The sequence below is a fragment of the Hylobates moloch genome, unplaced genomic scaffold (genome assembly GCF_009828535.3).
Source record: "Hylobates moloch isolate HMO894 unplaced genomic scaffold, HMol_V3 SCAFFOLD_16, whole genome shotgun sequence".
Classification (NCBI taxonomy): domain Eukaryota; kingdom Metazoa; phylum Chordata; class Mammalia; order Primates; family Hylobatidae; genus Hylobates; species Hylobates moloch.
In genome coordinates, this window is record NW_026652291.1 from 44,986,727 (window position 1) to 45,058,815 (window position 72,089).

At 35.3% G+C, this 72,089-nt stretch overlaps 1 protein-coding gene across 4 annotated transcripts; it reads left to right on the forward strand.

The window, feature by feature from the left end:
• Window positions 1–2,252: 2,252 nt before the first annotated feature.
• Window positions 2,253–49,327, forward strand: CUNH14orf39 (chromosome unknown C14orf39 homolog). 4 transcript variants are annotated; one of them, XM_032180302.2, is made up of 18 exons: window positions 2,253–2,333; window positions 3,192–3,248; window positions 3,341–3,397; window positions 4,449–4,575; window positions 10,184–10,273; window positions 16,114–16,301; window positions 16,391–16,433; window positions 18,201–18,321; window positions 19,315–19,406; window positions 20,809–20,936; window positions 22,121–22,197; window positions 26,545–26,630; window positions 26,726–26,784; window positions 29,415–29,476; window positions 31,055–31,233; window positions 32,982–33,126; window positions 43,402–43,459; window positions 48,483–49,327. In XM_032180302.2, exons 2-18 carry the CDS (start codon window positions 3,200–3,202, stop codon window positions 48,683–48,685), a joined length of 1,764 nt encoding a protein of 587 aa, XP_032036193.1. In that variant the 5' UTR covers window positions 2,253–2,333; window positions 3,192–3,199; the 3' UTR covers window positions 48,686–49,327. The 4 variants fall into 4 exon arrangements, with proteins under 4 accessions (XP_032036193.1, XP_058285692.1, XP_058285690.1 ...); XM_058429709.1 differs by lacking the exons at window positions 2,253–2,333; window positions 48,483–49,327 and adding exons at window positions 2,662–2,715; window positions 44,086–44,189; XM_058429707.1 differs by lacking the exon at window positions 2,253–2,333 and adding an exon at window positions 2,664–2,715.
• The last annotated feature ends 22,762 nt before the right edge of the window (window positions 49,328–72,089 follow it).

Genomic DNA, 72,089 nt, shown 5'->3' on the forward strand with positions numbered 1-72,089 from the left:
ATGTGAATTTAAACGCAAATAAATTGATTTTCAGATCTCAGTAAGGTGGTGTTTCTAGATTTCTACAAATTTTCATAAGAAAATCTAGTGTTAAATTGAAGTAGACTAACTTTTTACCTACTAAATTTTCTTGACAGTCATAGCAATGTAGTGCCAGTAAGACAAAATAGCTTTACACTTTATATTTGCTTTCTTATGTTTTCCTAAAAAGAAGTAGTTAATAAATATAAACAAATGTAATAAGAGTAAATTTGGGTTAATATCTAAATAAAGAACTCAACTAAGCAAGAAAACAAACAATCTGATTAAAAATGGGCAAAGGACCTGAATAGACATTGCTCAAAAGAAGATGTGCAAATGGCCAACAGATATATAAAGAAATGCTGAACGTCAATAATCATAGCGAAATGCAAATCAAAACCACAATAGGATACCTCACACCTGTTAGAATGACTATGATAAAAAAGGCAACAAGTGTTGACAAGGATATGGAAAAAAGGAAAAGTTGTACACTCTTGGCGGGAATGCAAATTGGTACCGCCATTAGGGAAACAGTGAAGAGACTTCTCAAAATTTAAAAATAGAACTATCATAAGACCCAGCAATTCCACTTTTGAATATATATCCAAAGAATATAAAATCACTTTGTGGAACAGATGTCTGTGCTCTCATGTTCACTGCAACATTATTCACAATAGCCAAGATATATATTCAACCTATCCATTCATTTGTCAATGAATGGATAAACACACACACACGCACACACACACACGCACACACACACGGAATTTTATTCAGCTTTAACAGAGAAGGAAATCCTGTTATTTGTGACCACATGGATGATGGATGAACTTGTGGGACATTATGCTAAGTGAAGTAAGTCAGGCACAGAAAGACAAATACTATATGACTTCACTTGTATGTGGAATCTGAAAAAGCTGAGCCCATAGAAGCAGAGAGTAGAATGGCGGTTGCCAGTGGCTGGGGGAGGGAGGGGGTAGGAATGAGGAAATATGTTGGTCAAAGGGTACAAAGTTTCAGTTAGGCAGATTGAATAAGTTCTGGAGATCTAATGTACAGCATGGTGACTATAGTTAATAATACTGTAGTGTGTCCTTGAAATTTGCTAAGAGAGTAGACCTTAAAGGTTCTCACCATACACACTCAAAAATGATTATGAGGTGATGGATGTGTTATACAAATTAACTTGATCGTGGTAATCATTTCACAATGTATGCATATGTCCAAATATCATGTACTTGGTAAATACAATTTTTATTTGTCAATTATGCCTCAATAAAACTGGAAAAACTAAGTAAAAGATTTTTCACACACACACACAAAAGAATAAATCTGCTAAATTATTACATTATCAAAACGTATGTTAGTTTTGTTGAATATTAATACCAACTAGTGAGCAATATGACAGCACACTGTAATAAAGTTGGTTATGCATATCTGATCTGAGGCACTTAAGCAAGGAAAACTTCTGAAACCTTCTTTTTCGCTTAAATATTCTGTGAAACAGCTTAGGTTTTGGTGACTTGAGACAATTACTGAGATCATTTAGGGTTAAAAACATTTCTACCAGAAATATACAAAGGATTGAGGCACTTTGGAGAACTGAACTGCTTAATGATTTTATTTACACTCTTTATTTCACTTTGGCTAGGCAGACAAAGCCTAAGAGCATAAATTACCTAAAGACAGCATTTTGGACAGAAAATGTACTTTATTTGAAACTGAGCAAATGAGTCAGTCTCAAAATGGCCATTCAACTAGTATGTATTTGAATTGTGCTTGCTTTTTAAGATGTTTTGAAAAATGCTGAATTCAGAATTGAATTTTGATTATTGAATCGAGTATTTTTTACTCTTGTTAAAGTTAATATCAATTTATTGCTGTACTCCAAAATATTTTTAAAAACTTGTTACAAGAGGAATAAATAGGCTTTAAAAAACACTTGTCTTCAAGAAAACAGGAGAGTCCCTGACAGGTCTCTACTTCTTTGAGGGTCCTCTAACTCCAGCATCCACTTCTGTGGTTTTACGGGGCTTGTTCCGCGCTTCCACCCGCGAAAAAGAAGCAGTTACAGCTGCGCAGGTCTCGTCCAGAGCGCGATCTCGCTCCTCTTCAGCGCGATCTGCGGCTCCCGCGGCGTTCTCCGCGGGGTCTCTCAGGGCTGGCACCAGGGGCGTGGGGGCGGGGCTGAGCGAGTCCAGGCCAGGGCTCCGGGGACCGTTTGTAGTCGGGATCCGCTGTGGCGTCCTGAGTGGAGTTTGGGACCCCAGGGAGGGAGGGTGTGGGCGTTCGGGTCCAGAGGGGCTGTTTAGGTGCGTGGGGAAGGGAGCTGCGTGTGGCGGTTTTTCTCTGGGCCGGCGGCTCTGAGGGGGAGCGTGTGAGTGGGTGGGAGGGGGCTGGCTGGCCCTGCCCCTCAGAACGACTGGAGTCGCCTTATCCCGCGGGTTGGTGCGGCCCGAGGCTGCGGGCGCGGCGGGGGATGGGGGGGATGCGGTGTTGCAACCTCGGGCGAGGGGAAGCCAGGACAGGAGGCTGTGAGGGTGGGAGTCGGCCGGCGAACTCCCACTGCGGGAAGCTCACGGGCTGTGGCTCCTGGGCTCTGAGGGGCACGGTAGACAAGAACCCCGCCTCAGGCTTATGCTGTAATGCGAATTGGCTGTCCTGTGAAAACTTCCACTTTTTTGATTCTCCGTGGTAAATTCGTAAATGCGAAATCGCAGTGTTTCTCTAGGGTTACCCGGCTGTTGGGGAAGGGCTTTCATTAGAATTTTGCTGCACGTGGTTGTACACACGCCACCAAGGGACATATTCAGAGCGTTTACTTTAAAGGGCATATCCTGTGGAGAAATCTGGGTGTCCGTGAACCCTGGAAGATCCGGACGCTTGTTGCAATCCCACGCATAAGCGGTTATGCGGGTGCCTCCCACCCCATCCCCAAAACTTCAAGTTGTGCCCCGACTCAACAACGATTTCTGAAGCGCTCGTTGGGCTTGGCCCGGGAAGGGGCTGGGAATGTCGCCATGGGCTCAGGGGGGCCTCTCTCCTTCCAGTTCTGGCTCCGCCCACATGTTCCTGTGAAGAATGCTGTATTGAAAAGGTCGTTACCAACTATATCCTGTTTTGCATATGACTTCAGAAAATCTTATAATTTTTTTTTTCATTTAATATAGTATCCAAGATGAATGACAGCCTGTTTGTCAGTTTGGACAGACTTTTGCTAGAATTTGGTAGGTATAAAGTGAAAAAATAGGTAGCTTTTTGTATGATCATTTGATATTTTAACAATGAATTGAAGTCACAAGAGAATTATTTATTTTAGTCTTCCAGTATGAGCAAGACATGAGTACTAAAGAAGAGATGATTCAAAGAATTAATAGTAAGTAGCTTTGCATGATCAAGATATTTTAGTCTTTTAATTCCTTATGGCATATAACATACAATTGCTCTGTTTAGGGCAACTTACTGTTGGCGTTATAACTTTTGTGTCAGTTCTCTCTAGCGACAAATAAACTATTTACCCTAGACAAAACAGATGTGACTTAACTGTAGTTGTTTGATAATAAACTTCTATATTCAGCATTTAATTATTTTGTGAAGAATTTTGTCTTAAGTAGAAATAACCCCTTAGGTGCAGTGGAAGAGATGTTATTTTTCTCTAATAACAAGTTATTTCAAATAGTTGAGTGAAATTTTTTTATCTTTATAGAAACCACCAGAAATCAGGGATCAAAATTGATAGATGCCACATTTTCAGGAATAATAATTCTGAAAAATAATGTGATCAGAGAAATAGCAAGGCAAATCACACAAGTACTGTATAGTATTTTAAGATCCTGCAAAACAACTATAAAAAATGGAGTTCTAAATTTCTTAACCGTTCTGAAAAGGTAGAGTTTGGTTATATTTTCTGCAATCAAAAAATACAGAATATTAATAATTTAATCTTTTCAAGAAATTATGTACATTTTATCTTGTATTTAATCACTAGTAACAGAAATAAGTGAGTTGAAAGTGCGTTTTTAATAATTGACATAGAATTGATGAATAGAAATTTTACATTTGTCAAAAACAGAAGGCTTGTATTAGTGTCATTAATGAATAAATGTTTGCACGAATTCATAGCATCTTAAGATACAATTGACCTTAGATATCACTGAATCTAGCCCTTTTATGTTAAAGATGAGGTACAAGGGACATTTATTTCTCATCATTCCCAAACTGAAATCCTTCTTAGCTTCTGGCTCTAGGATCAGGCCTGGCCCTGGTTCTCTGCATTTTTGTATACGGTCCCACCCATCTCAAGCCTCATTTCCTCTCCATTCTCTGGCTCTCTTCGTTTTAGGTAAGCTGCCATACCCATTTTTTCCCCTATTTGTTTATTTTGAACTTATTTCTACATTAAGAAAATAAACATTTTCTCTTTCTAGAATGCTGTGAAGATATTAAAGAAAACAAAGTAACTATTTGTAGGATACACGAAACTATAAATACAACAGATGAGGAAATTGATCATTACTATAAACATAGTGAGGAGATTAAAGACAACTGTAGAAAGTGAGTATTTGAAAGAATCAGTTTTCATTACATTCTTTTATTCAGGGTTTTTGAGCTTACAGTTGAAGATACTTCCTTCAATGTAGTATTCTGTATTAGCTAATGAATCAAGTCTTAATGTGCCTTGTTATGCCACTATATAAAGGGATTATAGGAGGATCAGAAGAGAAATAGAACTAAACAGCTATAAGAGCTCACTAATTCAGATCCACTTAATCTAACTATAAACTTTTGAATAAGCTCAGTATATAAAATTCCTATTAGATAAATTTGAAACGATTTCCATTTTTGAATTTTCAAGATCTTATTTTTGTGTGAGGGAATACAGCCTGAAGTTTTTCAAAATAAAAATATTTAATATGTTAAGAATTCTTTCAACATGGCTTCAGGTTCTGGATTCTACTAGTTAACTCTAGACGTTTTGAAACAAATACATAAAAAGGATAAAGACTTACTACAAATATAAATTTTCTGTGCTTAGTTTTATGTGGACATTGTAATAAGTGCTGTACTTTAGGATCATATTTGTTTTGAAATATTTTGTTATTCAAAATTTTAATAAGCCTTTTTGTTTTTCCATTACTTTTTTCCCACTGGTTTTAAGAAATTATAAAAGTAACATATACCAAATACAAAGATTCAAGCAATATACACATATATGGTGTAAATAGTTTTTCCCTGCTTGCAGTTCCCGTCCCCTACTCTGTCATCCTCTGCATAGGTAATGACTCATACATATCCTTTTAGACCTTGAATAGTCAACATCATTATTACACACCACACACACACACACACACACACACACACACACACACACACACACCTGTCTATATAGCGATCTTTCCTTTTTTTTTTTTGAGACAGAATCTCGCTGTGTCACCCAGGCTGGAATGCAGTGGCACGATCTCTGCTCACTGCAAGCTCTACCTCCCGGGTTCACGCCATTCTTCTGCCTCAGCCTCCCAAGTAGCTGGGACTACAGGCGCCCGCCACCGTGCCCGGCTAATTTTTTATATTTTCAGTAGAGACGGGGTTTCACCGTGCTAGCCAGGATGGTCTCCATCTCCTGAACTCGTGATCCACCCGCCTCGGCCTCCCAAAGTGCTGGGATTACAGGCGTGAGCCACCGCGCCTGGCCTATCTTTCCTTTTTACAAAAATGGAATCAATTCATTCTGCAACTTGCTTTTTAACATTTAACAATATGTAATGTAAATGGTACTATGCATGTAATTTTATATATATTTCATTCTTTTTAACAGCTCCGTGGTATTTATGGTATTGATGTAGCCTGTTATTTAGCCATTCCCCTATTAATGGAAATTTAGGTTATTTCCAGTCATGTACAGATATACTTCCACATATAGAGATCTATTGCTATAGAATGGGCTCCTAGAAGTGAAATTGCTAAAGAGTATGCACATTTAAACATTGGGTCGATAATACCAAACTGCTCTCCAAAAAGTTTATACTAATTTGTGCTCCCACCAACAATGTATGGGAACAAAATTTTATGCAGTGACAAATTGATTGACTTATTATAAAGACTATTACTTTTATAAATAGAAAATGAATTATTAAAAAACAGTGTAGGAGAGTTCCTATTTCCTCATACTCTTGCCAACACTGGAATTGTCAGTGTTTAAATATTTTGATAATCTGATCAGCCAAAACTTATATGTTGTTGACCATTTTCTTTTATTTTGATTTGGGTTTTATTGTAGTAGATTTTACCAGTGGTTTTCCTCAATTAGCTGCATTGGGTTGTGGAAAAGTACTAATAGTTTCCTCTTAGAACCTACCGTGTCCTAGATACACTGTATTTTGTAAAAGCTTAATTTCTGCTGGGATCTGAGGAGAGTCAGTAGGATCTGTTGATTTTAATATGTCTAAATTCATGAATACCTCTAGTTTATGGTTTCAGCATACTGGTTATGAGATTTAAATGTGAAATAAGAATCTATGAAAGTACTAGAAAAATGTAAGTGCTATATAATCTTTGAGAGAGGAAGGTCTTTCTAAATATGTCACCAAAATCAGAAACCACATAGGAAATGATAGATAAATATGCCTGCACACAAATTAAAAAGAAAAATACCCTATAATTATGTAAAAGACAAAAGGATAAGCTAGGAAAAGTGTCAAATAAGGATTGTTTAAAAACATAAAGTACTTGTAGAAATTAATAAGAAAAAGCAAAAGTCCTATTAGAAAAATGAGCAAAGAAGGTAAACGGGTAAATACCAAAATGAAAAAATACACAAGTCTAATACATGTGCAGAAATGCTCAATCTTACTAATAGTCAGAAATATCTAAATTAAAGTAATAATTAAATGCTATTATTTTTGTCTCTGAGTTTTGCTGAGATTTAAAAAAATAACATCTAGCACTGGCAAGAAATAAGAATATCAACTCTCATACACTGTAGGAGTGTAGAGTAGTATAAATCTTTTAGATGACATGCCAGTATGTATTTTAAAAGCTTTAAAAATAAGCATGATTTAAAAAAAAAATAGAGATAGAGTCTCACTATGTTGCCCAGGCTGGTCTCAAACTCCTGGACTCAAGTGATCCTCCCACTGCGGCCTCCCAAAGTGCTGGGATTTTACATGTGAGCCATCGCGCCTGGCCCAAGCATAGTTTTTGATTAAGTGATTCCATTTCTGAGAATTTTTCATAAGGAAATAGAGATCCTCTCAAAGATGTAATGTACAACCAAATGTTTATGTCACTCTTTTTTCCATACACAGAACATTTTTATAATTTATTTTTAATTGAAAAATAATTATGTATATTTAGGAGGTACAATGTGATATTTTGATCTATGTATACGTTGTTGAAAGAGGCTAATTAAGATATCATTACCTTACCAACTTATTTTTTTGTGATGAGAATGTTAAAAAGCTCATTTTTCTAGCATTTTTGAAATATATATTATTTAACTGTAGTCACTATACAGTGCAGTAGATCACTAATTTTTTTTCCTCTACTCCAACTTAAACTTTGTATTCTTTGGTCAACATCTTCCCTTTCCCCATTTTTTCTTTACCTCAACCCCATCTCTGGTAACCACCTTTCTACTCTCTGTTTATGAGATTGACTTTTTTAGATTCTATATATAAGTGAGATCATACAGTATTTGCCGTTACCTGCCTGGCTTATTTCACTTAGCATAACATCCTTTAGTTCCATTTATGTTGTCTTGAATGATAGAATTTCCTACCTTTTTTCAGGCTGTATAGTATTTCATAGTGTATCTATGCCACACTTTCATTATCTCTTGTGGGACACTTAGGTTGCTTCCATACCTTGATATTATGAATAATGCTAAAATGAACATGGGAGGGCAGATATCTCTTCAATGTACTGATTTCATTTCCTTTGGACGAATACTCAAAAGTGGGATGGCTGGATCATATGGTAATTCTATTTTTAGTTTTTTGAGGACCTGCCATACTATTTTCTGAAGTAGCTGTACTAATTTACACTTCCACGAACAGTGTCCAAGAGTTTCCTTTTCTCCACATCCTCCCCAAAACTTGTTGTTATTCACCTTTTTTATTTTTTGAGATGGAGTTTCACTCTTGTCACCCAGGCTGGAGTGCAATGGCAGGATCTCGGCTCACGGTGACCTCCACCCTCCACCTCCCAGGTTTAAGCGATTCTCCTGTCTCAGCCTCCCAAGTAGCTGGGATTACAGGCATGCACCACCATGCCCAGCTAATTTTTGTATTTTTAATAGAGACAGGGTTTCACCATGTTGGCCAGGCTGGTCTTGAACTCCTGACCTCAGGTGATCTACCTGCCTCACCCTTCCAAAGTAATGGGATTACAGGTGTGGGCCACCGCACCCAGCCTTATTCATCTTTTTGATAACAGCCATTCTAACAGGAGTGAGGCAATATCTTATTTTGGTTTTAATTTGAATTCCCTTGATGATTAGAGGCATTGAGCATTTTTTCATATATCTGTTGGCCATTTGTATCTCTTCTTTGAGAAATGTCTATTCAGATCCTTTGCCCATTGAAAATATCAGGTTATTTATTTTTTCTATTAAGTTGAGTTCTATTTCAGCCTTTTTATAATGATAGGAAATATTGGGAACAACTCTAATGTTCAGCATTAGGGAACTGGTTAAATGAGTTTTGATGTATCCATATGAATGAACATTAGGCAGCCAATGAAATTGTGATATAGGTGTATATTTATTGACATGGGAAGATGTTAACAGTAAAGGGAGGTTTTTAAAAAGCAAGGTCTGCAACTTGCTTTTTAAAGTTACAAATTGGTCAAAGCAGATTAAAAAACAATATTCATAATATTAAGCTAATTTAGTAATTGTATATTTATATATAATTACAACAAGTCTAGAAGGATGTACATCAAAAGGCTTATAGTGAATACCTTCTCAATGAACATGTATGTTTTATGGAATTTTAAAATAATTCCAATTTTTATTTTAGATTCAGGGGCACATGTGCAAGTTTATGAGATAGGTATATTGTGTGATGCAGAGGTTTAGAGTATGACTGATCCCATCACCCAGGTAGCGAGCATAGTACTCAGTAGTTTTTCACCTCTTCCCCCTCTACTAGTTTCCGGTGTCTACTGTTGCTATGTTTATGACCATGAGTATTTATGACATTTAAAAATATTGAGAATATATGTATGTATAATTTTTGATCTTCTAATTTCATTTTGGAGAATATTTTCTAAGGAAATGATCAGAAATTCAGACAAATATTTAAGTACAAGTTCTGTTACTAAGTGATAAAGGAGGGTAAGCTCTCAATGATGTTAAAATGTATAATTATAGTAACATCTGGAAACAGTTTATTCAAACAATAATAGTCATTATTCAATATTGAGAATATGATTAATAGTTATTTTCTTACATATACTTTTCTGTGCTTCCAAATTGGGCATGTATACTTTTTGAATCTGAAAAAAATGTTAGAAAAAAAAGGGAAATATTTGAAAAATACTTAGACTGGAAGCCACCATGGTATATATTAATTTTTATATTTTTTTGTATTGGTAATATTCTTTCAAGTTACATAATAAAAAATGTATAAGATGAATATTTGTTATATTCGTATTGTCTGATTTTGTAATTCATTTGCTCTGGTTTCTCTTTTTTTGTAATTCAGGATGATGTGACACCTGTTTTCTAAGTGTTAAAGGAGCAAAAAACCTCTCTTTAGCCCTTACTCTAGTTCTTTGAATGCTTACTCCAAAAGAATTTTTTTGACCAAAATCTTAGAAATGTGATGAGAAAGAAAGGCTGATATTGGAGTGTTACAAAATGTATAATAGAAATGCAGTAGCAATATGCAATCCAGCCATGTCACATTTGCTCCTTCCCTAGTAATGGTTCAAAAACAAGTTTAATATAAAAATTTGTGAATATTGATATTTGAGCATAATAGTCCATGAATGGAGGTAGTGGGAGTGATATGAGATGGAAATACTTTTCTTGATGTAGTTTGTTTTCTCCAGGAAGAGAAATATTCATTTCTCTTTAAATGATTATGTTCATTTTTTTATTATCTCTATCAATTTGATTATCATTCTAAGTTGCTAATTACAAATATATTTTTTTCTATAGTTGGAAGCCAACATGTGATGTTTTCCGTAAACATGAAGATTATATGCAGGACCAATTTACTGTTTATCAAGAAACTATTGAAAAAGACAAGTATAGTACATATATAAAGTTTATCAATTCTATAAGTTTGTATTATTAGGACATGGTGTGTAAGAATGTCAATTGAAAAATGTAGACATTGTGTACTCGAGGAGTTTTTTCTTTTTTTTTTTTTCGAGATGGAGTCTTGCTCTGTCCCCAAGGCTGGAGTGCAGTGGCACAATCTCGGCTCACTGCAAGCTCTGCCTCCCAGGTTCATGCCATTCTCCTGCCTCAGCCTTTCCGAGTAGCTGGGACTACAAGCGCCCGCCACTGTGCCTGGCTAATTTTTTGTATTTTTAGTAGAGACGGGGTTTCACCGTGTTAGCCAGGCTGGTCTCAATCTCCTGAACTTGTGATCCACCCGTCTTGGCCTTGGTGCTGGGATTACAGGCGTGAGCCACCACGCCCGGCCAGGAGTTTTTATTTTTAAGTAAATGTAGTATTTTGGACTCCTTGGGTGCAGTGGAAGGTCTACCTACTTGTTATAAAGCTCTCTCTATGTAACAAACCTGCACATTGTGCACATGTACCCTAAAACCTAAAGTATAATAATAATAATAAAAAAAAGCTCTCTCTAACCCTAGACATATTTACATATGGCCTTAGATATAAACTGTTTCTCAGTAGCAATTATTATAGCAGAGTCCATCAATTAATGGTCTTTATGAGTGAACTGTTTAGGCAAACATCTGGGGGAACAGTTACCTGTAGAATTAGCTTATAACAAATTTGGGATATTGATATTCGAATGGTATTTTATATCAAACTTCTGTTTCTTAGCTGATTTAATGGAGTGGTTATATTCTAATAGAGAAACACCAATAATTGTATGAATTTATTTTATTATATGTATAATCACATTGTCTTGAGGATTAAATGTAATTAGTGAATGTAATGAAACAAGGCAAGAGACTTTGAACACATTATATAGCATAAAAATTTCACCTAATATAAAACATTGAAATGTTTTTATTTTTAATATAATTGGATGAGAGCAGTATCTATTTTTATATTGTAACTAAAACATATATGCAAAATCTAGAATGCAATACTCTATATATTCAAAGACAAGTCTTAAGAAAAGGTAGGGACTAAAGTTATAGATATGGACTTCTTTTCGAAATCATGGAAATACATGAGATTGCCCATGGAAATGTATGGAGCAAAAAGAGGAGAAAGCTGGAGTACACCATCATCTAGAGGGTAGGCAGAGGGTGGGATCAGTGAAGGAGACTTGTCTTGTCATTTATACGTCCTGCTTCATTTAAAAAAGGATTTTAGATGATTTGACTAAATAATCATCTTGAAAGGATAGTGTTTAAAGAAACTAGATTAAAAATCAAGGCTGCAGGGAAGTAAGGAAAATACAGGAAGTTGAAGCCTTTGATGAAGTTAGAAATTCGTACTATGTATCCCGCACATTTGTTAGATATAGGCATGAATTAAGCTTTCAAATTCCTAGTAGTCAAGGCATTGTGGAAATACAATCAGTGTGGGATTCATAATATTCATTTAAAAAAACAGGTCAATTGCTTAGGATAAGTAGAGGCTTTTCCTGAGGTTTGAGAGAAATCTCTGGGTCCTCTAAAGGGGAAATTGTGCAGTGTGCTTCAGTGACCTCCGCCAGCCCCAAACACAATATATATAACTGCTTATAACATCTATCAATGTAAGTCATGACTATAAAACATTAATTCTTAAAAATGATTCTGTGAGAGGCTAAAGCAAACCAGTTAAAATATGTGCTTCTCTGACAGTGTTTGTTATAGAGGACTTCTGTGAGCTAACTGAAGGTATTAAAGTGAAAACAGTTGTCTGTTTCTTTTCTTTTTTTTTTTTATTATACTTTAGGTTTTAGGGTACATGTGCACAATGTGCAGGTTTGTTACATATGTATCCATGTGCCATGTTGATTTCCTGCACCCATTAACTCGTCATTCTTTCTTAAACCAGCAACATAGCTTAATTGAATTGATGCTTCAATACCAGGCATTTATAAATGGAAAATAACTCATTTGTTGGTTTCATGGATAATGGAGGAAGTAGAGGCACCAGTTAGTTGCTTGTTTCTCCTAATCTCCCATCCCTGTTCAAGTCATTCATGAAAAATAGTATTGCTGGCACAGATGAGATAATAATGACTCTTGTTTAACTATGACTTAGCTATGCTAGGCTCTGCCAGAGTTTCTATATGGAGTATGTTAGAAGAGTGAGCATGAATATACAGTATGAATAGGGTGGATGTGGTATATTCATCTCACCTGGAACTGGTGACCCAGGCTTAATTTTCTTATAGGTATTTCTTCCCTGGACCATTTTTCCCAAGCGATTAAATAGTAAGTGGGTCTTAATTAGCAAATATGCATTTAGAGGAATAGGAGCTTGTTTGGGGCTCAACTGCTTTTCCTTGCTAAAGGGGACAGTTTAGTAATATTCAGAAATTAAAACTTTCTTAAGATTCAGACCCACTGACTAGCACAGGGCTGTTATCCTTACTTTTCTTCTCGTGTGTGCAGTTTTTGAAGACTTGCTCTTCTCTAATCTGCTAAGGTGAGATAATCATTAGAGTATCTTTTAAGAAACTCCCCCATAGAGTATACCTTGATCCAAGAAATGAGAAAATCTTGAGGAATGTAAGGACCATATATTTTCAAAAATTTTTCTATGAATTTTTTTGAAACTAAGTATTTGATAAGAATTGGGCAAAAAGAAGATTTAAGAATACATTTTCTATAAAGAACTGGATTTAACATTTTCAATGTTTTTGATTAGAGTTGGCAAGCTTTTTTGGTAAAGGACCAGATAGTAAGTATTAATATTTTAACCTTTGTGGGCCAACATCTGCCATGACTACTCAACTCTGCTATTATGGCACCAGAGAATTTCAGATAATATGTAAATAAATGAGCTATGGTCTAATAAAACTTTATTTATGGACATTGAAGTTTAAATTTCATATAATTTTAATGTGTTATGGAATATTCTTTTGATTTTTTTCAATCATTTAAACATGTAAAAATCATTCATAGTTCGTGGGCTGTACAAAAATAGGTGGCAGATTAGATTTGGCCCATAGACCATCGTAATTTTGATTCCTGTAGAATCGAGCACAGGTCAAATAAGAAAAAAAGGTTCTTTGAAGGGTTTTTTGTGTAGGAGCTGGTTTTTTGAAAAGATAAACAAAATTGATAGACCGCTAGCAAGACTAATAAAGAAGAAAAGAGAGAAGAATCAAATAGATGCAATAAAAAATGAAAAAGGGGATATCACCACCGATCCCACAGAAATACAAACTACCATCAGAGAATACTATAAACACCTCTGTGCAAATAAACTAGAAAATCTAGAAGAAATGGATAAATTCCTCGACACATACACTCTCCCAAGACTAAACCAGGAAGAAGTTGAATCTCTGAATAGACCAACAACAGGCTCTGAAATTGAGGCAATAATTAATAGCTTACCAACCAAAAAAAGTCCAGAACCAGATGGATTCACAGCCGAATTCTACCAGAGGTACAAGGAGGAGCTGGTACCATTCCTTCTGAAACTATTCCAATCGACAGAAAAAGAGGGAATCCTCCCTAACTCATTTTATGAGGCCAGCATCATCCTGATACCAAAGCCTGGCAGAAAAACAACAAAAAAAGACAATTTTAGACCAATATCCATGATGAACATTGATGCAAAAATCCTCAATAAAATACTGGCAAACCAAATCCAGCAGCACATCAAAAAGCTTGTCCACCACGATCAAGTGGGCTTCAGCCCTGGGATGCAAGGCTGGTTCAACATATGCAAATCAATAAACATAATCATAGACCAATGGAACAGAACAGAGTCCTCAGAAATAATGCCACATATATACAACTATCTGATCTTTGACAAACCTGATGAAAAGAAATGGGGAAAGGATTCCCTATTTAATAAATGCTACTGGGAAAACTGGCTAGCCATATGTAGAAAGCTGAAACTGGATCCCTTCCTTACACCTTATACAGAAATTAATTCAAGATGGATTAAAGACTTACATGTTAGACCTAAAACCATAAAAACCATGGAAGAAAACCTAGGCATTACCATTCAGGACATAGGCATGGGCAAGGACTTCATGTCTAAAATACCAAAAGCAATGGCAACAAAAGCCAAAATTGACAGTGGAGATCTAATTAAACTAAAGAGCTTCTGCACAGCAAAAGAAACTACCATCAGAGTGAACAGGCAACCTACAGAATGGGAGAAAATTTTTGCAATCTACTCATCTGAGAAAGGGCTGATATCCAGAATCTACAATGAACTCAAACAAATTTACAAGAAAAAAACAAACAACCCCATCAAAAAATGGGCAAAGGATATGAGAACAGACACTTCTCAAAAGAAGACATTTATGTAGCCAAAAGACACATGAAAAAATGCTCATCATCACTGGCCATCAGAGAAATGCAAATCAAAACCACAATGAGATACCATCTCACACCAGTTAGAATGGCGATCATTAAAACGTCAGGAAACAACAGGTGCTGGAGAGGATGTGGAGAAATAGGAACACTTTTACACTGTTGGTGGGACTGTAATCTAGTTCAACCATTGTGGAAGGCAGTGTGGCGATTCCTCAGGGATCTAGAACTAGAAATACCATTTGACCCAGCCATCCCATTACTGAGTCTATACCCAAAGGATTATAAATCATGCTGCTATAAAGACACATGCACACGTATGTTTATTGCGGCACTGTTCACAATAGCAAAGACTTGGAACCAACCCAAATGTCCAACAATGATAGACTGGATTAAGAAAATGTGGCACATATACACCATGGAATACTATGCAGCCATAAAAAAGGATGAGTTCATGTCCTTTGTAGGCACATGGATGAAGCTGGAAACCATCATTCTCAGCAAACTATTGCAAAGACAAAAAACTAAACACCACATGTTCTTACTCGTAGGTGGGAATTGAACAATGAGAACACATGGACACAGGATGGGGAACATCACACACGGGGTCCTGTTGTGGGGTGGGGGGAGGGGCGAGGGATAGCATTAGGAGATATACCTAATGCTAAATGACGAGTTAATGGGTGCAGCACACCAACATGGCACATGTATACATATATAACAAACCTGCACGTTGTGCACATGTACCCTAAAACTTAAAGTATAATAAAAAAGAAAAAAGTAAAAAAGGTTAATGTCCTTTTGCAAGAATTAACTGTCTCACTCAAGATTTGTGCCTAAATAGATGACCATCCACTACTACTGGAGCTGGACTAGAGGAGTTCTTCTAAGCTGTGATAAAATTTTCTTCATAAAATAGTTACGGGGTATATACATGATGGTGAACACAGAGTTCTAATACATAGAACATGACTTCATGTGATAATTTTAGCTAATGAAAATTGAAGATTAAAAAGATATGGTTATAGAAGTAGCTGAGCTGGGGAGAGTAGAGACTCAGAAGCCGGGGAGGAGAGAGGTTCCACAAGGTGTAAGTCATCAGAAGAACCAGGTTCTGCAGTGTCAATTAGGATGAGTACTAAAAAGAGATCATTCAGTTGTACAAATGTGATCATTGGTGACCTTAGGAAGAATAGCGTCATTAAAATGGTGGGAGTAGGAGTTAAATTGAATAGAATTAAGAAGTGAATCACTCAGGTAATGAAGAAAAAGACTCAAGTTGAGAAGTGTGGTGGAGTTAAGGAAAGTCTAAAGGGCAGACAATATTGAGGGAAGCAAGAATAAGAAGACATTTGATTTGCCTTTTATGCTTAATTTAGTAGACTTTAACAGTGTATTTACAAAGTTTTTAGATCTGTTGTTATATAGACATCATTTGTTTTAATTTTACAGAGAAATGTATCATGATTATATATGTCAGTATAAAGAAGTTTTGAAGCAGTACCAACTAAAATACTCAGAAACACCCTTTTCATGTGAATATTATGAGAAGAAAAAAGAACATGAAGAAATTCAAAGCAGAGTGTTGGCATGTACTGAACAATTAAAAATGAATGAAACAATTTTTATGAAATTTCGAGGTATTATTTTTGTTATATTGTTTTAATTATGATATCTTTGTAATGAAAAGAATATAATAATCAGCTTATGCTGTGACTTTGTTTTTCAGTGCCTGCTCCCTTTCCATCACTTACTAAATGGACATTAAACATGTATCCACAATAGTATTTGTACTTACAATTTTTATTAGATAAGCATTATTTTGTATTTTAATTGTTACTGTGTTTCCTTTGTGAAAATAACATGGATTTGTTTTATGTTTAATTAAAATATTTTAAAGGTAATTTTAAAGGTCATCTTGGATTCATTTTCATGTATATGTGATCAGAAGCAAGCAACTTTGGTGAAAATAAAATGGCATATGTATTTGGGTTTAAGTGGTGTGTCTTAGGAACCAAACCAATGAAAATGTCATATTGGTCTGTCTTACCAATGAAAATTCCAGTTAAATTGCTTGATTATTACTTGTTAGAATGGAAGGTGCAAAGGAGGTGAGTTACATTTATTCATTCATTTGTCATTGGGAACCTACCTTGTGCCAGGCAATACTGAAGACGATACAGAGCTCTCTTCCAAGGAGCTCAGAGTTTAGTAGGGAAGACAGACATGTAAACAAATAATTCTAATACAGTACCACTGTAATAGATGCCTAAGTAATTCTTAATTGGCCTAAGTCTCACCTGTTTGTCAGAGAGATCTTCCCTGATGATGAACTTGAAACTTTAATCCTCTTTCAACCTCCACAATCCTTCATATGCTTTCCTATCAGATTATAACTCCACTGTTAGTACTAAGTCTTCTTTATCCCTACATTCTACCTTGCTTTCTGTCTGCTTCATTCTAAACCATCCTTTTAACTCTTCTGCTGCTAGCTTTTTCCATGTTTTGGTTTTAGTCTCTTCTGTTTTTTGTTGTTCATTTGCTGCCCATTTGTGCTTTAACTTCTCAGTGGGAAGGGGCAAAAGTTAGTAGACGCTGAAGGCATAGCAAGGGTTTAGGGAGGTGGATGTGGAATGGGATGAGATATAAGGTTGCATGACAAACAGGAAGAGGTGAATGGAGGCAGGAAGATTTGAAGATTAGGATTTAATTATCTGTATCTAACATTTTAATGGAGACTTGATAACAATAGACTTATAAATCATGATTCACTTGAAATTTTATATTCTAGCATATAAATCATGCATATTTTAAGGCAGAATAGGAAAGCCCTGATTAATTTTCTCTGGAATTCTTGTTAACTGTCACTATTCTATCATTTTCAAATTCTCCTAAATGGATTGTAATTTAGGACATTGTATTAGCTAACAACCACGTGGAATGTCTATTAATAGTTGAGGATTTTTTACTTGAAATTGGGCATAAATCCAGTTCAAGCAGAAAGTCCAAATCGAAGATCTGCCTCTCTTTTGAGTTCTGTAGGGTACACTGATGAGCCTTACAGAGCAAGAAAAGGGAAATTTGGTCGATTTTGTTTTTCTCCAGCATACTGTTGTTGGCTTGAAATGGGTATATTTTTAATATTGTCTTTGAACAAATAAATAATGAAAGTGTAAGAAGTTAAATTTGGGCCTGAATTATGTTTTATTAGTTATGCCAAGTGACACAATGAACTTTGATTTGAAAAGCAAAAAAAAAAACCTACCCTGTGAAAATACTTAACTGAAATAATCCTAACAAATATTTTGTATGAAATATTTTTTTAAGCTCAATATATAACATAAACAATAAATTATCTTTGTTAGTCTGCCAAATGTTTATATTATTCTCCTGTTTTCAGATACTGTTTTTAATATTGCTTACTATTTATATGGTATGTACATATAAATTATGTCACATAGTGTTAATCATTTCTGATATGGTACATATATTATAAATATAAAATTTACTTATATGACATAGTTCCTTAACATAAAAAGTGTTAATTTGAGATGTGAAACACAAGATATTCTTAAACATGCCAGCAGTCTTACCAAAAGTTCATCTGAATTGAAGAAAGAAGTAGATGAAATGGAAATAGAAATTAATTATTTAAACCAGGTATATATTTTGTTATATATTTCTAATATGTGTATTAATGTATAAGTATAATGGTATGTTAGTTGACAGTTTTAGAAGAGCTATTTTTAAAGAGCCTCATATGGAGAAAAGTTTAAGATAGTTTACATTACCTTTGGAGCCAAAAGGTATTTTAGGTACTGAATATATTAATTTATATATTTTTTATTAATTTTATTAATATATTTTATATTAATTTATATATAATTTAATCTATTTAGGTACTGAGTATATCTTGGGGAATAGTTTAGCTTTCTTTGAGGTCTGAGGAGAGAACATGAGGAAGGAATAAGATGCAACATAGTAACAGGATTTTAAAGGCATTAAAAGATCTACGCCAGTGTTTTTTAAAAAGGTAGTAAATAAAGAATTTGAACTTGAAAAATATATGACTATAATCTTTAGCGAGCTAGGCTAGAACTAGTTTAGCCTTTAAAGTTTTCTTGGATACATTTGGATGTCATCCATGAAATTGTGGCTTTTATTTACATAGCTATGATAACCCATCAAAGTCGCTTCCAAATTCTGAGAAAAATTTGAATATAATACGTGATTTTCTAAATTTTTGAAAATTCTGTTAAATATTGTATACTTATCATTCATTAAGTATGAGGTACCAAATAACAGTAATATCATTTTAGTAAACAGAAGAAAGTAGATGCCATTTCCTTTAAAATATATGGTAACTGTGTCCTTATGTAAGGAATCAGTGTCTACTTTGCTTATGATTATCTGTTTTTAAAAAGATGGGAGTTCATTAAAATCTACATTTGCCAATGGAATTGTAAGGAGAAGTTAAAAGGGTGTGATTTATTGTTAATTTTGTTTTTGTTTTAATAACAGTAAATAGAAGACAGTAAATACTATAAAAAATATGAATCTTATGATTATATAGAAAAAACATAAGATAAAGCATATCTTTTTTACTGCTTTGCAAGTAATTATTTTGTTTTGTGTTCCCATTTGTCTTTTTAGCAGATATCTAGGCATTATGAAACTAAGGCTCTTTCAGAAACTCTGGAAGAAAAGAACAAAAATACAGAAAACAGAAAAGAACTAAAAGAAAGGTATAGGTTACCTTTAAAATTTTATGTGAACAGATATTTTGCATCTAAAAGTTTGATTCTATATTCCATCCCAAACCACTAATATTTACACAGTATCTGTAAATTTTGTTGTGCAGGCTATTTTCTATTAATTTCTTATGAAAAATATTATTAACAAATATTATGAGCTCATACTAAAATCTGCTTGTTATTTAGTAAGGCTGAGGATAATGTGTAAAGAGAAATACAGTAGCAGCAGCATATCTGCTGTTCTAGAACCTGTCAGTTGTATAATTCGTCCAGTGTTTTCCATGATGGACCAGCAATAGGAGTAAAACAGAAACAATGGTGGGAATACCAAGGTATTTACTTTTTTATCACCCTGTCCACCTTGACCAATTCTTCCTTTGCTATAGAGTGAAGATGAGTCAAAGCATGCTACTAAATGTGTGGCATCATATTTCCTTGGCTTTCGTTTTAATGGTGATAAAATAGAGATCAGTGATAGAGGCAAAAAAAAAAAAAAATAGATGGACTCTGCCTGTTATTGTATGACAGAAAAATAGATGTATTACTATTGCTATTTCTGATCAACTTTTACTTCTTCCCCCTACTTAATATCCTTTTTCATTCTTCTGAAACTCCTTTCCTCAAGTTGCATGGCCCTTAATCTGATTTTTCAACACACTCTTCTGTCGGGTTAATTTCCCTGATCCTACTTTTTTTGGATGTGTTATTTTCTCGATTCCTCCACTCCTATGTACCACATTCAGTGTAAGTGTGTCTTTAATTTTATAATGAAGTTAATTGAAAAAATAGGTAAATAGACAGAATTTTACTTTATTGACCGCCTTTAAGAAAAATTCCATGTATTGACAGAAACATATAAATATTTAGTCATTTTTAACTCAATATATATTCTGACAGTGTTTATTCTATTTCTTCAATTTAGGTAAAATTTAGTGAAAACTATTCTTTCAGTAAAACACTTAAAAGACCCATTTATGATTATAATACTGTTTTAACAATTTCTGTATTCATGTTGGTTGATTTATTTCTGAATATGTCTTTTTAAAGTTTAAAGTACCATGAAATCTGAAGCATGCTATTTGTAGTTACAAGTTTTGGCTTAAAATGTTTTTGACATGTGTAGAAAGTCTTTTGCAATGATTATATTTTAAAAATAAGGGTGAACTATATTGAGAAGAGCATTGAATTTAATCAGGGGAAGTGTGTTTTTGCTCTGACACCACTACTAAGTAATTCAGTCATTTTGGGCAAGTCTATTAAATTCTTTGGAACTCAGTTTTATTATCTGAAAAATGAGGGGTTTTATTATATAGTATCTAAATATGCCTCCTAGCATTAAAATATGTTAATTTTAACTTATCTAATATTTAATGTAATTCACCTTTCTCTTTAGAATTTTTGAAATAGATGAGCATGTACTTGCATTGAATAAAACTCAAAGCAGTCAATTATTTCTTCCTTATGAATCTCAGAAATTAGTAAGACCAATAAAGATGCATTCTTCAGAACCAAGAGTTGCAGGTATAATATCTGTTTATTATTCAAAAACATCATTTTTTTTGTAAACACACAGAAGAAATAGAAGGAAGCAATTTTATCATTTGGTGTAGGTAAAAACAATACTGGAGACCTATAAACTCAAGAAAGTACTGCTTTGAATCTTTCTGAGAGCAAACAAAATACGTCTTCTATACCTAACTTTTTTCTCTTTGAGAAAGGAATTATTCACACAATAAATTTCAAAAAAAGTGTTCTGGCCTGGTTGCACAGCTGTTAGAGGAGGATGAAAAGTTACATATTTTTCATTTGAGGAGTTGATTATCAATATGTGTGACTTAGGCAGGTAAAAGACTTATGCTAATAGTATCTGTAACTTAGTCACTGAGTTTTTTTTTTTAATTTTTTAATTTTTTAATTAAAAAAATTTTTTTTTGAGACGGAGTCTCACTCTGTCGCCCAGGCTGGAGTGCAGTGGCGCAATCTCGGCTCACTGCAAGCTCCGTCTCCCGGGTTCACGCCATTCTCCTGCCTCAGCCTCTCCGAGTAGCTGGGACTACAGGCTCCCGCCACTACGCCTGGCTAATTTTTTTGTATTTTTAGTAGAGACGGGGTTTCACTGTGGTCTCGATCTCCTGACCTCGTGATCCGCCCGCCTCGGCCTCCCAAAGTGCTGGGATTACAAGCGTGAGCCACCGCGCCCGGCCGTCACTGAGATATTTGAATCAAGTTTCATTCAGTGGCTCTGCAGATTAAATTAACTATTAGGTTGGTGCAAATGTAATCACGGTTTTTGCCATTGCTTTTAATTAAAATTTAATGGCATTTACCATTACATATTGGTTTTGGCTTTAAAAGTAATGGCAAAAATCATGATTACTTTTGCACCAACCTAATACATTGTATTAGATTAACTACACTGGCTGGTTTCTTTGTCTCCTCAACCACTCTGCCTTCTTTGGTAACCCATTATGAAGGTACAGATTTGTCAGGTGGTCTTTTGTCATTTCATTTTCATAGTTATTGTAAAGCTATTATATAGTAAGGAATTAAGAGTTTTAAAATAATTTCATAATTCCGTATTTTAATTTAAACTAAAAATTCATGTAGACTTGATTTTCTAAGTTACAAGTTTAGGTTAAATATTGGGGAAGATACTTGATTCTGTTTCCAGAATTGATTTAAAGTAGTACTATTTAACAATCTAGATATAAAAGAAGAAAGTTCTGTGAAGCAGTCAAAGCTTGCCAATATGGACTTTAGACAAAAAGAAAATGATACACAGGTAGGTGTCTCTCTTTTAGTAGTATAAATTAAATACCTGCTTGCATTAAATGTAATAATAAATGTACTACCCTTAAGACACAGAGGTGTGTGTATGTGTGTGTGTGTGTGTGTGTTATAAATGTATTAAATCAGCCATTAGTGCAAACTCAAGGTCTAAAAAATTTAAAGGTGTTTCAATATGGCATTCTGATTATATACTGTAACCTGTCCCCTTATTCCTAAAAATAATAGAAAAAGATATTTTAAAATACCAAGCCCTGTAGATCCAAAACTGTGAGAAATCCCTGGAGGAAAATAACAAGATTGGATTGAAGAGGGAAATTATTGCCCAGGACATGCATAGGAGAATACCGTTCTACAAGATAAAGGTATATGGATGATGAGTAAGGTAATTGGTTGCGTTACCTCAGTGGTAGTTAGTTTACTTAACCCTGTTCATCTTATATCCACTGTATGGATGGCCAGCCATCAGCAATGGAATGACTGCCTCCAGGTGGAAGCACTGAATATGGAAGTTTAGGTGAGAGAGATAGGCAGGTCCCCTGGGTGGTTCTTGATGCCCATGAAGAACAAGGAGCATCGCACCCAGAGAGCTAACTGCTGGTGGCACACTTTTTTATCTTTCCCCATTCTTCCTGAAAATAGTCCAGAGGGAAAGCCTCAATGAAAAATATAATTGTTCTTCCACTGGTAGTGGTGACCAAAGTAATTAGTGAAACTCAAGTGTAAATATGTATAACTTATAAAAATTTTAAAATCTTGTACTGAAATTCCAGATGATGTCAATATGGGATAAGGGTGGAAAGATAAATGAGAAAAATAAAAGTTTACTAGAGTTCTATTTTTTATTTAAGGATAGAGGTAGGGAGAAGATATGAACACTGATGAACTCTATATGTTGTTGGAAAAATGTAAATTTACGCATACATATTAAACATTTAAGGGTAACCACCAGAAGAGAAATGGAATGTGTTAGTTTTAAAACAGTAGAAGAAAAAAGATAAAACAAAATTAATTAGACCAACAAAAGACAGTAATGGAGGTAAAAATAAAACAGCTAGAAAGCATCGTAAATAGAAAACGAATAAGGTGCCAGAAATAGTTCTGAACAAATTAGTAACCACAAAAATGTGACTGGGTTAAACTCCCATTAAAAGACAGAACTACTTCTATGGGATATATAAACAAAATACAGGTATATGCTATTAAAGCAGAAGAGCAGAAACAACTTGACATTGAGGCTGAAAAAAAAGAAAATGTATCAGGCAAATGCAAACGAAAACAAGGCAGATGTAACAGTGTACAAAATAGAGTTCAGGGTGAAAAGCATTAATGGGGTAAATATACTTCATATTTTTAAAAAGAACAATTTACCAAGAAATTATAAAAACCATGATACACTAAATTATTTCAAGTTTCAAAATATGTAAAGCAGAATTTGATGGACTTTCAAAGAAATGGTTGAATACACAGTTAAAACAAGAAGCTGAATATAGCTCTCTCCAAAAAAAGTACTGATTGTGAGTTTAGGGGTTGAGTTTGGCTACATGTGAAACAATACAAAACCAAACCAGTGAAATAATAGCATCTTAAACGAGATAAACATTTATTTTTCTCTTACTTGCCATAAAATTCTAAAGTAGGTCATTCAGATTCAGGACTGATAGCATCATCTCAACAATGTCATTATTTCTCAAGCTTCATCTATGTTTTCTTTTCCTGCTATTTTTCATGCTATGCTTTTACCTCTAGGTCACTTCATGGTCAGAAGGTAACCATGTAAATTTGCCTTCCAGGCAGGAAAGAAAAAGGAGAGAAGGGCTAGCCGAGTCAGCCCCATTTTTAAGAATTTTTCCTAGAAGCTCCGTAAACAATTTATGATATTTCATTGGCCAGAACTTGGTCATTTGGGTACCTAAATCTGCAGGAGAGGTTGAGAAACAGGGTTTTTTGTTTGTTTCTTTGTTTTCTGAAGTAGAACACAAGGATAAATTAGATTTTGGATAGGATAGGCAAATGGTAGTTTCTGCCACAGAGGTAAATCAAATAGGTGAAAAATAAATAAGGATTTAGGGAATTTGAATAGCACAATTAGCAAACTTTGTGCCCAACATACGCAGAATACAGTTAAGTTTTTATTTGCAATATTCACTAAAATTGACCCATTACTAGAATAAAAAGTATATCTCAATGAATTCTAAAAAGTTGCTATTTTCACTTACCATAATTTAAAAAATACAAGTCAAACACAAAGATAGCCCTCTCCCAAAAAACTAGCAAGATAAAGAGGGGGATCTGTATGTCCATATGTCAAAATGTCCATTATTTTTCTTCTTTCATTGAGGTATAATTCATATACCATGAAAGTTACCACTTAAAAGTGTAGATTTAGTGGTTTTTAGTATATCATAAGGTTGTATAAGCATTATCACTCTAATTCCAGAATATTTCCATCACCCGAAACATTTGTAAATATTACCAAAATATAGTAATTATAACAGTGTGGTGAAGGAGAAAGACAAAGTGATCAATGGACTACATAAAAATAAAAAACTTATATATGACAAGAGACACTAACAAAGTTACAAGACAATAACAGAATGAGCAAAAGATTGGTATCCACAATGTATACTATATAAAGAAGTACATAGTAACTCTTACAAATTAATAAAGAAATAATAAAAATGGACAAAAAATAAGAAGGCAATTTATAGAAAAGGAAAGCCAAAAGATCACTAAACATAACAAGAAGCCAGACCCCAGGAGTATGGGGAAATGCAAATTAAACCATTGAAATGCCTGGTTTTACCTATCAGGTTAGCAGACTTAAAATATTTGCTTGGTAACATTTAGTGAGGTCAAGAATACTGGAAGTGGAATTTGGTACAACCACTTTGGAGGACTGATTCACAGTATAAACTTATTACAAATAAAAATGTATATACTTAGCAATTCTACTGCTTGACATCTACTCTAAACAAATATTTGAAATATTTATACAGGTATTTGTACCAGGAGACATATAGAGACATGTATTCTCCTTGCAGGTGTGTCCAATCTTTTGGCTTACCTGGGCCACACTGGAAAAAGAAGAATTGTATTGGGCCACACATAAAATACACTAACACTAACGATAGCTGATGAGCTAATAAATAAATAAATAAAATAAGACCTTGAAAAAAATCTCATGTTTTAAGAAAGTTTACCAATTTGTGTTGGGCTGCAGTCAGAGCCATTTTGGACTGCATGCAGCCTGCAGGCCGTGGGTTGAACAAGCTTGGTTTAAAGCATACATCAAAACAGTAGCATCACTTGTCCTTTAAAGGAGGTTGACACTTTTTCTTATAGTTGAAGAGCACGGTAAGATGACAGAATTAAGATCAATGTCTGTTATAACAAAAATAAATGAGATAAACTTTTCTGTTAAAACTATATTTTCATTTCGAGTCAAATAACAAAAAGCAGGGACTCTTTAAAATTAGTGATTCAAGGAGAACAAAAGGCTTGAAACAAACATTAATAAAACAATGGTTTAGATATTGATATTAAACAATTTGTTTTTGAGACAAAGTCTTGCTGTGTCACCTCCAGGTTGGAGTGTAGTGGCGCGATCGTGGCTCACTGTAGCCTTGAAATCCGGGGCTCAATGGATCCTCCCACTCAACCCCGCCCTCCCTTCCCCTCTCCCCCCAGTAGCTAGGACATCAGGCTACCAAACTCAGCTAATTTTTAAATTTTTTGTAGAGATGGGGTCTCACTATGTTGTACAGGCTGGTCTTAAACTCCTGGTGCTCAAGTAATCCTCTGGCCTCAGTCCCTGAAAGTATTGGGATTACAGGCATAAGTCAGCACTCCCAGCTAGATATTAATATTAAACAATTTAAAGTTAAAATGGAATAATAGCTCTTTTATATGTATATAAAAAGGACAGTTTCAGCTTTTAATCTTTTAATTTGTTGTTTTGCTTTCCTGTGTTAAATTTGAGAGGTTATAGAGAATGGAGGGACACAGAAATCAGATAATCAGTTGAGAAAATGGTAAGATTTAGTTGATGAGTCATGAATATGGGTGGTATAAATTTTAAAAGGTTTATCTTAAATACAGAAATACTACTACAAATCATTACTATACTTGTCAAAAACATTAAATTCTTAAACTTTTTTGTTTCTCAGTATTCAACTTATGTTTTGTATGTAGTGGTTTCAGTTAATGTGTGTAGTTGTTGATGTTGATAATGATGGTAAGGATGAAATGCTAATGAAGTGAGAGTTCTGAGTTGCTACGACAAGCAAAAATTTGTATTGCTTTGTGTAGCCAAGTCAGATGCTTAATTTCTTTCTTTCAGATATTTAGTGACTCTGCTGTGGATAACCATTCAAAATGTTCAGATATTACGACTATCAAAAGTTCACAAAAGTTTATGCAAGTCAGGTAACTTTTAAAAATAAGAAAATGCTTTAATCTCTGAAATAATTTATGGATATCAACTCAGAAAAAATACAAAAATTCTATTTATTCCATTTTAGATTGTTAACCCCACAGAAACAATCAAATTCCAGTCAGTGGTCAGAAAAAGGAGATAAAGGTATTTGCCATTTATATTTTTTTCTAAGAAGTAGGGGTAACAAATTGTATCAGGTTTTTATATTAGTCGAATAAATTGTTTGGATTATTTGCATCTCTGGTTAACTGACCATGCATGCCTGGCTTTAAAATACATCTTCCCTAAATATAAAACAAATACATTTTATTGTAGAATATTTGGAAAACAAAGATATAAAGAAAACAAAAATATCACCACTCAGATGTAATGAACATCATAAATACTGGTGCCTACCATTTTTTTCTATGCATTTTTATTCTTTTTCCCTCCAAGTTTGAATCATTTTATATACATAATTTTTAATTCTTTTTTCCCACTTGATATACTGTTGAGGTTATTTCTCTATGTCAGTAAATAGATTTTATTTGTAATGACTGTATAATGTTCCATTGTGTGGATATGCCATAATTTATTTAGTCATTCTTTCATGTGTAATATTTTGGTTTTTTTTTCAGTTTTTTTACTATTATAAATAATGCCTCTATATTCTTTAATGTTAATCTTTTAATACCTTGGACTATTTTCTTTGAATAAAGTTACTGATGGATCACAGGATATATATATGAATTTATCATCCCCAAGTCATCTGGCTTTTCTAACTTTGGCACACCCTTGAAAATATGAACTCATTCTCTCTATGTATATACACACATATGTGTATACATGTATGTATATGTATATTAACATAATCACATGTGAGTGAATGTATATATAATATATACCACACAGATGGATATATATTTTTGGTAAACTAATAATGCATAACAATTGCTCTATTAAAGTATATAAAAGTCTACATCTCTTTTTGTCTGATAACTGACTTTTGTTTTGAAGTTTTAAAAATGCCTTATTCTGACAGCATGAAATAGATGTATATTTAGAATGTTCATTTAATATACTATGAGTCCTTTTCTCTCACTCAGTATAGGATTCACCCAACACAATATGCTTATTCCACACAGATGTTCCTTCTGGGAGAAAAAAATTATATATTACCTGTGCAGGTGATCTGTTTTACCTGTTTATAATCTATATATGCCAAGCTGAATGAGTGTTAGATGAGGAGGAATAGCTAATCTCTAGGAACATGGGGAAATGAATATATCTCACATAGCACTACCTGCTGTTGAGCCTATATAGTGAGGCTTCATACCCAAGAATGAATACAATTATTTTGGAACTTAAATTTTTTTTTCAGTAATTTTCAAACCCAGATTTTGAAGAAATTAATATGTGGTAAAAATAATACTTATGACCTAAATGTAAGAGACAAAAATTATAAAGCTCTCAGAAGATCAAATAGAAAAACATTTTCATGACTTCAAGATAGGAAAGGATTTCTCAAGCATTAAAAAGTCCAATCATGAAAGAAAGATGGAGAAATTTGGCAATATCAAAATTAAGAATTTCTGTTTATCAAAAGATACCATAAAAAGAGTACAAGGGCAAATAATATATTTGAAGTTCATAAAACTTTCAAAAGAGTAGTTTCCAAAATATATAAAGAACTTCTACAAATGAAGAACAAAAAAGCAGACAACCCAATTAAAAATATGTGCAAAGTATAAAAGTATACACTTTAGAAAAGAGAATCTTTTGTGGCAGATAAACATATGAAAATCAGGTAACTCAAAATAAAACTCCAGTGAGGAATCATTACACATCCACCAGATTAGCAAAATTCAAAAAGTCTAACAATAATAAGTAGGAGAATGTAGGACAATAGGAATTCTCCATAAACTATTGGTGGGAGCTCCATTAATAAATGACTACATATTGAGACCATACCTAGATTATAATTGGAGCTAATCATTTTGTCTGGTGACAGTGAATGATTTCCTGGAGTAATTCAGAATGAGAAATTACCACAAAAAATTGGTACAACCGTTTGGAAAAATTTGGCATCTAGTAAAATGAGAGATATACATACCCCATACCTCATAGTTCCAATCCTAGGTATATACCTAGAGAAATAGAAGTACAGACATACAGGGATATATGTAAAACAATGTTCATAATATCATTGGTTGTACATGAAAGCAGAAACACTTCAAATATCCATTTACGGCAGAATGGATAGATGTATTGTGCTTGTGCAATGGAATACTTTACATCAGTAAAAATAAGAGAACTGTGTCTTTGTGCAACAATATGGATGCATCTCACAAGCATATGCAAAACAAAAAACCAAAACATAAGAGCATACATATGTTATTTTATTATATAACACTTAAAACAGGAAAAATAGGCTATATTATTTAGATGATAAAACAATATAAAGCAAACTAAGGAAATGATTGTCACAAAAGTCAGGATAGTGATTACCTCTGAGGAGCAAGACATGGTGAATATGAAACCTTTTACAGTGTTCATGATGTTGTATTTCTTTCCCTGGGTAAAGAAACATGGGTATTCTCTTTATAATTTTGTTTGTTAAACTGTTCATATTATGTTTTATTCTCTTATCTGTATGTATTATGTTGAACCATATGAAGTTGCCATTTTTGTAGGTTAAAACAGCTAAATATTAGCAATTTCAAATGGCTAGACTAATGTTTTATTTTACAATAAAATTACAAAAAGAAAAATAGTTTGTTCTCATATGACAACAGATGCTGAGTATGGAGATAAAGGGACAGTAAGACGAGTAAGAGAATCAAAATGTACTTCAAAAGTAAGTCAAATGTTTGATCTCTAATTTCTAAGCAAAAATTCCAATTTAAAATATTATGTCTATTTAGATTTCAGATTTAGTACAATGATTTATGTGAGATGTTGTTAGCTTGGTGATCAGGTTTCTAGAGAGTTACAGATTCTATTTTTCAGATTAAAAGATGAAGCCACAAAAATTTTATGTGAAAATATACAAAAATATATTATTCGGCCATAAAAAAGTGAAATTTAGTTATTTGCAGCAACATGGATGGAACTGGTGGTCATTATGTTAAGCAAAATAAACCAAGCACAGAAAGACAAATATCACATCTTCTCACTCATATGTGGGAGCTAAAAAAGTGGGTTTCAAGTTGATACAGGATAGATTGGTGGTTACCAGAGTCCAGGAAGGGTAGTGGGGAAGAAGGAATGTAAAGAAGCTGATTAATGGATACAACTATATAGTTTGATAGAAGAAATAAGGTCTTGTGTTAGATAGATCAGTATGGTGACTACAGCTTACAGCCATCTATTGTACCTGTCAAAATAGCTAGAAGAGAATAATTCAAAATTTCTAGCATGAAGAAAAGATAAATATTTAAGGTGATGGATATCCCAAGTACACTGATTTGATATTTACAAATTACATGAATGTGTTAAATTATCACATGTATCCCAAAACTATGTACACTATTATGCATCAATAAATTTTTTTAAAAATTAAAAAACATATACAAAAAGTTATCATTAGTAAGTGACAATATATATTGACTGCAACTAAATAATGATTGATGAAAATAATTTTGTTTGGTAAGATTGAATGATTCGCCACGGCAATTCAAGAGCAGTGGTTGCCATAAAAGTATCTTGAAAACATTATTTAAATAGTGGAACACTTTACTGATAATAGATGTAAACAATGTATATCAAGTTCAGTCTAACTATTAAAGGTTAAAATAAGAGAAACAACAAGTAGTATTTTGCTGTTAATATCACAGGTAATAAGCACATTTTAATTTTTTTGATGAAGGGACCCAAATTATTTCTGTAATGGAATTTGGCATAACAAGTATATTTGAGAAATCATATCTCTATTCTACAAAATGACATAAAGGAAAATTAGTATTCAGATTCTCAATTATTGTAGAGAAAGTAGCACAACAGATTTATAAGGTCAAAAAAAGTGTGAAAATGTAATTAATCAATGAGAGCAAGATTGCTTAAAAGTACATCATTTTTCACTTTCAAGGAGATAGCGTATGTAATTGTTCACCCAAAGAGCATATTGTGGAAATTTTAAAGAAAAATCATTCCTAGTCTTTTTTTTCATCAATTCCAATATGTTCTGGCTGTCATTTACTTTTTCAGGTAGAAGCGGAAGATGGAACTGGAAAGAAAAAAAAATCGGATAAATATTTTTCTATATTTTGATATATGTTTTAGTATTACTTTCACCAGTTATTCTTATTTCACATATTTTGTCTGTGAAATGTTAACATCATGGATTAATAAGGTATTTTCCACCTCATGTATTTTTATGTATGTCATTAATGCAGCAGCATTTGTTTTATAGTTTTCTGTTACTTTGAATTTGCAGGCTATATATACTGAACATTTTGGGAAGCCAATAGAAAATGATAGTGACGAAGTAGAAGAGAGAGCTGAAAATTTTCCACGAATGTCTGAAATTCCTATGTTTTTAGGAACTCCTGAAGCTGTGAAAGCACCTGAGTCACTGGAGAAAATAAAATTCCCTAAAACCCCCCCGTTCGAAATGTAGGATTTTAATTAATAACTATTGATAAATTATCTGTATGTTGAATTATATAAATAACTGATAGGAATAGTAAAATGCTTAGTACCTGTAACTTTAACAAGTTTTTATTATGTAGTATTTCAGACATACAAAGAAGAGAAAGACTAATATAACACACCTCCATTTACCCATCACCCTGTTTTAACAATTATTAATACTCTGCTGTTCCTGTTTCATAGACCCTCTTGCCCATTTTCCTGCAACATTTAGCTGAAGATGGCATAAATCCCACATACTTATAAAGCAATAGTGTGTAGATTTAAGATTTTTCCAAAGGATAAAGAAAATTTAAAATGTCAAGCTAAGCCTAGCATAGTGGCATGTGCTGCAGTCCCAGCTATTGGGAGGCTAAGGGTGGAGGATCCCTTGAGCCCAGGAATTTGAATCCAGCCTGAGTAACATAGTGAGACTCTATTAAAAAAAAAAAGTCAAGCTAAAAAGCTATTGTCACATATGGTAGATTGTAGACTTATCATCAATTAATATTCATCAGTCATTTCTTCATATGTTGTAGTGTCTGAAGCAAGACTTGCCATTTTTATTAAGCAAGCTCTTTAGGCATAAATATCTCTAACATGATTATTAGATTTTGGAAACCACATATTTGTAGTTTGCAGCCAAGAAAAAATAGTGCTGCACTTAACCTTTATGTTTATTTAGTCCATTATCTTCCTTAACAACCCTGAGGTTTCTCTAAAACGTATGTCAAGCAGAATTCACTGCATCAGGGTTGTTTTGCATCAGACCTGTACTCTACTTCCATATTTTAAATTGCTAATAAGAGTTATTGATTTGAATGTCATGCTGTTGACTCAAGCACAGCACATTCAAAATGGAAGTCATCATCAAACCTGAGAACTGTAAAAGAATGTGAGCTCATACGCTAAGACCTTTCCCCATGGATGAGAAAACTATGATCTGTAAAGTTAAGTGACTCATTTACGGTAATAGAGATAGTTATGGCAGTATCATCAGATTTCTATTAAACAAACAACAAACTGTGCAAGGCACTGCTCTAGACATTTTATAAATACTGCTCATTTAATATTCACAACAGCCTTATTAGGTGTAGGTACATTATCATCCTTATTTTACAGAAGAGGAAACAGAATCACAGGTGATACAACTAATCAACGTTAGAATGGAAATTTAAGCCCAGGCCGTTCTGGCTCTAGAATCCATGCTTTTAACCACTGGTGTAAACTGTCTTGTCTAATTATTTTTCCCAGATCATATTATAATTTAACTTCCTTGTACATCACTGTAATGGCTGGCTTCTCATCAATGCTAAAATCTTGTAACTGGCATTCAAAATCTTGAAGACAGTATAGTGTCAAGGTTAAGAGCTTGGACTTTGAATCGTGATTGCTGCATTCACCTGCCCCTTCTGGCACTTGTTATTCTTTTAAGCAAATCATTTAACCTTTCTATGCTTCAAAATTCCCTACTGTAAAATGGAAATGATAGTAATAGTATCTATTTCATAGGGTTCTTGTGAAGAATAAGTAAGTTATGCCTTATTTAACTTTATTTAACATTAGTCTCCACCTCATACAATCCTTTCTCCATAGGATTGTCACTTCAATAACTACTTCCTACGTTTCCCTACTATGCTAATTCTCATCTCTATGCTGTTGCTTATGATGCTTACCAGTATTCAGTGTTTAATAATAGATTTTTAACATTTTGATGATTTCTTATTTCTCAGTAACAGAAATAGAAATGCAGTACCTGAAGTTCAAACACAAAAGGAATCCCCTGGACTTTCTTTTCTTATGAGTTATACTTCTAGATCACCTGGATTGAATTTATTTGATTCTTCAGTATTTGATACAGAAATCTCATCAGATCAGGTAATATGAGAAGCCAAAAGTTTTATTTCTAAAAATTGTGCTCTGGAACTTTGAGTAATTTTAGTTCTTTAATACAAAACTGTCTTGGGGCAGATTATCAACAGAAGCATTTAAAAAAAATTCTGAGTATTGATGGTATGACAAAGTTCCTTATTACCTTTTTGTTTTCAACTTCGAATGCCTCATATTGACATCTGTTCATTAAAAACAGATCTCAGGATAGGGATAATTTAAATCAGCTAAAGGCAGTTTAAAAAATGAATTTGACTTTATAGTTAATGTGTCTAACTTTCAGACAAACTAGAATTCTCAACATAAAAAATGTTCCATATTATAAATTGGTCTTTTCAACTACATGTGTATACATAGTAGCATTATCACTGGTTAATTTTAAAAGACCTAATATTGGTTTCTACTGTTCAGTGATATGAATCATGATAAAGTGCTTATTTCTGTATTTAGAAATTAAAGCTGAAAATTGAGACGTGCTTTATTCAAAACGTAGAAACATTACAGTGTAGTGGTTAAAACTAGACTCTGAAGCCAGACTACTTAGGTGTGTACCAGATGTGGGATTTTGGGTCAGTGGCTAGGTTTCCTTATCTGTAAAAGGAAATAATAACTATTATCATAGGGTTTGTGAGTATTAGAGTTTATACACATAAAGCATTTAGAAAAGTACCAACCATTTAATAATCCTACACAAGTTTTAATGGGATGTGAGTAATATTGTTATTGCTTATTTAAATTAATTACATTTAGCTAATTTTATGTGGATTAGAATATTTTATTTGCATATATCTGACATTAAATTGTGGAAATTACAAATTTATTGATGGATGATATAGTACTATACATGTTGTAGTATTTTACATCTTCAACTTTTGTCTCATTTTTTATTTAAATGCTTATTTTAAAAACAAGTAATTCCTAGGAGTATGCTGGGCATGAAAATAGACTATAGTTACTTAATTCTCATTTACAATAATAACATGAATGCAAAATGCATGTATATAAATTTAATAGGAAACATGTACACTTTGAATAAGGAAAACTACAAAACTACTGAAAAAAGTTAGTGAATATATAAATACATGCAGTACTTGTACAGGAAGAAAATCTTGTAAAGATAAATTTCTTCCCAATATAATTTATATAGTCCAATTCAAATCTAATTATAATCCTGGCAAGATTATATTTAATTTTTTGTTTTGTTTTTGTGGTGGTGGGATTGGGGAAGGAGATTGGCAAAATAATTAATAACTGTCCTGGGGGAAAGTGGTCAAGAATAATCGAGAAAATATTGAAAAATAAGATTGATGATAAATTAAAATGAAATTCTAAAAAATTCAACCCCAAAAGGTAGAAAAGAAACAATAAAAAAATACACACAGTAAAAAAATCATAAAACAAATAAACTTTACACCAAATAATCTTGGTGTAAAGATTTTTGTCTTTTAATGAGTGGTTTTTAATAATTACATTGTGTAAATGGGCTAAACACTCATTAAAAGACAAAGATTGTAAGAATGGAAAAAAAAGCAAGACCCAAATATAAGCTATCTATAAGAAACATACTTTAAATATAAAGGCAAAGACAGGTTGACAGTAAATGGATGGAAAATGATGTATCATGAAAACTAAGCATTAGAAGGTCACAGTGGCTATATTAATATCATTTCTGGTAGTCTTAAAGAATATTGCTAGAAATGAGAGGGACATTTCATAAAGATAAAAAAGTCAATTCATAAGGAAGATATAACAGTCACAAATGTGTAAAGCCTAATAACAGCTTCAAAATACATGAAACAAAAAGTGACAGAATTAAAGAGAGAAATAGACAAAAATTCAAACATAGTTGGAGGTTTTTAATACTCCTCTTTTAGCAGCTGGTAGAATTAGACAACACAATCAGTAAAGATCTTTAATAAGATCTGAATAACATCATCAATCACCTTGATCTAATTGACCTTTATAGTACATCACATCCAACAACTGTAGCATATATATTCTTTTCAGGTTCTGATGGTACCTTCAGCAAGATACACCATATTCTGGGCCATAAAATGAGTCTTAATGAATTTAAAAGGATTGAAATCAGAGTATGTTCTCTGACCACAGCAGAATTAAATTAGAACTCAATGTGATGTCTAAGAAAATCCTAAATATGTAGGCCATAGATCAAAGAAGAAATCATGAGATAAATCAGAAAAAATTTTATTTAATTATTTTTAATTTTTATGGGTACATAGTAGATGTATATATTTACGGGGGTACATAAGATATTTTGATACAGGCATGCAATGTGAAATAATCATATCATAGAAAGTGAGAGTATCCATCCCCTCAAACATTTATTCTTTGTCCTACAAATAATCCAGTTATACTCTTTTAGTTATTTTAAAGTGTACAATTAAATTATTTTGACTATAGTCACCCTATTGTGCTATCAAATACTAGATCTTATTCATTCTTACTATGTTTTTGTACCCATTAACCATTCCCACCTGTCCCCAGTCCCCGCCCCCCAACTTTTCCAGCCTCTGGTAATCATTCTTCTACTCTCTATCTCCATGAGTTCAATTGTTTTTATTTTTAGGTCCCACAAATAAGTGAGAATATGTTGTTTGTCTTTCTGTTCCTGACTTATTTCATTTAACATAATGACCTCTAGTTCCATCCATGTTGTTGCAAATGACAGGATCTCATTCCTTTTTCCTTTCTTCCTGTCTTCCTTTAAGTGAAGGTGATTTTCTCTGATGGTGTGATTTAATTTCTTGCTTTTTATTTTTGGTGTATCCATTGTCTCTTTTTCGATTGAGGTTACCATGAGGCTTGAAATTCTATCTTTTTTTTTTTTTTTTTGAGATGGAGTCTTTGCAGTTGGCACAATGTCGGCTCACTGCAACCTCCACCTCCCGGGTTCAAGTGATTCCCCTGCCTCATCCTCCCGAGTAGCTGGGACTATAGGTGCATGCCACCATGCCTGGCTAATTTTTTTTTTTTTTTGTACTTTAGTAGAGACAGGGTTTCACCATGTTGGCCAGGATGGTCTCGATCTCCTGACCTCGTTATCTGCCTGCCTTGGCCTCCCAAAGTGCTGGGATTACAGGCGTGAGCCACCATGCCCAGCCTGAGAGTCTATCTTTTAACTCATTATTTTATTTTATTTTTAATTTTTTTAATTTCTTTATTTTTATTATTATACTTTTAAGTTCTAGGGTACATGTGCACAATGTGCAGGTTTGTTACATATGTATACATCTGCCATGTTGGTGTGCTGCACCCGTTAACTTGTCATTTACATTAGGTATATCTCCTAAAGCTATCCCTACCCCCACCCCCTACCCCACGACAGGCCCCGGTGTGTGATGTTCCCCTTCCTGTGTCCAAGAGTTCTCATTGTTCAATTCCCACCTATGAGTGAGAACATGCAGTGTTTAGTTTTCTGTCCTTGTGATACTTTGCTCAGAATGATGGTTTCCAGCTTCATCCATGTCCCTATAAAGGACATGAACTCATCCTTTTTTATGGCTGCAAAGTATTCCATGGTGTATATGTGCCACATTTTCTTAATTCAGTTTATCACTGATGGAATTTCGGTTGGTTCCAAGTCTTTGCTATTGTGAATAGTGCCGCAATAAACATATATGTGCATATGTCTTTATAGCAGCATGATTTATAATCCTTTGGGTATATACCCAGTAATGGGATGGCTGGGTCAAATGGTATTTCTAGTTCTAGATCCTTGAGGAATCGCCACACTGTCTTCCACAATGGTTGAACTAGTTTACAGTCCCACCAACAGTGTAAAAGTGTTCCTATTTCTCCACATCTTCTCCAGCACCTGTTGTTTCCTGACTTTTTAATGATCGCCTTTCTAACTGGTGTGAGATGGTATCTCATTGTGGTTTTGATTTGCATTTCTCTGATGGCCAGTGATGATGAGCATTTTTTCATGTGTCTGTTGGCTGCATAAATGTCTTCTTTTGAGAAGTGTCTGTTCACATCCTTTGCCCACTTTTTGATGGGGTTGTTTGATTTTTTCTTGTAAATTTGTTTAAGTTCTTTGTAGATTCTGGATATTAGCCCTTTGTCAGATGGGTAGATTGCAAAAATTTTCTCCCTTTCTGTAGATTGCCTGTTCACTCTGATGGTAGTTTCTTTTGCTGTGCAGAAGCTCTTTATTTTAATTAGATTCCATTTGTCTATTTTGGCTTTTGTTGCCATTGCTTTTGGTGTTTTAGTCATGAAGTCCTTGCCCATGCCTATGTCCTGAATGGTATTGCCTAGGTTTTCTTCTAGGGTTTTTATGGTTTTAGGTCTTACATTTAAGTCTTTAATCCATCTTTAGTTAATTTTTGTATAAGATGTAAGGAAGGGATCCAATTTCAGCTTTCTCTATATGGCTAGCCAGTTTTCCCAGCACCATTTATTAAATAGGGAATCCTTTCCCCGTTGCTGTTTTCGTCAGGTTTGTCAAAGATCAGATGGTTGTACATGTGTGGTGTTATTTCTGAGGCCTCTGTTCTGTTGCATTGGTCTATATGTCTGTTTTGGTACCAGTACCAAGCTGTTTTGGTTAATATAGACTTGTAGTATAGTTTGAAGTCAGGTAGTGTGATGCCTCCAGCTTTGGTCTTTTTGCTTAGGATTGTCTTGGCTATGTGGGCTCTTTTTTGGTTCCATATGAACTTTAAAGTAGTTTTTTCCAATTCTATGAAGAAAGTCTTTGGTAGCTTGATGGGGATAGCATTGGATCTATAAATTACCTTGGGCAGTATGGCCATTTTCACGATATTGAGTCTTTCTATCCATGAGCATGGAATGTTCTTCCATTTGTTTGTATCCTCTTTTATTTCATTGAGCAGTGGTTTGTAGTTCTCCTTGAAGAGGTCTTTCACATCCCTTGTAAGTTGTATTCCTAGGTATTTTATTCTCTTTGAAGCAATTGTGAATGGGAGTTCACTCATGATTTGGCTCTCTGTCTGTTACTGGTGTATAGGAATGCTTGTGATTTTTGCACATTGATTTTGTATCCTGAGACTGCTGAAGTTGCTTATCAGCTTAAGGAGATTTTGGGCTGAGATGATGGGGTTTTCTAAATATACAATCATGTCATCTGCAAACAGGGATAATTTGACTTCCTCTTTTCCTATTCGAATACCCTTTATTTCTTTCTCTTGCCTGATTGCCCTGGCCAGAACTTCCAACACTATGTTGAATAGGAGTGGTGAGAGAGGGCATCCTTGTCTTGTGCCAGTTTTCAAAGGGAATGCTTCCAGTTTTTGCCCATTCAGTATGATATTGGCTATGGGTTTGTCATAAATAGTTCTCATTATTTTGAGATACGTCCCATCAATACCTAGTTTATTGAGAGTTTTTAGCTTGAAGGGGTGTTGAATTTTGTCAAAGGCCTTTTCTGCATCTATTGAGATAATCATGTGGTTTTTGTCGTTGTTTCTGTTTATGTGATGGATCACATGTATTGATTTGCATATGTTGAGCCAGCCTTGCATCCCACGGATGAAGCCAACTTGATTGTGGTGGATAAACTTTTTGATGTGCTGCTGTATTCGGTTTGCCAGTATTTTATTGAGGATTTTCGCATTGATGTTCATCAGGGATATTGGTCTAAAATTCTCTTTTTTTGTTGTGTCTCTACCAGGCTTTGGTATCAAGATGATGCTGGCCTCATAAAATGAGTTATGGGGGATTCCCTTTTATTCTATTGATTGGAATAGTTTCAGAAGGAATGGTGTCAGCTCTTCTTTGTACCTCTGGTAGAATTAGGTTGTGAATCCATCTGGTCCTGGACTTTTTTTGGTTGGTAGGCTATTAATTATTGCCTCAATTTCAGAACCTATTATTGGTCTATTCAGAGATTCAACTTCTTCCTGGTTTAGTCTTTGGAGGGTGTACATGTCCAGGAATTTGTGCATTTCGTCTAAATTTTCTAGTTTATTTGCGTAGAGGTGTTTGTAGTATTCTCTGATGGTAGTTTGTATTTCTGTGGGATCAGTGGTGATATCCCCTTTATCATTTTTTATTGCATCTATTTGATTCTTCTCTCTTTTCTTCTTTATTAGTCTTGCTAGCAGTCTATCAATTTTGTTGATCTTTTCAAAAAACCAGCTTCTGGATTCATTGATTTTTTGAAGGGTTTTTTTGTGTCTCTAGCTCTTCAGTTCTGCTCTGATCTTAGTTATTTCTTGCCTTCTGCTAACTTTTGAATGTGTTTGCTCTTGCTTCTCTAGTTCTTTTAATTGTGATGTTAGAGTGTTGATTTTAGATCTTTCCTGCTTTCTCTTGTGAGTATTTAGTACTATAAATTTCCCTCTACACACTGCTTTAAATGTGTCCCAGAGATTCTGGTATGTTGTGACTTTGTTCTCATTTGTTTCAAAGAACGTCTTTATTTCTGACTTCATTTAGTTATTTATCCAGTAGTCATTCAGGAGCAGGTTGTTCAGTTTCCATGTAGTTGTGGGGATTTGAGTAGTTTCTTAATCCTGAGATCTAATTTGATTGCACTGTGATCTGAGAGACAGTTTGTTGTGATTTATGTTCTTTTACATTTGCTGAGGAGTATTTTACTTCCAATTATGTGGTCGATTTTAGAATAAGTGCAATGTGGTGCTGAGAAGAATGTATATTCTGTTGATTTGGGGTGGAGAGTACTGTAGATGTCTATTAGTCCCACTTGGTGCAGAGCTGAGTTCAAGTCCTGGATATCCTTGTTAACCTTCTGTCTTGTTGATCTGTCTAATATTGACAGTGTTGTGTTAAAGTCTCCCATTATTATGTGGGAGTCTAAGTCTCTTTGTAGCTCTCTAAGGACTTGCTCTATGAATCTGGGTGCTCCTGTATTGGGTGCATATGTATTTAGGATAGTTGGCTCTTCTTGTTGAATTGATCCCTTTACCATTTTGTAATAGTGTTCATTATCTCTTTTGATCTTTGTTGGTTTAAAGTCTGTTTTATCAGAGACTAGGATTGCAACTCCTGCTTTTTTTGCTTTCAGTTTGCTTGGTATATCTTCCTCCATCCCTTTGTTTTGAGCCTATGTGTGTCTCTGCATGTAAGATGGGTCTCCTGAATACAGCACACTGATAGGTCTTGACTCTTTATCCAATTTGCCAGTCTGTGTCTTTTAATTGGGTCATTTAGCCCATTTGCATTTAAGGTTAACATTGTTATGTTTGAATTTGATCCTGTCATGATGTTAGCTGGTTATTTTGCCCATTAATTGATGTAGTTTCTTCATACCATCGATGGTCTTTACAATTTGGCATATTTTTGCAGTGGCTGGTACTGGTTGTTCCTTTCCAAGTTTAGTGCTCCCTTCAGGAGCTCTTGTAAGGCAGGCCTGGTGGTGACAAAAATCTCTCAGCATTTGTTTGTCTGTAAAGGATTTTATTTCTCCTTCACTTATGAAGCTTAGTTTGGCTGGATGTGAGATTCTGGCTTGAAAATTCTTTTCTTTAAGAATGTTGACTGTTGGCCCCTACTCTCTTCTGGCTTGTAGGGTTTCTGCTGAGAGATCCGCTGTTAGTCTGATGGGATTGTGGGTCTGATGGGATTCCCTTTGCGGGTAACCCGACCTTTCTCTCTGGCTGCTGTTAACATTGTTTCCTTCATTTCAATCTTGGTGAATCTGACAATTATGTGTCTTGGGATTGCTCTTTTCGAAGAGTATCTTTGTGGTGTTCTCTGCATTTCCTGAATTTGAGTGTTGGCCTGCCTTTCTAAGTTACGGAAGCTCTCCTGGATAATATCCTGAAGAGTGTTTTCTAACTTGGTTCCATTCTCCCCGTCACTTTCAGGTACACCAATCAAACGTATATTTGGTCTTTTCACATGTTCCCATATTTCTTGGAGGCTTCGTTAGTTTCTTTTTACTCTTTTTTCTCTAATCTTGTCTTCTTGCTTTATTTCATTAATTTGATCTTCAATCACTGATATCCTTTCTTCCACTTGATCGAATCGGCTATTGAAGCTTTTGCATGTGTCCTGAAGTTCTTGTGCCATGGTTTTCAGCTCCATCAGGCCATTTAAAGTCTTCTCTACACTGTTTATTCTAGTTAGCTATTCGTCTAACCTTTTGTCAGGTTTTTAGCTTGCTTATGATGGGTTAGAACATCCTCCTTTAGCTCGTAGAAGTTTGTTATTACCGACCTTCTGAAGCCTGCATCCGTCAACTTGTCATTTTCTGTCCAGTTTTGTTCCATTGCTGGCAAGGAGCTGCAGTCCTTTGGAGAAGAGGCACTCTGGTTTTTGGAATTTTCAGCTTTTCTTCTCTGGTTTCTCCCCATCTTTGTGGTTTTATCTACCTTTGGTCTTTTATGTTGGTGACCTACAGATGGGGTTTTGATGTGGATGTCCTTTTTGTTGATGTTGATGCTATTCCTTTCTGTTTGTTAGTTTTTCTTCTAAGTCAGGCCCCTCAGCTGCAGGTCTGTTGTAGTTTGCTGGAGGTCCACTGCAGACCCTGTTTGCCTGCGTATCACCAGCGGAGGCTGCAGAACAGCAAATATTGCAGAATAGCAAATATTGCTGCCTGATCCTTCCTCTGGAATCTTTGTCCCATAGGGTCACCTACCTGTTTGAGGTGTCTGTCAGCCTCTACTGGGAGATGTCTCCCAGTCAGTCTACATGGGGGTCAGGGACCCACTTGAGGAGGCAGTCTGTCCATTTTCTGAGCTTGAACGCCATGCTGGGAGAACCACTGCTCTCTTCAGAGCTGTCAGTCAGGGACATTTAGGGCTGCAGAAGTTTTCTGTTGCCTTTTGTTCAGCTGTGCCCTGCTCACAGAGTTTGAGTCTATAGAGGCAGTAGGCCTTGCTGAGCTGTGGTGGGCTCCGCCAGTTCAAGCTTCCTGGCTGCTTTGTTTACCTACTCAAGCCTCAGCAATGGCAGACACCCCTCCGCCTGCCAGGCTGCAGCCTCGCAGGTCAATCTCAGACTGCTATGCTAGCAGTGAGCAAGGCTCCTTGAGCATGGCACTCACCAAGCCAGGCACAGGAGGGAATCTCCTGGTCTGCTGGTTGCTAAGACCTTGGGCAAAGTGCAGTATTTGGGCAGAAGTATACTGTTTTTCCAGGTACAGTCTGTCACAGCTTCCCTTGGCTAGGAAAGGGAAATCCCCTGACCCCATGCACTTCATGGGTGAGGGGCACCCTGCCCTGCTTCAGCTCGCCCTCTGTGGGCTGAACCCACTGTCCAACCAGTCCCATTGAGATGAACCAGGTACCTCAGTTGGAAATGCAGAGATCACCTGTCTTCTGTGTTGATCTCGCTGGGAGCTGCAGACCGGAGCTTGTCCTGTTTGGCCAACTTGGAAGCGACCACAAAATCTAAACTTCTATATGTTAAAAAATGTTAAGGGCAAAATGACAAAGATGTAAAATATTTGCACTAAGATCGCAAATAATTAATTAACATCTCTAGAATATAAAGTGCTTATATGTACCAATAAGGAAAAAATTACTTTCTCAATAGAAAAATGAGCAAAGTCCATTTGACAAATAGATAATTCACTGAAAAAGAAATTCAAGTGGCTTATAAAATCCACGAGAAAACAGCTTTCCTTATTAATTGTCAAAGAAACATGAATCTGTGCATAACAGTGTTTATTCACGTGTGACTTTTATATAAGAAACAAAGTTGGGACAACTTATATGTCCAGTATAAAAGGATAGTTGAAACTGTCTGGTTTGTCTATTTGGAGGAATATTATAGAGCCATGGAAAGAGTCAGATTTTAGAAGAATAATGACATGGACAAATGCTCACAATGCAATGTGAAGAGGAAAAAGGTGCACAGAAAACTATGCTATCATGATCTCATCTTTTTTTTTAAAAGCCTGTTTTACTGAGAAAATAGACTTTTGGCAGCAAAACTTGATCTGAACTGACATGAAGCTATCCACTTCCTGTTACTTTTATAGGCAAAAAAAAAAAAAAAAACCCAACAACCTGATTTGTTAAAAGCTTTCAGAATAAAGCAAAATATCATATTAAGATTCTAAAGTAGGAGCTATCTTTAGTACAATGTATTTTGCCTGAATCAAATCAATAGACCTTATTTTAATATAAGTAAATGACAGGTTTTGAAGATAGATCTTTTTAAGTATAAGAGTGTGCTATATAAAGGTACCATATGTCTACTTTAATTCTGTGTATTAGAAGAACTAAGCTTTAGATTCAAATATATATACTATATATACTGTCCTACTTATTTCACAAGTAATATTTAATGGAAATTATTTTCCAGTTTAATGAACATTATTCTGCAAGAAATCTAAATCCTCTGTCATCAGAGCAAGAGATTGGTAAGTTGTTTGAAGTTTGCTACCTTTAAAAACATGTTAACTCATTAGTACAGTATTTAGTTTCTCTAACTTATTTTCTTAGGTGCTCATTTTATTCTTTAGAAATTACTGTTATTTCTGCACTACTCACTGATATTCTTTTCTTTCTTTTTTCAAGCAATTAGCTTTTCTTACTACTCTATTAAAACTTACTTTCTCCAAGGTTATTGACCTCCCAATTATCAAACATTATGGATATCTTGTATTTATTATCATATTAAGACTCTGCAACATTTGATATAGTTGGTTAGTTCCATCTTTTTTCTGTAATTTTTGGATTTCCTTTTCTCTCTTTGATACTTTTTATTGGATAGTCTTCATTTTTCCTTTGATTGATTAATTCATTCAACATACTAATATAAGTGTGTATGTATATTATATTTTATATCAGGTATGCTTTGGGGCTCTGGTGACAGTGGACAAGAATGAAAAATTCTCATATGGTGTATGTTCTAGTGGGATAAACTGAAAATAGACAAATCAATGTATAATTTATCAGATAGTACACTAAACAACAGTTGTTATGGGCTTGAATAGTCAGACTCACATATTATGATTTTAAATCTAATATTACCTTTATGTTATAGAATGATACAAGATAAGAGATAATGGTAGGTACAGCATCCTTGTTTCATTGAGAGGATCACCAACTACCCAAGTAATACACCTTCTTTTACCACTGCCACCCAAGGAACATGTCAGGCTGCTATGGACAAAAGGCATGTTGCATGTAGGTCACCTTGAAACACGAGAGCTGTAACTTCAATTTCACACCAGTCTTGTGTATTATTCTAGTTATGAGGCCCAAGGCCTGTATGCTAACTCATAGCTCCTCTAATTCAGGTGCAGTCTCACACAGCAGACTAGATAGATAAAAAATCCTGGGTTTACCTTAATTCTGTGAAAACAGTGCTGTGGGAAGTCAGGCTCCAAAGTCATTTTCCAGGTGGGCCCGAATCTTCCCAGGCTTGATGTTAATTTTTTACTTATTGTTGGTGATAAATACTATGCAGCAAAGTAATGTAGAGTAAGGGAAATAGGGAATACTTGGATTGGGAAGGTGATTGCTGTATTGCAAGGGAGTCAGGAAAGGCATCACTAGAAGTCAACATTGAGCAGAAGGAGATGCATATACAAGCTAGTGGGGAAAATGTTCCAAGCAAAGGGCAAAAATGTCTTGAAATGGGAACATATTCAGTATGTTCGTTGAAAATTAGTTAAATTGGTATGATTTATGGAATAAGGAAGGAGAGACTGGTGGGAGATTAAATCCAAGAGGTGGATGGAGAGCAAATCATTGGGACCTGTAGATCATTAAGGACTTAGGGGCTTTTTTCTGAGTGAAATGGAAAGCCTCTGGAAGGTTTTAAGTAAAGGACTGAAATGATCTGACAGGTTTTAAAAGAATTATTCTGGCTGCTATGTGGAGAACAGACTGTATGGAAACAAGGGCAAAAGCAGGGAAAGGTCAGGAAGCTATAAAATGATACAAAGTGAGAATTGATGAGTAGTAGTAGAAGTGGTGAGAACATGTCAGATTTTGGTTACAAAGTTTTCTGAAGATAGAGCTGGAAGAATTTGCTTATGGACTGGATATAAGGATTGAGAGAGAGAAACAAAGATTGTGCCATGTTTTGACATGAATAACTTGGAATGGAGTTGCCATTTATAGAAATATGGAAGGCTGTAAGAGTAATTTGAGATTGAGGAGCCAGGGGTTTCATTTAGGAAGTGTTTTAATTGAAAAGCCTATTTATTAGATACGTAAGTGAAAGTAAAGTAGGAAATTGTACATATGAATTTGGAATTCAATGAGATGGACACACAGATTTTTGAATTTTTATAAATGGTATTTAATGCTATGAGATCAGAATGAATCTACCAATTGTATTTATTAAATGTCTACCATCTAAAAATTTAAATCTATTTACATCCTCTTTTTTTTTTGAGACAGAGTTTCGCTCTTGTTGCCCAGGCTGGAGTGCAATGGCACCATCTGGGCTCACGGCAACCTCCGCCTCCTGGGTTCAAGCAATTCTCCTGCCTCAGCCTCCCAAGTAGCTGGGATTACAGGCGCCCACCACCATGCCCAGCTAATGTTTTGTATTTTTAGTAGAGACGGGGTTTCACTATGTTGGCCAGGCTGGTCTCAAATTCCTGACCTCAGGCGATTCACCCGCCTCAGCCTCCCAAAGTGCTGGGATCACAGGCGTGAGCCACCGCACCCAGCCCACATCCTCTTTTTTGACATTCTCATTCATTTGACACTCATTCACTTCAATGTTTTCAAATATAATACATACAGATAATGACCAAATTTATATCTTGCTGCACTGACTTCTAAACTCTAGGACCTTATTTCTGATTGTACAGTTTAAAGTTCTTGAGACATCTTTTGACATTAAAAACTCAGTGTACATGAAATTAAACTTGCTCTCTTTCTGACGTCCCTGATGGTATCTCCATTATTCTGGCTTTTAAGGTTTGGAGCATAGTAACAATTTTAACTTCTTTCTGTGACTGTGACTACATTCAACTAGTCATAAAGTTTTATCAGTTCTCTCTCTTAAATATTTATTTTTATTTTCTATTTTCATTGAAACCATTATATTTCAGAGTCTTACTGTTCACCTGGACTGTTACAATAACATCCTAATTGGTGTTTTCCATTTTTCAGCTTACCTATAGATCACAGCTTAATTAATCTTCAGTGCCCATAATGTTGGCCATGTCACTGCCCTAATCAGATACCTTCAGTGACTCCCCCACTGACTATCAAATTATGCTTCTACTTTTCTAATTTAGCTCCAACTACCTGTTTCGTTTTTTAATTGGCATATAGTTGTACATATTTATGGGGTCCATGTGATATTTTGATACGTGCATACAATGTGTAATGATCAAATCAGGGTAATTGGAATATCCATCACCTCAGACGTTTATCATTTCTTTGTGTGGGGAACATTCCAAATCTTCTCTTCTAGCTATGTCAAAATACACTATAAATTCTTGTAAACCATACTACTACTCTAGAACTTATTCTTAAATTCCATACTAGAACTTATTCCTTCTATCTAACTGTATTTTCATACTCATTAACCAGTCTCTATTCATCCCCCAACATACCTTTTAAGGCTTTTATCTTATAAGAGTAACCTGTGCTTTGGCTAGACTCTGGAACTCAGTGTGTCTCAAGTATGCCCACACTGTCTTACCTGCTTTTTACTTCTTGCAATCCCCAACTTCTATCTCTTTCTATCTTTCGAGATAGAATTCTCTTCCATAAAACCTTTTATTTATCCCCTCAATCTTCTTTTTCAAAAAGATCTCTCCCTCTCCTTTCTGAATATCTCTTCTTTTTTATACTTTTTAGCATTCTACCATCATTATTTATAAATAGATATAAAATCTCCTCTAGATCACGGGTTTTTTGAGGGCAGGGATTTTAAAATGTACCTTTGAATTCCCCATAGCACCTATAATGCTGCCTTCCACAGTAATGTGTTCTTTTATTTACAGTGATCATATGAGTTTTATGAAGACTTCATATGAACTTCTTGTGAAATTAAAAACAAAATCAAATTCATTTATTCAAAGGGAAATTCAAGATTTTAGTTCTTTTTGGATCTGTGTTTACATTATACCTGTTTTTCTTTAAGTCATATGGCTGTGTACTGAGAAATACACATAGTCAAAAAAATAAAGTGAGAAAGGGAGAGGGGAAGAACACAAGTATCTTGTAGTCAGTCTGTCCATCTATCCATCTGTCTGTCCATCCATCCATCCATCCACCCATCTTATGCTGGTTGACTTGGTTCTATTTAGGGTGAAATAATTGAGATGTTTAAAAATAAAAATAAAGTTATTAAATATATGAAATTTAAAAAATATATGAAACATTCAAAGTGATACAAAGTAAATATTTTGCTTAATATGCTATTGATTAATTCTATATAAAAATAGATATTTAAAAAAACTTGTTTCAAGTACATATTTCATTACTATAGATTTAAAATTATTTAATGATAATTAATTTTAAATTAGAATTAGGATGTTGAAAATATATTTGTATATTTATAATTTTATTAATAAGTAACATAATAAGTGAAAAACAGTATTTTTCCTTAATGGCAGTTCTGGGCTTCATCAACCAGAGCTACATTTAAAGCTTATTTTAAAAATTCCTTTTAGAACTCTTTTTAATGTTCTGTCAGTTTCCTTGAACAATGCTACAAACAGTATATTGTAGTGACTCAATAAATAATAGTTGAATAAGTTTAACTTATACAGTATCTCTCAGATTCAGCATTTTTTCCTCCATTACCATAGCTATGATTGTAGATGAGGTCAACATTTCATTATGTCTTCACTGGACAATAGACTTTTATTTTATTTTGGTTAGTCCCACTTCTAGACTCTCCTGTTCCAGCCTTTATACCTATTCTCTCCTGAGTAATACTTACAAAGCAGTTCAAATCATGTCATATCTCTGCTTGAAAATCTTCAATGAATTCTTGTTATCTGCTAAATAAAGTCCAGATTCCATAGTGGGACATTCAGCAATCTTTCCAAGCTCATCTTCATTAATTTCCACTTAATACATCTTTATTATTTCTCACTGCTCCTGCTAAGCTGAATAGATTTCTGTTACTCTAATGCATCCTATGCATCTCTGTTTCTGTGCCTCTGTATCATTCTCTTCATTTGAGGTGTTTTATTCTACTTTTTACTTTTTATACTAGTTCTTTATATACTAGAGTTCAAATTACTTGAAGATAGGGCTTAAGTTTGAGTCTGTTTTAACCTTCATAGTACCAAGGACAATGCCTTGCACTTAAGAGGAATACAGTTAAATACCTGTATTCCTGTGTAACACTGATTCAGTGTTACCATATTTATTGTATGCAGTATGCTGTAATTCAGTAGGTTATAAAAATTTTATATAAGATGAAGAGCATGATACTGTAATGTTTATCTTCCTTAGGAAACTTATTTGAGAAGCCAGAAGGAGAAGATGGCTTTACATTTTCTTTTCCATCAGACACTTCAACTCATACATTTGGAGCTGGAAAAGATGATTTTAGTTTTCCATTTTCATTTGGACAGGGTCAAAATTCAATACCTTCTTCTTCTTTAAAAGGTTTTTCATCTTCCTCACAAAATACAACACAGTTTACTTTTTTTTGAGCTAGTCATTAATTCCTTAAATTATTTTACTGTTCTGTGTTCATGAGGGCATAAATTTACATTATTGCTTAAAACATGAAGACTGCTTTCTTTTGTTGATTAAAGCAGTAATTGTTTGATTATATTTATTGAAATATTGAAATACTGAATATTTTGGATTTTGTGTGTGCTGTTAACTAATCATTATTTATTTTGGTTTTGATTTTGTGAGCCGTGGTCCGGTAGAACTTTTATTAATCTTAATAGAATTTGATGCTTTTTTCATTACTCTTTATTTTAAATATTAAGCCTGATTCTCCTTGGAACCTAAGGTTTTTTTCTGGAAGTATTGTTGATACTTTGATAAGAACAAGAACTGCAGTAGTAACTCCAGAGTTAGTGCTGAAGTGTACTTTAGCTACCAAAAATTTCTTTTAAAATTATTGGGTGTCACTTCTGCTTCACTATGTAGTATACAGAGTGGTACTGTAATAATAATTTCAAACAATTTATGTTAATAACAAAATCTGTATTATTTTCTTCTAATATAACACATGGTACAATTCTAATTTTATGAGTTATGCTAATGCTTTCAATGGCTAAAAATTAAATGTGAAGGGCAAGAGTAATTTCTGAAAATTGGATTGTTGTATCAGTGGTGATCCTGTTAATTCTTTTTTTTGCTTAAATATTTTTTGAAGAACATTTAAAATTTTGTCTCCTTCAATAACAAAAATTTCATCTTTATGTTTTGTGTTCAGTATTTCTCAATTAATTATATAGCTTAAGTGAAGATATTTAAGATTTGATGAACTTCTATAAACATTTTGCTCAATATCATTGTATTTTGTGCTTTGTAAATTAGCTGTATTGAGTTACCAAGTAATAAAGTGTTTGACTCCATATTTTGATATGACTGTTGATGGATTTTTAAACCTAACCCCTTCTTTTCTCATTCTGCCCCACATTTGGCCAAGCTGATCAGAAAGCCTGGTTGCTCCCTCCTTTGGTGCCAGTAGGAAGTTCAAACCACATATGGGAGCCCCCACCCTGCCCACCCCCTAACTACCATAGAAACCCAAAGCCAGTCTTCTTTCTCTACTTCTCAAGCTATTTTTCAGTTCAGCTTAGGAGGCCTGCCCCGCTTTCCCCAGAAGGCCTTAATATACAACTAGAAAAATGTTTTCATGCCTTATTGGGATGTGTGGCTTCATCAGTTTCAATATGCAAATCAAATTTTGGGTAAGAGTCTATACTGCTTCTTCAGGGTGTCTACAAATTATCACAGTTGTATTACATTAAGCTGTCTCAAAGACTTAAAAAGAAGGGCAATCTAATTAGTGATAGACTTTAAGAAAATTTTAGACTCTGTTAAAAAAAAAAACCATCAAACCTTCAACAACTGCTTAAAAGATGACAATTTCAGTTAAAAAGCTGGATTTTTTTTTCTTTTTTTAACAGGTATTTATCTTATTGACTCTATGATTAAATTAATTGGTAGTTTTTATATAATAAAGGCATTGGCTATATATGAGGCAGGAGAAAAAGTTATAATTTATTTATTGAGAAATTCAAAACTAGTTTTAGCCTTGAATGATTCAGTGATTCCATGATTTATTTTTACTTTAATGTTTAGCACACCCGTATGGTTAGATTTATCATGTATCAATAAGTGATACGAACTAAGTATTTTAAAAGTATCTACCTCGCACATGGCATTTTGACAGCATATAAAAGGCTAGAACACAGACGTGGTCCTATACTCTAGGAACTTATAACTTGGTTGAGTAGACAAAACTTGAGAAATAACAAAAGCACATTATAATAACTATTATAACTATAATATAATAACTATATTATAACTATAATAATATAACTATATTATAACTATAATAAAACTATAATATAATAACAATATTATTATAACTATAATACTATAATAACTATATTATAACTATAATAACAACTATATTATAGCTATAATATAACTATATTATAGCTATAATAATATAATAACTATATTATTATAATGTGACTTTTGTTATAGAAGAGACCAAGTGTTTTAAGAATGAGGGGAGAAAGGGTCATCATGAACTAGAAAACCTGGGAAGGATTCACCGAAGAGGTAAAATTGAATTAGCACTTTACAGGTATGTAGATTGTAAAATTTTCAAGTGTAAGATTGATGCTTTTTTAGCCTTTCATGTTTTAATTACCTAACTAGTTGCTAGTCTTTAGTAGGATTACATTAAACAATTATTGAATTAATAGAATTTAACTGAATTGGTAAAGGAGACAGAGCTTTCTAGATAAGGGGACTAATATGATCAAAAGAAAAATGCAATCACATGTTTACTATTAATATGTGTAGAGGAAATTAAAGAATAGACCTAACTGGAATGAAGAATAATATCAGGAAATTGAGTTTAATAGATATGATAGGACTGATTTATAGAGGATCTTGAAGTGTTTTGACTTGGTTTCTGAGGCCAATACGGAACTTATATTTTAATGTCAGAGTTTCAAGAGAAAAGAAATGACTAGGAAAATTAAACTGACAATACAGCCAGAGTTAGGAGAAATTAGAGTTGGATAAACCAATTAGGAGTCAATTGCAGTGGTCCAAGTGTGTAGTGATACATTCCAGGTGATAACAACTGATTGTCTTGTGGTTTCATACTGCTGACACCTAAAATTGGAAAAATATATCTTGTTTAAAAGAAATACATTTGATTGAACATCATCTGAGTGTAAGGTAAAAGGAGAAAGGAACCAGAGTTGTTTGTGTTTGAATATCATAGTTCATCCAACTAGTGGAGGCATATGCAGTGTTTCGAATACAAATCACAAAAATAACTTTGTGTAATCAAATAGCCTTATAAAGATAACTTTTAAAAGAGAATTATTACCCTAGAGATAAATCAAATCTTCTATTACCTTTAAAATAGGAATTTGTTCCCACTTCTATTCAATGAGATTTCAGAAATAAGGGGTCTAGTCCCAGAGCTCTCTGTTAAATTTAGAAGAAAAATAGACACTGCATATCTAATTTTGTTTAGGTCCAAAAAATCTATTTTAATATGGTTAGATGAATTTTTTCTCTATGATTAGAAAAGATATTCTAAGAATATAAGAGTAATACTCCAAAATCAGTTAAGACTTGATTTATTGTCACAAGAGGTATATGTATGAGCAGACAGTGGTTCCTGGAGTATAACTGCTTCTCAGTGGACAGGGCTAGGATCTGTCAGTAGACAAAGCTAGGAAATACATGTATGTGTACTATATCTACATACATGTTTGTTGGTGTATCTAACTACTGAAAACAAAACACGAGTTTAGACTGATAACTCCAGCAACAAGAGGTTCATCTAGTATTCCCCTTTTGTTTATTTGTAACTGCTTTCTCTGACAGTGAGAAACCTGGCTGTCATTAACTACAATTTATTTGCTTTCTTTTTCAGTTCTAGTATACATGTAAAGTTATTTCTAAATTGGTAACCCAAACGCTGTGATAAAGAAATTTATTAACTAGGGTATGTTAGTTTTCTGTGACTGCTGTAGCAAATTACTATAGCCTTTTTGGGTTGAAACAATAGGAATTCATTCTCTCATAGTTCCAGAGGCCAGGCATCCAAAATTGGTGTTACAGGTCAAAAATCAAGGTGTGAGCAGGGTCATACTTTCGACGCTCTAGGGAAGGATCCATTCCTTTCTTCTTTAAGCTTTTGGTGCCTGCTGGCATTTCTTGGCTTGTAGCTACATCACTCCAATTTTCAAAGCCAGTCACTATTCTACAGAGAAATAGAACCAATAGCATCTACCTATAGTATCTATCTATCTGTCTGTCTGTCTGTCTGTCTATCTATCTATCTATCTATCTATCTATCTATCTATCTATCTATCTATCTATCTAATCTATCCATCCATTCATCTAGATTTGTTTTAAGGAATTGGTTGTTAAGATTATAGAGGTGGCAAGTCTGAAATCTGTAGGACAAGCTGGCAGGCTAGAAATTCAAGTAAGAGTTGATGTTTCAGTTGAGTTCAATATCAACAGAGCAGACTAGGGAGGCCGGGAACTCAGGCAGGGTTTCTATGTTGTAGTCTCAAGGTCAAATTCACTCTTTAGGAAACTTCAGTCTTTGCTCCTAAGGCCTTCAACTAATTGAATGCAGCCTACCCACATTATGGAGAGTTCTGCTTTACCCAAAGTCTACTGACTTAATCATATCTAAAAAATACTTTGCATCAACATCTAGAATGGTGTTTCACCAAACAACTGGGTACCATAGCCTATCCAAATTGACATAAAATTAACCACCACAGCCAGCATCTTCAAATTTCTCTTTGACCCGCCTTACATGGCCTTCCCTCAGTGTGTGAAATCTCTCCCACTGCCTCCCTTTTATAAGCATACATGCGATTGCATTTAGGGTCCATCTGGATGGATAATTCAGATAATCTCCCCATTTCAAGATCTTTGCCTTAATCACATCCACAAAATTTTTGGTCTCCACAGCCCTTATCATAACCAAACATCCTACTGGTAATAACTCTTTCATCCAATTGCCAATCAGAAAATCTTTGAATCTGCCTACAACCTGGAAGCAACCCCAGCCTCTGCTTCCAGTTGTCTCGCCTTTCTGGACCAAAGCAATGTTCATCTTACATGTATTGATTGATGCTTTATGTCTCCCTAAAGTGTATAAAACCAAGTTGTGGCCTGACCACCTTGGGCACATGTTCTGAGAATCTCCTGAGGGCTATGTTACGGGCCATTGATCACTCATATTTAGCTCAGAATAAATCTCTTCAAATATTTTACAGTTTGATTCTTTTTGTTGACACTTTCTGATGTGCAAGTCTATGGGTTTTGACAAATAGAATCATGTATCTACCATCATAGCACCATATACAACAGTTCCATCATACCCCAAATTCCCTAGCATTGACTTTTGTAGTCAATCCCTTCCCCTACTTCCAAAGCCTGGAAACCAAAGATTTGTCTTCTATTCCTGTAGCTTTGTCTTTTCCAGAATGTTATATAAATAGAAACATGCAATATTTTTTATATTAAATGCCAATTATTCATAACCCATATATAGAAATACAGTTGATTTTTATATACCAACTGTGATCATGCTGAACTCAGGAGGTCTAGTAGCTTTTTTTGTAGAATCTTTGGGATTTTCTATATAAGCAATTATGTTGCTTACAAACAGAGACTGTTTCATTCCTTCATTTCCAATATGCCTTCATGAATATATTCAAAATATGCTACAAGGCTATAGTAATAAAAACAACATGGTATTTGTATAAAAACAAACACATAGACCAAAGAAACAGTAAAGAACCCAGAAATAAATCCACATATTTACACCCAACTGATTTGTGACAAAGGTGTCAAGAACATACATTGGGGAAAGGACACCCTCTTCAACAAATGATGCTGGGAAAATTGGATATCTAAATGCAAAAGAACGAAACTGAGCCCCTACTTGTCACCATTTGCAAAAACAACTCAATATGGATTAAAGACTTAATGTAACACCTAAAACTGTAAAACTACTAAAAGAAAACAGGAGAAACACTTCAGAAAGTTGGTTTAGACAAAGATTTTGTAGCTATAACCTCAAAAGCACAGGCACCCAAAATGAAAATAGACAAATGAGACTACATTAAGCTGAAAAAGCATCTGCATGGTAAAGGAAACAATAAACAGAGTGAAGAGGCAACCTGTTGAATGAGAGAAAATATTTGCAAACTATTTATCTGACAAGGGACTAATATCCAGGATATACAAGGAACTCAACAGGAAAAAAATCCCATTAAAAATTGAGCTAAGGAATACTATGCAGCCATAAAAAATGATGAGTTTATGTCCTTTGTAGGGACATGGATGAAGCTGGAAACCATCATTCTCAGCAAACTATCACAAGGACAAAAAAACCAAACACCACATGTTCTCACTCATAGGTGGGAAATGAACAATGAGAACACATGGACACAGGAAGGGGAACATCACACACCGGGGACTGTTGTGGAGTGGGGGGAGGGGGGAGAGATAGCATTAGGAGATATACCTAATGCTAAATGACGAGTTAATGGGTGCAGCACACCAACATGGCACATGTATACGTATGTAACAAACCTGCACATTGTGCACATGTACCCTAAAACTTAAAGTATAATAATAATAAAATTTTAAAAAAATGGGGAAGAAAAAAATTGAGCTAAGGACACACACAAATAGACACTTCTCAGAAGAAGACATACAAAAGTCCAACAGATATATGAAAAAAGTATTCAACATAAATTATCATCAGAGAAATGCAAATCAAAACCACAATGATGTATCATCTTACTCCAGTTAGAATGGCTATTATTAAAAAGACAGAAAATTACAGTGAGGTTGTGGAGAAAAGTTAACTCTTATACACCGTTGGTGAGAATGTAAATTAGTACAGTCACTCTGGAAAACAGTATGGAAGTTCCTCGAAAAACTGAAAATAGAGCTACCGTATGATCCAGCAATCCCACTATTGGGTATTTATCCAAAGAAAAAGAAATTTGTGTATCAAAATTTGCATATCCACCTGCACTAAAATGTTTATCACAGCACTATTTACAATGGTAAATATATGGAATCAAGCTAAGTGTCCATAAGTGGATAAATAAAATGTGGTATATAGACATAATGGAATACTAATTGGCTATAAAAAAGAATGAAATCTTGTCATTTGCAGTAACATGGGTGGAACTAGGAGGTTATGCTAAATGAAATAAGCCAGGCCTGGAAAGGCAGATACTGCATGTTCTCACTCATATGAGAAAAATTGATCTCATGGAGATGGAGAATAGAATGGTAGATATCAGAGGCTGGGAAGACTGTGTAGGTAGGAGGTGGGGATAAAGGGAGGTTAGGAGGCGAGGATAAAGGGAGGTTTATTTAGTGGATACAAACATATAGTTAGATAGAAGAAATAAGCCCCGATTATCAATAGCAGAGTAGGGTGACTATAGTTAGCAACAAGGTGTTATATATTTCAAAGAAGCTAGAAGTGAGGACCTGAAATGTGTTCCTAACACACAGAAATGGTAAGAACTCAAGATGATACCATAAATACATGGACTTGATCATCACACATTGTATGCATGTAACAAGATATCACATGTACCCCATAAATATGTACAAATATTATATGTCAATAAAAGTATTTTAAAAAGTTTGACTAGATATAAATTTTTCAGCCAGTTTTAATTAATTTTAATTGACAAAAGTTATATATATTTACGGTGTAAAACATGATATTTGAAATATGTATATATTGTGGAACCACTAACACAAGCTATTTAGCATATGCATTATCTCACACACTTATCTTTTTTGTGGTTAGAATGCTTAAAATCTACTCTTCACAGTTTTCAAATACAAAATACATTGTTATTAACTATAGTCATCATGTTATACACTAGATCTCTTGAACTTATTTCTCCTGTCTAACTAAAATTTTGTATTTTTTTTACCAATATCTCCCCAACTCCCACGCCTCCAATCTACTGTCTGCTTCTATGAGTTAAACTTTTTCAGATTCCACGTATAAGTGAGATCATGCGGTATTTGTCTTTCTGTGCCTGAGTTATTTCACTTAACAGAATATCCTCGAGAGGGTGGAGACAAGATGGCCGAACAGGAACAGCTCCAGTCTACAGCTCCCAGCATGAGCAATGCAGAAGATGAACGATTTCTGCATTTCCAACTGAGGTACTGGGTACATCTCACTGGGGATTGTCGGACAGTGGGTGCAGGACAGTGGGTGCAGTGCACCAAGCCTGAGCCAAAGTAGGGCGAGGCATCGCCTCACCCGGGAAGCACAAGGGATTGGGGAATTCCCTTTGCTAGCCAAGGAAAGGGGTGACGGATGGCACCTGGAAAATCGGGTCACTCCCACCCTAATACTGCACTTTTCTGATGGTCTTAGAAAACGGCACACCAGGAGATTATATCCCGCACCTGGCTCGGAGGGTTGACGCCCACGAAGCCGCACTCATTGCTAGCGCAGTAGTCTGAGATCAAACTGTAAGGCAGCAGCGAGGCTGGGGGAGGGGCGCCCGCCATTACTGAGGCTTGAGCAGGTAAACAAAGCGGCCGGGAAGCTCGAACTGGGGGGAGCCCACCGCAGCTCAAGGAGGCCTGCCTGCCTCTGTAGAATCCACCTCTGGGGGCAGGGCATAGCCAAACAAAAGGCAGCAGAAACCTCTGCAGAGTTAAATGTCCCTGTCTGACAGCTTTGAAGAGAGTAGTGGTTCTCCCAGCACGCAGCTGGAGATCTGAGAATGGACAGACTGCCTCCTCAAGTGGGTCCCTGACCCCCGAGTAGCCTAACTGGGAGGCACCACCCAGTAGGGGCAGACTGACACCTCACACAGCCGGGTACTCCTCTCAGACAAAACTTCCAGAGGAACGATCAGGCAGCAACATTTGATGTTCACCAATATCCACTGTTCTGCAGCCTCCGCTGCTGATACCCAGGCAAACAGGGTCTGGAGTGGACCTCCGGCAAACTCCAACAGACCTGCAGCTGAGGGTCCTGACTGTTAGAAGGAAAACTAACAAACAGAAAGAACATCCACACCAAAACCCCATCTGTATGTCACCATCATCAAAGACCAAAGGTAGATAAAACCACAAAGATGGGGAAAAAACAGAGCAGAGAAACTGAAAATTCTAAAAATCAGAGCACCTCTCCTCCTCCAAAGGCATGCACCTCCTCACCAGCAATGGAACAAAGCTGGATGGAGAATGACTATGACGAGTTGGGAGAAGAACGCTTCAGACGATGAAACTACGCTGAGCCAAAGGAGGAAGTTCGAACCCATCACAAAGAAATTAAAAACCTTGAAAAAGGATTAGACGAATGGCTAACTAGAATAACCAATGCAGAGAAGTCCTTAAAGGACCTGATGGAGCTGAAAACCAAAGCACGAGAACTACATGACGAATGCACAAGCCTCAGTAGCCGATTCAATCAACTGGAAGAAAGGGTATCAGTGATGGAAGATCAAATGAATGAAATGAAGTGAGAAGAGAAGTTTAGAGAAAAAAGAATAAAAAGAAACAAACAAAGCCCCCAAGAAATGTGCGACTATGTGAAAAGACCAAATCTATGTCTGATTTGTGTACTTGAAAGTGACGGGGAGAATGGAACCAAGTTGGAAAACACTCTGCAGGATATTATCCAGGAGAACTTCCCCAATCTAGCAAGGCAGGCCAACATTCAAATTCAGGAAATACAGAGAATGCCACAAAGATACTCCTCGAGAAGAGCAACTCCAAGATACATAATTGTCAGATTCACCAAGGTTGAAATGAAGGAAAAAATGTTAAGGGCAGCCAGAGAGAAAGGTCGGGTTACCTACAAAGGGAAGCCCATCAGACTAACAGCTGATCTCTCGGCAGAAACTCTACAAGCCAGAAGAGAGTGGGGGCCAATATTCAACATTCTTAAAGAAAAGAATTTTCAACCCAGAATTTCATATCCAGCCAAAGTAAGCTTCATAAGTGAAGGAGAAATAAAATCCTTTACAGACAAGCAAATGCTGAGAGATTTTGTCACCACCAGGCCTGCCCTACAGGAGCTCCTGAAGGAAGCACTAAACATGGAAAGGAACAATCAGTACCAGCCACTGCAAAAACATGCCAAATTGTAAAGACCATCGAGGCTAGGAAGAAACTGCATCAACTAATAAACAAAATAACCAGCTAACATCATGACAGGATCAAATTCACACATAATAATATTAACCTTAAATGTAAACGGGCTAAATGCTCCAATTAAAAGACACAGACTGGCAAATTGAATAAAGAGTCAAGACCCATCAGTGTGCTGTATTCAAGAAACCCATCTCACATGCAAAGACACACGTAAGTTCAAAATAAAGGGAGGGAAGAAGATCTACCAAGCAAATGGAAAACAAAAAAAGGCAGGGGTTGCAATCCTAGTCTCTGATAAAACAGACTTTAAACCAACAGAGATCAAAAGAGACAAAGAAGGCCATTACATAATGGTAAAGGGATCAATTCAACAAGAAGAGCTAACTATCCTAAATATATATGCACCCAATACAAGAGCACCCAGATTCATAAACCAAGTGCTTAGAGACCTAGAAAAAGACTTAGACTCCCACACGATAATAATGGGAGATCTTAACACCCCACTGTCAACATTAGACAGATCAACGAGACAGAAAGTTAACAAGGATATCCAGGAATTGAACTCAGTTCTGCACCGAGTGGACCTAATAGACATCTACAGAACTCTCCACCCCAAATCAACAGAGTATACATTCTTTTCAGCACCACACCACACCTATTCCAAAATTGACCACATCGTTGGAAGTAAAGTACTCCTCAGCAAATGTAAAAGAACAGAAATTATAACAAACTGTCTCTCAGACCACAATGCAATCAAACTAGAACTCAGGATTAAGAAACTCACTCAAAACTGCTCAACTACATGGAAACTGAACAACCTGCTCCTGAATGACTACTGGGTACATAATGAAATGAAGGCGGAAATAAAGATGTTCTTTCAAACCAACGAGAACAAAGAGACAACATACCAGAATCTCTGGGACACATTCAAAGCAGTGTGTAGAGGGAAATTTATAGCACTAAATGCCCACAAGAGAAAGCAGGAAAGATCCAAAATTGACACCCTAACATCACAATTAAAAGAACTAGAGAAGCAAGAGCAAACACATTCAAAAGCTAGCAGAAGGCAAGAAATAACTAAGATCAGAGCAGAACTGAAGGAAATAGAGACAAAAAAAAACCCTTCAAAAAATTAATGAATCCAGGAGCTGGTTTTTTGAAAAGATCAACAAAACTGATAGACCGCTAGCAAGACTAATAAAGAAGAAAAGAGAGAAGAATCAAATAGACGCAACAAAAAATGATAAAGGGGATATCACCACCGATCCCACAGAAATACAAACTACCATCAGAGAATACTAAAAACACCTCTACGCAAATAAACTAGAAAATCTAGAAGAAATGGATAAGTTCCTCGACACATACACCCTCCCAAGACTAAACCAGGAAGAAGTTGAGTCTCTGAATAGACCAATAACAGGCTCTGAAATTGAGGCAATAATTAATGGCTTACCAACCAAAAAAAGTCTGAGACCAGATGGATTCACAGCCAAATTCTACTGGAGGTACAAGGAGGAGCTGGTACCATTCCTTCTGAAACTACTCCAATCAATAGAAAAAGAGGGAATCCTCCCTAACTCATTTTATGAGGCCAGCATCATCCTGATACCAAAGCCTGGCAGAGACATAACAAAAAAAGAGAATTTTAGACCAATATCCCTGATGAACATCCATGCAAAAATCCTCAATAAAATACTGGCAAACCGAATCCAGCAGCACATCAAAAAGCTTATCCACCATGATCAAGTGGGCTTCATCCCTGGGATGCAAGGCTGGTTCAACATACGCAAATCAATAAATGTAATCCAGCATATAAATAGAACCAAAGACAAAAACCACATGATTATCTCAATAGATGCAGAAAGGGCCTTTGACAAAATTCAACACCCCTTCAAGCTAAAAACTCTCAATAAATTAGGTATTGATGGGATGTATCTCAAACTAATAAGAGCTATTTATGACAGATCCACAGCCAATATCATACTGAATGGGCAAAAAGTGGAAGCATTCCCTTTGAAAACTGGCACAAGACAGGGATGCCCACTCTCACCACTCCTATTCAATATAGTGTTGGAAGTTCTGGCCAGGGCAATCAAGCAGGAGAAGGAAATAAAGGGTATTCAATTAGGAAAATAGGAAGTCAAATTGTCCCTGTTTGTAGATGACATGATTGTATATCTAGAAAACCCCATCGTCTCAGCCCAAAATCTCCTTAAGCTGGTAAGCAACTTCAGCAAAGTCTCAGGATACAAAATCAATGTGCAAAAATCACAAGCATTCTTATACACCAATAACAGACAAACAGAAAGTGAAATCATGAGTGAACTCCCATTCACAATTGCTTCAAAGAGAATAAAATACCTAGGAAACCAACTTACAAGGGATGTGAAGGACCTCTTCAAGGAGAACTACCAACCACTGCTCAATGAAATAAGAGAGGATACAAACAAATGGAAGAACATTCCATGCTCATGGGTAGGAAGAATCAATATCGTGAAAATGGCCATACTGCCCAAGGTAATTTATAGATTCAATGTCATCCCCATCAAGCTACCAATGACTTTTTTCACACAGAATTTGAAAAAACTACTTTAAAGTTCATATGGAACCACAAAAGAGCCCACATTGTGAAGTCAATCCTAAGCCAAAAGAACAAAGCTGGAGGCATCACGCTACCTGACTTCAAACTATACTACAAGGCTACAGTAACCAAAACAGCATGGTACTGGTGCCAAAACAGAGATGCAGACCAATGGAACAGAACACAGCCCTCAGAAATAATGCCACATATCTACAACTATCTGATCTTTGACAACCCTGACAAAAACAAGAAATGGGGAAAGGATTCCCTATTTAATAAATGGTGCTGGGAAAACTGGCTAGCCATATGGAGACAGCTGAAACTGGATCCCTTCCTTACACCTTATACAAAAATTAATTCAAGATGGATTAAAGATTTAAATGTTAGACCTAAGACCATAAAAACTCTAGAAGAAAATCTGGGCAATACCATTCAGGACATAGGCATGGGCAAGGACTTCATGTCTAAAACACCAAAAGCAAAGGCAACAAAAGCCAAAATTGACAAATGGGATCTAATTAAACTAAAGAGCTTCTGAACAGCAAAAGAAACTACCATCAGAGTGAACAGGCAACCTACAGAACAGGAGAAAATTTTTGCAATCTACTCATCTGACAGAGGGCTAATTTCCAGAATCTACAATGAACTCAAATTTACAAGAAAAAAACAAAGAACCCCATCAACAAGTGGGCAAAGGATATGAACAGACACTTCTCAAAAGAAGACATTTATGCAGCCAACAGACACATGAAAAAATGCTTATCATCACTGGCCATTAGAGAAATGCAAATCAAAACCACAATGAGACACCATCTCACACCAGTTAGAATGGCGATCATTAAAACATCAGGAAACAACAGGTGCTGGAGAGGATGTGGAGAAATAGGAACACTTTTACACTGTTGGTGGGACTGTAAACTAGTTCAACCATTGTGGAAGTCAGTGTGGTGATTCCTCAAGGATCTAGAACTAGAAATACCATTTGACCCAGCCATCCCATTACTGGGTATATACCCAAAGGATTATAAATCATGTTGCTATAAAGACACATGCACACGTATGTTTATTGCGGCACTATTCACAATAGCAAAGACTTGGAACCAACCCAAATGTCCAATAATAATAGACTGCATTAAGAAAATGTGGCACATAAACACCATGGAATACTATGCAGCCATAAAAAATGATGAGTTCATGTCCTTTTTAGGGACATGGATGAAGCTGGAAACCATCATTCTCAGCAAACTATTGCAAAGACAAAAAAAACAAACACTGCATGTTCTCACTCATAGGTGGGATTGAACAATGAGAACACATGGACACAGGATGGGGAACATCACACACTGGGGCCTGTTTTGGGGTGCGGGGATGGGGGAGGGATAGCATTAGGAGATATACCTAATGCTAAATGATGAGTTAATGGGTGCAGCACACCAACATGGCACATATATACATATGTAACAAACCTGCATGTTGTGCACATGTACCCTAAAACTTAAAGTATAATTTAAAAAAAAAGTAATATCCTCCAGATTTATTCACATTGTTGCAAATGACAGAATTCTCTTCTCTTCTAAGGCTGAATAATATTTATTGTATATTTAAATATAAATATATATAATATTATATATAATACATATATCACATATTATTTATTCATCTCCTAATGGACAGTTAGGTTGATTCCATATCTTGGCTTTTGTGAATAATGCTGCAATGAACATGGAAGTGGCCATTATCTCTTCTACATACTCATTTCTTGTGTTTTGGATATATACCCAGTAGTGTGATTGCTGGGTCATATGGTAGTTCTATTTTTAATTTTCTGAGAAATCTTCATACTGTTTTTCATAATGGCTGCACTAATTAACATTCCCACCTACAGTTCCCTTTTCTTCATATCCCCCAAAACACTTATATTTTGTCTTTTTTGATAATAGCCATTCTAACAGGTATGAGCTGATCTCTCATTTTGTTTTTAATTTGCATTTTCCTGATGAATAGGGATGTTGAGCATTTTTTCATATACCTGTTGGCTATTTGTATATCTTCTTTTGAGAAACATCTATTCAAGCCCTTTTGTTCATAATTTTTTAAGTCAAATAGGTATACACATTTTTAACAGTTGTTTTTGAAAAGTGGGTGTATAAGGGAGTCAAGGTAGAGGATATATTCAGGGGCTGGCTAACCTTCCTGTACTTCTCAGTTGCTCTCCAGATCCTAATATTTCCCTGCCATTTCACACCAAACACATGTTGCTGCCACTGCCAGGGTAAGATAAAAGGGCATGCCTAAAAACTTATCCCAATGTTGGCTCCCCAGAACAGTGCTGTGATAGTTAATTTTATGTCAACTTGACTGAGCCTTGGGGTACTCATTATTCTAAGTGTGTGTTTCTGAATGAGATTAACATTTGAATTGGGAGACTGAGGAAAACAGATTGCCCTCTCCAATGTGGTTGGACCTCATGCAATTCATTGAAGGCCTAAACAGAGCAAAAAGGCTGAAAAAAGACGAATTCCCTGTCTCTGCCTGTCTTCAAGATGAAACATTGGTCTTCTGCCTTCGGGAATGGACTTGAACTGGAACTTACACCATTGGCCCTCCTAGTTCTTAGGCCTTTGGATTCAAACAGAATCTGTACCACTATCTCTCCTGAGCCATTTCCTTATAATAAATCTCTTTATATATCTATATCACCTATATCTATTTCCAATTGGTTCTATTTCTCTGGAGAACCCTGACTAATAGAGTTGTTCAGCTGTGATGGTTTCTCATAGTATTTATATTAGTTTGACAGATACTTCAAACTTTTTCTAGCTTTTGTGATGTATTTAGATTTGGGTTTGAGGAGAAAGACAATACTCCATGCTTGTGCTCTCTTTGTTTTATGCTGCTATTCAGTTTTTGTATTTTTTTAAAGATAGCCTTTGAAAATTATTGGAAACTTCATAAAATCTGGGATAATTACATATGCTCCATTCCTGGCATCCCACTTTCTAACCATTATTTTCTTACATAGTCAGCACACTTGAATTATCTATTCAACAAGATAATTTTCTTTTAGATTTACAGAATAAAATATTTGGGAAAGAGTTAGGGAATATTTGCCTTCTTTCCAAAAGAACTAATCTCATAATTCTACGTATTAATTTGTAAATACAATTTTTTTTTTTTTTTTTGGAGAAGGGATTTCACTCTTGTCTCCCAGGCTGGAGTGCAATGGCACAATCTTGGCTCACTGCAACCTCTGCCTCCCGGTTTCAAGCAATTCTCCCACCTCAGCCTCTTGAGTGGCTGGGATTACAGGCACCTGCCATCACACCCAGCTAATTTTTGTATTTTTAGTAGAGACGGGGTTTCACTATGTTGGCCAGGCTGGTTTTGAACTCCTGACCTCAGGTGATCCTCCCATCTCAGCCTCCCGAAGTGCTGGGATTACAGGCATGAGCCACCACGCCCAGCCTAAATACAAATTTTAAGGGAAACATAAACATAAAACTTAAAGAAATGTGGACCAGGGCTGAATAAGATGCTCTATAAAACAATAAATATATTTTTTAATAATTTTTATTTTTTTCAGCTTTATTGAGCCAAAATTGACAAGAATTATATATATTTTTGATACACAATGTGATGTGTTGATATATATATGCATTGTGAAACGATTACCACAATCAAGCTAACTAACATCTCCATCACCTCACATATTTGCCTTTTTTAAATGGTGAAAATCTTTAAGGTCTACACTTTTAGCATATTTCAAGTATACAATACAATATTATTAACTATAGTCACCATGCTGTATATTAGGTCTCCAGAATGTATTAATCCTGCCTAACTGAAACTTTTTACGCTTTGACCAACATCTCCCATTCCCCCATGCCCCAGTTCCTGGCAACCATCATTTACTGTCCTATGAATTTGACTTTTTTAGATTCCGCATAGATGTGAGATCATGCAGTATTTGTCTTTCTGTGCCTAGCTTATTTCACTTAACATAATGTCTACTGGGTTTATCCATGTTGTCAAAAATGCACAAATGACAGAAATTCCTCCTTTTTTAAAAAAAGAGACAAGATCTTGCTCTGTTGCCTAGGCTGAAGTGCAGTGGTACAGTTGTAGCTCACTATAACCTCAAACTCTTTTTTTTTTTTGAGATGGAGTCTCGCTCTGTCGTCCAGGCTGGAGTGCAGTGGCGCAATCTCGGCTCACTGCAAGCTCCGCCTCCCGGGTTCACGCCATTCTCCCGCCTCAGCCTCTCCGAGTACCTGGGACTACAGGCACCTGCCACCACGCCCGGCTAATTTTTTGTATTTTTAATAGAGATGGGGTTTCACCGTGGTCTCGATCTCCTGACCTCGTGATCTGCCCGCCTCGGCCTCCCAAAGTGCTGGGATTACAAGCGTGAGCCACCGCTCCCGGCCAACCTCGAACTCTTGGGCTCGGCAATCCTCCCACCTCAGTTTCCCAAGTAGCTAGGACTACAGGTGGGTGCCATCATGCCTGCCTAATTTTTATTTCTTTGTATAGACAGGGTCTTGCTATGTTGCCCAGGCTGGTCTCAAACTCTGAGCCTCAAGCGGTCCTCTCACCTTCTTCTCCCAAAGTGCTGGGATTACAGGTGTGAGCCACTGTGCCTGGCCAATTTCCTCCTTTTTAAGTGCTGAATAATGTCCGTTGTGTGTGTGTATGTATCATGTTTTCTTTATTTGTTCATCTGTTAATGGACATCTAGGTTGATTCCATATCTTGACTATTGTGAATAATGCTGCAATGAACATGAATAATGCTGCAAAGAAGAGATACCTCTTTGACATACTGATTTTATTTCTTTTGGACATATACCCAGAAGTAGGTTTGTTAGTTCATATGGTAGTTCTACTTGTAATTTTTTAAGGAACCTCCATACTGTTTTTTCTAATCACTGTACCAAGTAACATTCCCATCAACAGTGTATACAAGTTCCCTTTTCTCTGCATCCTTGCCAATATTTATTATTTTTTGTGTTTTTGATAATGGACATGCTGAAGCAGGCCTGACCTGCCTTGAACCTGGGGTTGTGAGTGCTGGGACAGACTTAGAGCCTGGATCTGCAACGATGGTTCTCAAACCAGAAGCTGCACAAGCTGGTCAGAGTATGGGGTGGGCCAGGAACCTAGGTTTGCAGGGACCAGCCTGGCACTGGGGTTCACTGGAGTGAGCTTGGTGCTGGGGTTTTCAGTAAAGTTGGGTGCTCATACACTCTCCTTCTCTCATGCAGAAGGATCTCCCTCTGTGCTGTGAAACTTGGGCTGGGAGAGAGGTGGCATGGGCAAAGTAAAACTGTCCTTCCTACCTCCTTTAATGCATCTTTTTTTCATTTCTGTGGTTCACCCAGGTGCTGTAATCTCTCACCCAGATTCCTGAGCTCTTGTGAATCTATTTTCTTATGTAGATAGTTGTTCAAATTGATGATTCTGCAAGGGGATAAGCATTGGAAACTCCTGTGCTGCCATCTTGCTGGAAATACTTATCTTTGACATTGAAATTTAGGCAGCATTTTGAAACTCTTAGACTGAAGAAAGTTTATTTAAATTGGTTTTATTTTCTTAACAGTTCGAAACCATACTGTCACTATGCAGAAATCACTTGACTTGGTTATAGTTTACGTTTTATTCAGTATTAAGATATTAGGTACCTTAGTATTAGGCATTAAGATATTAGGTACCTTAGTATTAGGTATTAAGTATTAGGTACCTTAGTATTAAATTCACTATTTAACTGACTTTACTTTTATTCATAGTTCTGTTACATTTTTAACAGTGTAATTTATATTAAATTTAAACTCGGAATGAAATAACCGTCTACTTGAACATCATAGCTTTAAGGTACTTAAGCATAGTCAGAAAATAAGATGTAAATGCTACTGACTACAGCAGATTGGAATATGTAGATTTATATTATAAAAAGCAGTGATCTCTCTACTACCCTGCTGATTCAAGGTTATAAATTATTTTTGGTGGATGGAAAATATAGAGATTAACTTTTTATTTATTCCAACTGGGTAGGTATTAGAATTTCAAGGGCCTGAATGTGTGACTGATTAGAGCTTGCATAACTGCTAGATGACCAGATAGTGCCAGTAATTTTGACATGATATTAAAATTTTAAAAGTAAAGTTTTTCTGGCCAGGTGCGTTGGCTCACGCCTGTAATCCCAGCACTTTGGGAGGCCGAGGCGGGCGGATCACAAGGTCAGGAGATCGGGACCATCCTGGCTAGCACAGTGAAACCCTGTCTTTACTAAAAATACAAAAAATTAGCCGGGCGTGGCGGCCTGCGCCTGTAGTCCTAGCTGCTGGGGAGGCTGAGGCAGGAGATTGGCGTGAACCCGGGAGGCGGAGCTTGCAGCGAGCCAACATCGCGCCGCTGCACTCCAGTCTGGGCGACAGAGCGAGACTCTGTCTCAAAAATAAAATAAAATAAAGTTTTTCTGCTATTTTGAAGGAATGAATGAAAAAGCGATGTGTAATTTAAAGATGGTAAACCTGACATGTTGATGCTTTCCCTTTGAATTTCAATTGCTGCCCTGTAACTTGCCTTAGAGGCTGAATGGCTCATTTAAAAACATTTCGATTGCCTTGCTTTACGTTTGCTCTTGATTTCTCCAAAGTTGACAAGAGTCACATGCAATCAAATTTATATCCCTGGTGGACAGGCTTATCCTAATATCCTGTGGCTCACAACCAGGTTGTTTGCAGCTCGGCAGTTCTGCTTCAAGACACATCACTTTTTATTTTTATAAAGCATTTTAAAATAATGCCATCATAGAATTTGTAATATACATTGGTAGCTGAAAAAATTAAAAAGCTAGTACTACGTTGTTATATATAATGTGTATTCATTCAAATATGTCAAAATATAAATATATAAAAAGATTGAAATGAAATGCCAAAATGTTAAATATTTTTTTCTGTGTAAAAATTACTGTTTATATATATATTTTTTGGAATATAAACTATATACTAGATAAGATTCTTTTATCAATGTTAGATTTTTGAGACGTGATAATGGTATTGTGTTTAAATAAGAGAGAATGTTTTTATTAGAAAATACATATCTGCAACTTACTTTCAAAAGGCTTTTTTGTTACTAACTTTAATCTTTTCTCCTTCATTTTAAAAATTGTGGTAAAATACACATAAAAAAATTTACCATCTTAGCCAATTTAAGTGCATAGTTTAATGGTATTAAATATATTCATAATGTTGTGCAACCATCACCATCCATCTTCTTAATTCTTCATCTTGTAATACTGAAACTCTAAGCCCATTAAACAATAACTCTCCATTCCTTTCTCTCCCCAGCCTCTGGCAACCACCATTCTACTTTCTATCTTTCTGATTTTAACCATGCTAAGTACCTCATATAAGTGGAATGATACATTATTTATCTTTTTGTGACTGGCTTATTTTACTCATAATGTTCTCAAGGTTCATCTATATTGTAGCATATGTCAGAAATTCATTCATTTTTAGAGATCAATAATATTCTATTGTAGCATATATCACATTTTGCTGATCCATTTAATTACTGATGGATGTTTGGGCTGTTTCTATCTCTTGTCTGCTGTAGCTTGATTACTGTAGCTTTGTATTAAATTTTGAAATCAGGAAGTGTGAGTTTTCCAGGTTTGTTCACCTTTTTAAAGATTGTTTTGGCTATTTGGGGGTCCCAAGAGATTTTATATGAATTTTAAGATAGCTTTCTCTATTTCTGCCCAAAAAAATAGTAATTGGGATTTTAATAAGGATTGCATTGAATCTGTAGATCATTTTGAATAGTACTGACATCTTAATATAAGTCTTCCAAGAACGTGGGATGTTTCCAATTTATTATATCTTCTACAATTCCTTTCAGCAATATTTTATAGTTTTCAGTGTATAAGTGTAACCTCCTTGGTTAGGTTTGTTTCTAAGTGTTTTATCCTTTTTGCTGCAAATGGAATTATTGTCTTAATTTCCTTTTTGGATTGTTCATTGTAATGTATAGAAATGCAACTGATTGGCTGGGCGCAGTGGCTCACGCCTGTAATCCCAGTACTTTGGGAGGCCGAGGCGGGCGGATCACGAGGTCAGGAGATCGAGACCATCCTGGCTAACAAGGTGAAACCCTGTCTTTACTACAAAATACAAAAAAAATTAGCTGGGTGTGGTGGCGGGCGCCTGTAGTCCCAGCTACTTGGGAGGCTGAGGCAGGAGAATGGCATGAACCCGGGAGGCAGAGCTTGCAGTGAGCTGTGATCGTGCCACTGCACTCCAGCTGGGGTGACACAGCAAGACTCCGTCTCAAAAAAAAAAAAAGAAATGCAACTGATTTTTGCATGTTATCTTTGTGTCCTGCTCCTTTGCTAAATTATATATTAGTCCTAACAGTATTTCTGGTAGAATCTTCAGGGTTTTCTACGTATAAGATCATATCATCTGTGAATAGAGGTAATATTATTTTTTCCTTTTCAATTTGGATGCCTTTTGTTTCTTTTCCTTGTTTAATTGCTATAGCTAGAATTTTCAGTACTATGTTGAATAGAAGTGGTGAAAAGCATGTATCCTTGCCTTTATTTCTGATTGTAGAGGAGAAGATTTTAGTATTTTACCACTAAGTATAATGATCCTTGTGGGCCTTTTATATATGCCTTTTATTATGTTGAGGTACTTTCATTTTATTCCTACTTTGTTGAGTATTTTTTTAATCATAAAAAGATGTAAAATCTTGTCAAATGCTTTTTCTACATTACTTGAGATGATCATGTGGTTTTTGTGCTTCCTTCTGTTAATGTGGTGTGTTACAGCTGGCTGATTCTTATATGTTGAACTATCCTATCATTCCAGGAATAAATCCCACTTGGTCATAGTGTATAATCCTTTTAATATGCTGCTGAATTCTATTTTGTTGAGGATATTTTCGTCAATATTCATAACGGATATTGGTCTATAGTTTTCTTTTCTTGTATTGTCTTTGTCTGGCTTTGGTATCAGGGTAATTCTGGCCTTATAAAATGAGGTAAGTGCTTTCACAGTGTTTGGGGGAATGTAAGTTAGTTCAACCATTGTAAGACAGTGTGGTGATTCCTCAAAGATCTAGAAGTGTAAATATAATTTGACCCAGCAATGCCATTATTGGATATATACCCAAAGGAATAGAAATCATTCTATTATAAAGATATATGCACATGTATGTTCATCAGAGCACTATTCACAATAGCAAAGATATGAAATCAACCCCAATGGTTATCAGTGATAGACTGGATAAAGAAAATGTAGTACCTGCACACCATGGAATACTATGCAGCCATAAAAAGGAACGAGATCATGTCCTTTGCAGGGACATGGATGGAGCTGTAAGCTGTTATCCTTAGCAAACTAATGCAGGAACAGAAAACCAAGCACTGCATGTTCTCTCTTATAAGTGGGAGCTGAACTATGAGAACACATGGACACATCAGGGTGAACAACACACACTGGGGCCTGTCATGGGGGCAGGGGAAGGGAGAGAATCAGGAATAATAGCTAATGGATGCTGGGCTTAATACTTAGGTGATGGGTTGATCTGTACAGCAAACCGCCAGGGCACACATTTACCTGTGTAACAAACCTACACACCCTGCACATGTACCCCAGAACTGAAAATAAAAGTTGATGAAAAGTAAAACACAAAAAAGTAAAATGAGTTAGGGAGTGTTCCATCCTCTTCAATTTTTGGGGGGAAGTTTGAAAAGGGTTGGCATTAGTTCTTCCTTAAATATTTGGTAGAATTAACCAGTGAAGTCGTCAGGTCTAGGGCTGTTATTGTTGGGAGACTTTTTGATTACTGATTCAATTGCCCTACTAGTTATAGGTCTATTCAGATTTTTTATTTCTTTGCGATTTAGTCTTGGTAGGTTTTCTGTTTTTAGGAAAATTTTCCTTTCATCTACATCACACAATTTGTTGGTGTATAATTGTTTATAATAATACTGTCTCATAATCCTTTTTATTTCTATAGAACCAATAATTTCCCCACTTTCATTTATTTAAGTCATTTGAGTCTTTCTTTTTTTCTCAGTACATCCAACTAAAGGTTTGTCAACTTTCTTGATTTTTTTAAAGAACCAACTTTTAGTTTGATTTTTCTCAATTGTTTTTCTTTTCTTTATTTCAATGATCTGTGCTCTAATTTTTATTATTTCCTTCCTTCTGTTGGTTTTGGGTTTGTTTTCTTCTTTTTCCAGTTATTCAAGTTAAAAGCTAGGTCGTTGACTTGAGATATTTCTTGTTTTTTAATGCAAGCATTTATTGGTATAAATCCCTTGCATTTTTTTCTTTGTGTCTCATAAGTTTTGGTACATTGTGTTTTCATTTTCATTTGTCTTTACTTATAATTTGTCTAATTTGTGTCTATATCTAATTTCCTTTGTAATTTTTTTCATCCATTGGTTAAAATGCAATTCCCATCAAAATACCATCATCATTCTTCGCAGAACTAGAAAAAACAATCCCAAAATTCATATAGAACCATAAAGGAGTCTGCATAGCCAAAGCAAGACTAAGCAACAAGAACAAATCTGGGGGCATCGCATTACCTGACTTCAAACTATACAACAAGGCTATAGTTACCAAAACAGCTTGGTACTGGTAAAAAAAATAAGCACACAGACCAATGGAACAGAATAGAGAACCCAGAAATAAAGCCAAATACTTACAGCCAAATGATCTTCGAGAAAGCAAACAAAAACATAAGGTGGAGAAAGGGCACTTTATTCAACAAATGGTGCTGGGATAATTGGCAACCCACATGTAGAAAAATGAAATGGATGCTCATCTTTCACCTTACACAAAAATCAACTCAAGAGGGATCAAAGACTTAAATCTGAGACTTGAAACATAAAAATTCTAGAAGATAACTTCGGAAAAATTCTTCTAGACATTGGATTAGGCAAAGAGTTCATGATCAAGAACCCCAATGCAAATGCAACAAAAATAAAGATAAACAGATGGGACTTAATTAAACTAAAAAGGTTCTGCACAGCAAAAGAAATAATTAGCAGAGTAAACAGACAACCCAAAAAGTGGGAGAAAATCTTCACAAACTATGCATCCAACAAAG

Excerpts from the sequence above, each read along its gene's own strand:
- CUNH14orf39 (XM_058429707.1), top strand. The coding sequence starts at position 2,667 with ATGCGAATTGGCTGTCCTGTGAAAACTTCCACTTTTTTGATTCTCCGT. Across the intron at positions 26,631-26,725 it reads CAAAAGTTTATGCAAGTCAG|ATTGTTAACCCCACAGAAAC; the intron begins GTAACTTTTAAA and ends ATTCCATTTTAG. Across the intron at positions 29,477-31,054 it reads AATCAAAATGTACTTCAAAA|GCTATATATACTGAACATTT; the intron begins GTAAGTCAAATG and ends TTGAATTTGCAG.